Source organism: Apteryx mantelli, unplaced genomic scaffold (genome assembly GCF_036417845.1).
Source record: "Apteryx mantelli isolate bAptMan1 unplaced genomic scaffold, bAptMan1.hap1 HAP1_SCAFFOLD_33, whole genome shotgun sequence".
Classification (NCBI taxonomy): Eukaryota; Metazoa; Chordata; class Aves; order Apterygiformes; family Apterygidae; genus Apteryx; species Apteryx mantelli.
Window position 1 is genome coordinate 6,708,924 of NW_027118682.1, and position 71,346 is coordinate 6,780,269.

Sequence of the window (71,346 nt, forward strand, 5' to 3'; positions counted from 1 at the left end):
CAGCACTGGCCTATCAGGCACTCAGCCACAAGTGACATCACAACCACAAACTGCACCCACAGGACCACCACTGGCCTATCAGGCACTGAGACACAAGTGACATCACAACCACAAACTCCACCCACAGGACCAGCACTGGCCTATCACGCACTGAGCCACAAGGGACATCACAACCACAATCTCCACCCACATCACCAGCACTGGCCTATCAGGCACTCAGCCACAAGTGACATCACAACCACAAACTGCAGCCACATCACCAGCACTGGCCTAGCAGGCACTCAGCCACAAGTGACATCACAACCACAAACTCCACCCACAGGACCACCACTGGCCTATCAGACACTCAGCCTCAGGTGACATCACAACCACAAACTCCACCCACATCACCAGCACTGGCCTATCAGGCACTGAGCCACAAGTGACATCACAACCACAAACTCCACCCACATCACCAGCACTGGCCTATCAGGCACTCAGCCACAAGTGACATCACAACCACAAACTCCACCCACAACACCAGCACTGGCCTATCAGGCACTGAGACACAAGTGACATCACAACCACAAACTGCAGCCACATCACCAGCACTGGCCTATCAGGCACTGAGCCACAGGTGACATCACAAACACAAACTGCACCCACATCACCAGCACTGGCCTATCAGGCACTCAGCCACAAGTGACATCACAACCACAAACTGCACCCACATCACCAGCACTGGCCTATCAGGCACTCAGCCACAGGTGACATCACAACCACAAACTGCACCCACAACACCAGCACTGGCCTATCAGGCACAGAGTCACAAGTGACCTCACAACCAAAAACTGCACCCACATCAGCAGCACTGGCCTATCAGGCACTGAGCCACAAGTGACATCACAACCACAAACTCCACCCACAGGACCAGCACTGGCCTATCAGGCACTGAGCCACAAGTGACATCACAAACACAAAATGCACCCACAGGACAAGCACTGGCCTATCAGGTACTCAGCCACAAGTGACATCACACTCACAAACTGCACCCACATCACCAGCACTGGCCTAGCAGGCACTCAGCCACAAGTGACATCGCAACCACAAACTGCAGCCACAGGACCAGCACCGGCCTAGCAGGCACTGAGCCACAACTGACATCACAACCACAAACTGCACCCACATCACCAGCACTGGCCTATCAGGCACTCAGACACAAGTGACATCACAACCACAATCTCCACCCACATCACCAGCACTGGCCTATCAGGCACTGAGCCACAAGTGACATCACAAACAGAAAATGCACCCACATCACCAGCACTGGCCTATCAGGCACTGAGCCACAAGTGACATCACAAACGCAAACTGCAGCCACATCACCAGCACTGGCCTATCAGGCACTCAGCCACAAGTGACATCACAAACACAAACTGCAACCACATGCCCAGCACTGGCCTATCAGGCACTGAGCCACAAGTGACATCACAACCACAAACTGCAGCCACATCACCAGCACTGGCCTATCAGGCACTGAGACACAAGTGACATCACAACCACAAACTGCAGCCACGTCACCAGCACTGGCCTATCAGGCACTCAGCCACAACTGACATCACAACCACAAACTGCAGCCACATCACCAGCACTGGCCTATCAGGCACTCAGCCACAAGGGACATCACAACCACAATCTCCACCCACATCACCAGCACTGGCCTATCAGGCACTCAGCCACAAGTGACATCACAACCACAAACTCCACCCACAGGACCAGCACTGGCCTATCAGGCACTGAGCCACAAGTGACATCACAAACGCAAACTGCAACCACATCACCAGCACTGGCCTATCAGGCACTCAGCCATAAGTGACCTCAGAACCACAAAATGCACCCACAGGGCCAGCACTGGCCTATCAGGCACTCAGCCACAAGTGACATCACAACCACAAACTCCACCCACAGGACCAGCACTGGCCTATCAGGCACTGAGACACAAGTGACATCACAACCACAAACTGCAGCCACCTGACTAGAACTGCCTATCAGGCACTGAGCCACAAGTGACATCACAACCACAAACTACACCCACAGGACCAGCACTGGCCTATCAGGCACTGAGCCACAAGTGACATCACAAACACAAAATGCACCCACAGGACAAGCACTGGCCTATCAGGTACTCAGCCACAAGTGACATCACACTCACAAACTGCACCCACATCACCAGCACTGGCCTAGCAGGCACTCAGCCACAAGTGACATCGCAACCACAAACTGCAGCCACAGGACCAGCACCGGCCTATCAGGCACTGAGCCACAAGTGACATCACAAACACAAACTGCACCCACATCAACAGCACTGGCCTATCAGGCACTCAGCCACAAGTGACATCAAAACCACAAACTGCAGCCACATCACCAGCACTGGCCTATCAGGCACTGAGCCACAAGTGACATCACAACCACAAACTGCAGCCACATCACCAGCACTGGCCTATCAGGCACTCAGACACAAGTGACATCACAACCACAAACTGCAGCCACATGCCCAGCACTGGCCTATCAGGTACTCAGCCACAACTGACATCACAACCACAAACTGCACCCACATCACCAGCACTGGCCTATCAGGCACTGAGCCACAAGTGACATCACAACCACAAACTCCACCCACAGGACCAGCACTGGCCTATTAGGCACTGAGCCACAAGCGACATCATAACCAGAAACTGCAGCCACATCACCAGCACTGGCCTATCAGGCACTGAGACACAAGTGACATCACAAACGCAAAATGCACCCACATCACCAGCACTGGCCTAGCAGGCACTCAGCCACAAGTGACATCACAACCACAAACTGCAGCCACAGGACCAGCACCGGCCTAGCAGGCACTGAGCCACAAGTGACCTCACAACCAGAAACTACACCCACAACACCAGCACTGGCCTATCAGGCACTGAGCCACAACTGACATCACAACCACAAACTGCAGCCACATCACCAGCACTGGCCTATCAGGCACTGAGCCACAAGTGACATCACAACCACAATCTCCACCCACATCACCAGCACTGGCCTATCAGGCACTGAGCCACAAGTGACATCACAAACACAAAATGCACCCACAGGACCAGCACTGGCCTATCAGGCACTCAGCCACAAGTGACATCACAAACACAAACTGCACCTACAGGACCAGCACTGGCCTATCAGGCACTCAGCCACAAGTGACATCACAACCACAAACTGCACCCACATCACCAGCACTGGCCTATCAGGCACTGAGCCACAAGTGACCTCACAAACACAAACTGCACCCACATCACCAGCACTGGCCTATCAGGCAGTGAGCCACAAGTGACATCACAACCACAAACTGCAGCCACATCACCAGCACTGGCCTATCAGGCACTCAGCCACAAGTGACATCACAACCACAAACTCCACCCACAGGACCAGCACTGGCCTATCAGGCACTCAGCCTCAAGTGACCTCACAACCACAAAGTGCAGCCACTTCACCAGCACTGGCCTATCAGGCACTCAGCCACAAGTGACATCACAACCACAAACTCCACCCACATCACCAGCACTGGCCTATCAGGCACTGAGCCACAAGTGACATCACAACCACAAACTCCACCCACAGGACCAGCACTGGCCTATCAGGCACTCAGCCACAAGTGACATCACAACCACAAACTGCAGCCACATCACCAGCACTGGCCTATCAGGCACTGAGCCACAAGTGACATCACAACCACAAACTCCACCCACAGGACCACCACTGGCCTATCAGACACTCAGCCTCAAGTGACATCACAACCACAAACTCCACCCACATCACCAGCACTGGCCTATCAGGCACTGAGCCACAAGTGACATCACAACCACAAACTCCACCCACATCACCAGCACTGGCCTATCAGGCACTCAGCCACAAGTGACATCACAACCACAAACTCCACCCACAACACCAGCACTGGCCTATCAGGCACTGAGACACAAGTGACATCACAACCACAAACTGCAGCCACATCACCAGCACTGGCCTATCAGGCACTGAGCCACAGGTGACATCACAAACACAAACTGCACCCACATCACCAGCACTGGCCTATCAGGCACTCAGCCACAAGTGACATCACAAACACAAACTGCACCCACATCACCAGCACTGGCCTATCAGGCACTCAGCCACAGGTGACATCACAACCACAAACTGCACCCACAACACCAGCACTGGCCTATCAGGTACTCAGCCACAAGTGACATCACAACCACAAACTGCAGCCACATCACCAGCACTGGCCTATCAGGCACTGAGCCACAAGTGACATCACAACCACAAACTCCACCCACAGGACCAGCACTGGCCTATCAGGCACTGAGCCACAAGTGACATCACAAACACAAAATGCACCCACAGGACAAGCACTGGCCTATCAGGTACTCAGCCACAAGTGACATCACACTCACAAACTGCACCCACATCACCAGCACTGGCCTAGCAGGCACTCAGCCACAAGTGACATCGCAACCACAAACTGCAGCCACAGGACCAGCACCGGCCTAGCAGGCACTGAGCCACAAGTGACCTCACAACCAGAAACTACACCCACAACACCAGCACTGGCCTATCAGGCACTGAGCCACAACTGACATCACAACCACAGACTGCAGCCACATCACCAGCACTGGCCTATCAGGCACTCAGACACAAGTGACATCACAACCACAATCTCCACCCACATCACCAGCACTGGCCTATCAGGCACTGAGCCACAAGTGACATCACAAACACAAAATGCACCCACAGGACCAGCACTGGCCTATCAGGCAGTCAGCCACAAGTGACATCACAAACACAAACTGCAGCCACAGGACCAGCACTGGCCTATTAGGCACTGAGACACAAGTGACATCATAACCAGAAACTGCAGCCACATCACCAGCACTGGCCTATCAGGCACTGAGCCACAAGTGACATCACAAACGCAAACTGCAGCCACATCACCAGCACTGGCCTATCAGGCACTCAGCCACAAGTGACATCACAAACACAAACTGCAACCACATGCCCAGCACTGGCCTATCAGGCACTCAGCCACAAGTGACATCACAACCACAAACTGCAGCCACATCACCAGCACTGGCCTATCAGGCACTGAGACACAAGTGACATCACAACCACAAACTGCAGCCACATCACCAGCACTGGCCTATCAGGCACTCAGCCACAACTGACATCACAACCACAAACTGCAGCCACATCACCAGCACTGGCCTATCAGGCACTCAGCCACAAGGGACATCACAACCACAATCTCCACCCACATCACCAGCACTGGCCTATCAGGCACTCAGCCACAAGTGACATCACAACCACAAACTCCACCCACAGGACCAGCACTGGCCTATCAGGCACTGAGCCACAAGTGACATCACAAACGCAAACTGCAACCACATCACCAGCACTGGCCTATCAGGCACTCAGCCATAAGTGACCTCAGAACCACAAAATGCACCCACAGGGCCAGCACTGGCCTATCAGGCACTCAGCCACAAGTGACATCACAACCACAAACTCCACCCACAGGACCAGCACTGGCCTATCAGGCACTGAGACACAAGTGACATCACAACCACAAACTGCAGCCACCTGACTAGAACTGCCTATCAGGCACTGAGCCACAAGTGACATCACAACCACAAACTACACCCACAGGACCAGCACTGGCCTATCACGCACTGAGCCACAAGGGACATCACAACCACAATCTCCACCCACATCACCAGCACTGGCCTATCAGGCACTCAGCCACAACTGACATCACAACCACAAACTCCACCCACAGCACACGCACTGGCCTATCAGGCAGTGAGCCACAAGTGACATCACAAACACAAACTGCAACCACATCACCAGCACTGGCCTATCAGGCACTGAGCCACAAGTGACATCACAAACACAAACTGCACCCACATCAACAGCACTGGCCTATCAGGCACTCAGCCACAAGTGACATCAAAACCACAAACTGCAGCCACATCACCAGCACTGGCCTATCAGGCACTGAGCCACAAGTGACATCACAAACACAAACTGCACCCACATCACCAGCACTGGCCTATCAGGCACTGAGCCACAAGTGACATCACAACCACAAACTGCAGCCACATGCCCAGCACTGGCCTATCAGGTACTCAGCCACAACTGACATCACAACCACAAACTGCACCCACATCACCAGCACTGGCCTATCAGGCACTGAGCCACAAGTGACATCACAACCACAAACCCCACCCACAGGACCAGCACTGGCCTATTAGGCACTGAGCCACAAGCGACATCATAACCAGAAACTGCAGCCACATCACCAGCACTGGCCTATCAGGCACTGAGACACAAGTGACATCACAAACGCAAAATGCACCCACATCACCAGCACTGGCCTAGCAGGCACTCAGCCACAAGTGACATCACAACCACAAACTGCAGCCACAGGACCAGCACCGGCCTAGCAGGCACTGAGCCACAAGTGACCTCACAACCAGAAACTACACCCACAACACCAGCACTGGCCTATCAGGCACTGAGCCACAACTGACATCACAACCACAAACTGCAGCCACATCACCAGCACTGGCCTATCAGGCACTGAGCCACAAGTGACCTCACAACCACAATCTCCACCCACATCACCAGCACTGGCCTATCAGGCACTGAGCCACAAGTGACATCACAAACACAAAATGCACCCACAGGACCAGCACTGGCCTATCAGGCACTCAGCCACAAGTGACATCACAAACACAAACTGCACCTACAGGACCAGCACTGGCCTATCAGGCACTCAGCCACAAGTGACATCACAACCACAAACTGCACCCACATCACCAGCACTGGCCTATCAGGCACTGAGCCACAAGTGACCTCACAAACACAAACTGCACCCACATCACCAGCACTGGCCTATCAGGCAGTGAGCCACAAGTGACATCACAACCACAAACTGCAGCCACATCACCAGCACTGGCCTATCAGGCACTCAGCCACAAGGGACATCAAAAACACAAACTGCAGCCACATCACCAGCACTGGCCTATCAGGCTTTGAGGCACATGTGACCTCACAAACACAAAAGCAGCAACATGCTTGATGCTGTCTAATCAGGTGGTGAAGCAAAAGTCACCTCACAAATACAAAAAAGGAGCAATGTGGTTGCGGGTGGCCTAGCAGATACTGAGGCCAAATGACTCCACAAACACAAACAGCAGCAATATGCATCGAGCTGGACTATCAGGTGCTGAGGCTGAAGTGACCTCACAGGCAGCCATGAAGCCTTATATCTGCTCCTGGCCTCTTTGCGACTGAGGCACAATTGACCTCAACAAGCACAAACAGCAGCAATGTGCATGCTGATCGCCAGTCACATACTGATGCACAACTGACCACAAAAGCACCAACAGCAGCAATGGGCCTGCTCCCCCTTTATGAGGCATGGAGACACAAGAGACCTCACCATCATCACCAAAGCTACATGCATGCTGTTGGCCTACCAGCCTCAGAGGCACAACCCACCTCACAAGCACAAATGGCATCAACCTGCCTGCTGCTGCCCTATCTGGGACGAAGTCACAACGGAGCTGAAAAGTGCAAACCTTCACAGAGGAGAAGCTCACCTGGGCCACTTGCACGTCCCTTGATTACGCTGTGATCACTCCACACAGAACAGTCTCCTGCAAACGGCTTTCATGTCCTGGCAAGACTCTCTCCAGATCATGGCACAGCTCCACTCTGGCACCCTGCACACAAATCACAAAAGGAACAATTGGTCTCGCTTTTCCTTTAGTACCATCAAGTCCAAGCTGGGAGCCTTTGCACTGCAGCACCTACACAATGGCAGCAGCATGCCACTTCCATTTCTAGTGCATTCTAGGGACAGAGATCAGCTGAGGCAGCAGCTGCACATAAAAGGGTTTCTGACACTCTCAGACCAACTTGGCACTGCACCAGGTATCAACCTGATGCCAGACCTCTGCTCTGACACCTACTCTACAAACACACTGCCTCTGCCCCACACAGCTGCCTCTTCTGCTCGATACAACCAAGTGCCAGCAAGAACAGATGCATGCAGGACACTCACCACTTGTACACTCCACAGCCACTGCTGTGCTCGCTGCCTTCCCTTGGCTCCGCAACCCAGACACACAACCAAGCTCTTGCGGAAACACCACAAGGTGGCCAATGCACTCTAGGCTCACAAGGCATGTGCAAATGAGCAGCACAAGATCAGGCACAGAGTCCCAAAGTAACCTCCCTTCCTTTCCTTCAGTTACTTGGACAAGGAGACCCGGGGAAGGGAAAAAGGGTGCAGAGGCTTTGAAATGAGGCTCAAGCAGTGAGACAGACCCACACTGGTCAGCTGCTGAAATGACAGCTCTCCTGGCTGCACAGCCTCTGCAGCAGCAGTCCGGGCTCCACAGCTGGCTTCACAGAGCACACAGGGCTGGGTGACACGGGTAACCTCGCCCTGGGCACATCTTCACCCCTCCCAGAGCCAGCAGCCCAAGAGCTCAGGTCAAGCTACAGACGCTTTGGGGCACTCACACAAAGGCACCCAAGACATGCTGGCATCTATTATAAGGGTCTTGGACTCGTCCTTTATGGCACCACAACCTCCTAGGAAAAGGAGGGGGCACAAAAGCTGAGCGGGCTGGCAATAACAGCACTTGTGGGAGGCGGAATTTGCAGCACAGCAGAGGTACCAGGAGGTGAACCCACACCCCAAGTCACCCACAGAAGACAGGCGCATTTATGGAAGCCTTCGCATCCACACGTAGCCTCTTCTCAGTCACTTGCAGCTGCTTTCACAGAGGGCTCACGACACTGGCCAAGATGTTGACAGGTACAGGGACACAGCCTGGCATCCTGCCTCCATCCTCAGCGGCTCTAGCACTGCATTGGGAACCTCCATGAGTGGAGCAACCTAGAAAGAAAGAAAGAATCGGAGTGGTACTGGCAGTTCTGCTGGCCTTACAGAGTTGCAACAGGCAGGGGCAAATGTCTCCCCTCTGTGCTGAGCTCTATTGGGGAGAGCACAGCCAGCAGATCCACCGAGATCTTCCACCCCTCTTTTTGGCACAGCTGACACCATGTCTGTATACCGGGTCGTGTTTGGGAGACAGCATTCAGACCTTGCAGGAAAATCTCACATGCTCCCTGCTCTTTTGAGAGGGACAATTTCTAAAGCGCACACACCCTGGCAAGAAGAGATTACTCACACCACTGCTCACACCAGCACTACATTCATTTAGCAGCCCCAAAAGTCTAGCTGGACTCCCTAGCTGACTGCGAGGACGCTGCAAGCTTCTACTTAGCAACAAGTGGAAAGGCAAACTCCATGTCCATGCTCACCAGAGAATATCATCTGCATTTGAAATGTAGCAGTACTAACTCATGATGATGGAGTGGAATAAAATTTTGTCAGATGATGTGGAATATCGACTTCTGCTTGATCAATGAGTTGCATTTCTGTATTGCTGTAGAGCTCTGCAGGGGTCAATTTCTCCTCTGAGCACACGCAACAAACCCAGAAGTGACCTCACCACCAACATCCAAGCCATGCGTCTTCTCCTCACCTCTCAGCTGCTCACATAGAGGTGTCATCACATCACAGATTCACATCATGGCCTCATAATACTCACAATGCTCTGAAACACCCATTGCCTACCAGTTACTACACCAAAAGATTAGCTTCTGCTATGCATTTTCAACACCTAGCCTACGAAACATAAGAATTGGAGAACAGCCTGCAAGTAATTCTTGGCAACATTTTCTAATGGGAGGATTGCATGGGAGCAGCGATCATGAAACTGAAGACAGCAGGGCCTCATGTCCCAGGCACAGGGAGAAGCCTTCCTTCAACTCAGAACTCTGGTTCCTTCCCCAATGCTGAACAAAACCAGAAAATCCTCTACACATCCAGGACAACAAGCATTCTCCTATTTTAGGCCCTGACAACTGGAGACATGAGGAAGGAGTCAGGCCAGGGCATCTCAGTTGGTGAAACCAGCAGAGACACAATTCAGCAACTCTTCACCCTGACCTAGCAGCATGGAAAGAACAACGGCAAGTGCAAGCACTGGCCGTTCATCAACTTTCAAGGCCCTGACAAGCAAAACAGCTCACACTTACAGAGCTCTTCTGCAAACACCCTTCACCCTGCTGCCAGGATCACAGGTCTCGGCGCAAAGCAAGAGGCAGGGAGCAAAAACAATGGCTAAGGCACGGCATGACATGCGGGCACAGCCTCTCTCAGAGACACTCGGAAATGCAGTTTTCACAACAAAATCACCATAGGGAAGGGCACCTCGTGAGGACATCAGCAGCCTGCTCACACTTTGCCCAGCACCTCCCAAACGCACCTCCGAGCAGCACCTGGGGCTGCGCTGGCAGCAGCACCTCAGGGAAACGCTTTAACAGGGATCCCAGAGCCACCACAGGGACAAAGGTTCCTGCACCCAAACCCCACCGAGCCGCCCCGGCCCAGCTGCTCGCGGCAGGCCGCCACGTCTGGCTGCAGGGCAGCTCCCCCCTCTGGCCCACGTCGCTCTGGCCCCTGCTCACGGCCCCACCAGCCCCTGCTGCAGCTCCTGCAGCAAAGCAGCCCCGGCACCAGCACCGCTGCCCCGCCCCGGCGGGAGGGCACCCGCCGCCATTTGAACGCGCCCGCAGCCCCCACCAAACCCTCTCGCCCCCTCGCTTCTCGCCTGCTTTGCTCCCGCTCCTCTTTCACGTCTTTAACGTCTTTTTTTTTCCATATGTTGGACTGCAATTGGCTGACAGAGCCATCAGTGAAATCGGTGCCCGCCCTCCTCCTCCTGACAGCCAATAGGAGGGCTGCACTGGGCGATGCCATGGCAACGCTGGGCGGTCGGGCGCCATGTTGTGGGCGGCAGCGCGGGGCGCGGCGGGGCCTGGGGGCAGCGCGGCGCCGTGTTGGCGGGCAGTGCGGGGCCCCGCGGCGCGGCCGCTGACCCGGCGGGGCTGGGCTCTGTGGCAGGGGCCCCACGGGGCTGCTGGGTGCCCTGCGCCCTGGGGGCCATGCGGGGCGCGGGGGGGCAGCGCTGGGGCGTGTGCTGGTGGCATCCCTGGCACCGGCATGGGGGCCCTGGGGCTGGCCAGGGCTGCGGAGCCCACGGGCAGTGTCCTGCTGCCCGCAGGGCAGGGCAGTGTCCTCTCCCCCTCCTGCCCCGGCCCCCTGCCCACGGCAGGCTCGGCTAGGGAGCGGTGGTGTGGTGTCGTGAGGGGGATGGGGGAGATGGCTGTGTTGGGCTCACCCCAGCACTGCCCACCCCAGCTCAGAGAAAAGACCTTGGCGTCAGCCAGGACCTATTGAATGAGGATTGCACCTCCGCCTGTTTCCAATCTGCTCTCTCAAATGTATGTTCTTTTGGGTGCAGTGATTTGAGCCCAATTTGCAGGAGTACAGGGGCAGTGGCCATCTGAAGATGGCATCTCTGAGCGCAAAACATGCTGCGCCAAGTTGGAAGGATCGAGGGGGAAGGAACAGAGATTTTTCCCAAACACACAGTGGACTTGGTGTTATTCCAAGGTGATGGTTTCATTATGGTATATGGACATTTCCAGCAGGGTCTTGAGAGCCCCATGGAGCTGCAGGCCACCTCATCCTCTGGGATGCAGGACCCCTTTCCTCTCAGAGCCAGAGCCCAAAGGGGGGGCCACTCCCAGGAAAACCTATCATGGATTCCCATGCCCTCCCCACCCTAAGAGGTGATGGAGCTGGCCACACAGAAGCCTTGGGGCTCAGGACAGGCATTTTTACAGGATCCAAGGCATGTGGGATGAACCAGCACAAAGCATGGCCACAGGCTGAGAAATGCTTTGGTGAGCCTCAAAACTGGTTTCTGCTGTGGGCCACTCTTTTTGTGGAAGCAGGATGTAGGACAATGTGGGACAGGACGTAGCCTTCCTCCTTTAGGCACCAAGGCAGGCTCTCTGCTTTTAAAAGTGCTCAGCAAGGTTTCTCAGTCGGCAGTGCTTGAGCTAGAGATGCTATGCCAGAGAAGAGCAAACATAGCCTTAACACACATCATCCAGAGGCCCTTATCCAGGACCCTGGAGCCTGCCAGGTTTCAAAGCCATGGGCGAGGCCAGGTAGCAAATGTGGGGAAGTTTTCCCATTTCCCATGAAATTTGCCCATCTTTCCTTCTGGCTGAGCCTGAGGAAGCCATTTCTCATCCCTGGGCCTCATTTGGTCCTTGTGCTTTTCAGTGTCACCTTGGGGCTGTGCTTCTCCCCTGGCTACGCTCCTCAGCCCCCTGCCCTCCTCCTCCCTGAAGGCACCCTTGCTCTCCCGGGGTCTGTACAGCCCTGACATCCTGGATCTCCCACATTTTATGACTCTGGGCTTCTCAGGACATGCCCACACACTGCAGTGCTGCTGTCCAGGCTCCAGTGCAAAGCCTATGAGGCAGTGCAATGCCTCAGGACGTGCATTTTGACTCACTCCCAAGTTTGTGAGATGACCAGCTCCCAGCTCTGCAGCTGCTGAAGCTTGAGAGCATCCCTGCAACCGACCTTCCTGCTCTTGCTAGTCTCCACACAGGCCTGGGACAAATCTTACAGAAGGGAGACTCCATTTGCCTTGAATACTGTGAGAGATGTGGCTTTCCAAGTCACTGCAAAAGGAAGGACTTGTTGACTTCTTTGGGTTGCTTCTTGAGCCTGTGGCACCCCCTCTGTGATGCTGGGAGCCCCAGCTCTGCAGCCTGGTGTCTCTGCCCTTTCTCTCCCCTGTCTCCTGCTTGTCTACCCAAAGTCTTCTCTCCACAGCAGGGGCATGGAAAGTGCTGCTCTAGAGAGCTCATTTGAAGCTGTGACACGTTGTGAAGCTGAAGGCCTGAAGGAGGCTAGTCTGGGATGTGGCCTCTCCTCCTGCGCTCCTGTGTGCCTGGAAGCCCATCCATGGGCTGGGAGCAGACGTTTGCCTGCCGCTCCTTGCCCATCTCCAGGATCCTCTTCCAGAGACCTGCCACTCTGGCACCAAGGAGAGCTGCTTCCTCCTGATCGAGCCGCTCTCCTTGGAGTGACGACCTCAGGGCTCTGGCCCCAGGAAAGACACGGTCACCACAGGGACTGCCCCATCACAATGGCCTTGTGGGCACGACGCCACTCCCATCACAAAGCCCTGGTGGTCGCTGTGGGGACCTCCATCAAAAAACCCTGGTGGTCTCTGTGGGGACTCCCATCACAATGCCTTGGTGGTGACCATGGGGACTCCCCATCAACAAAGCCCTGGTGGTCGCCGTGGGGATCCCATCACAATGTCTTAGTGGTGACCATGGGGACCCCCATCACAATGCCTTGGTGGTGACCATGGGGACTCCCCATCAACAAAGCCCTGGTGGTCGCCGTGGGGATCCCATCACAATGTCTTAGTGGTGACCATGGGGACCCCCATCACAATGTCTTAGTGGTGACCATGGGGACCCCCATCACAATGCCTTGGTGGTGACCATGGGGACCCCCCATCACAATGCCTTGGTGGTGACCATGGGGACCCCCCATCACAATGCCTTGGTGGCCACCGTGGGGACATCCATCACCACGTCATTGCCTCCAAGCCTCTTGTTCCAGCTCTGAGCCCGGCTGGGAACTGGGATCTGCAGAGCAGGACAAATTTTCCTCTCCCCAGCTCAGCGTTCCTTGGGCCTTGTGGAGGCTGCCCTTCTTCAGACAATCCATTGCAGAAATCCACTACAAGGCCACCCCTGTTGGTCTGCCCCCTAATCCTCACCCACACACTCTCGAATGCCTCACCGTCCGTCCCTAGGCAGAGCTCCCTGCATTCCCACTGCTCTCTCGGCGTTTCTCTTCCCCACATCACCCTGCACCTTTTCATTGCCATCCCATGCCGTTACATCCTCACTCTTTGCTGAGTCACCCTCTCCTCCCACTCACTCCCACTTGAAGGCTCTCCTCACCAGCTTGGCCACCTGGTTGACCATCAGGTTGGCAGATGGGAACAGTCTCCTTGCAAATGAAGCGTGACAACCTGCAGCTTCACTCCCTCACTGCGGGCTCGGCTTCAGCATCTCCTCCAGCTGCTGTAACCCCAGGCCAGCCCGCAAAGCAGGTGCTCCCCTCTCCTGCGATCCTCTTCCTACTCATGGGGTTTGTTTTCAGCCAGAAATCCCTCTCATCACAAAACTGCAAGGACTGGCACGGGCTGAGAGCAGGACTGTAGGCGATGGACCATGTGCTGCTGCAGCATGGTTTTACACCCCCCTCAGCTCGATGTGACATCGACCCCCAACCTGCTACCATAAAAAGAGAAAAAAAAGCTGAACTTGGGTGCTGAGCTTCAGAAGATGGGCTTGTTTCTCCCCACGCTCATTTACTACCCTCGAGCCCTCTGCCCTGCGGCTGCACTGAAGAGCCAGGCCACAGCCTCTTGACTCTGCCCTTTCCCATCGTGCCCCTGGCACAGCCAGAATGAAATTAAGCCCTTGAGATTGAAGGGTGGGGGAATGGAGTTAACACCATTAATTATTTGCGTTTAATATACAACCTACTGACTTTCATTTAAGAAAAAAGTTTCTTTTCTCTTCTTCCTCTCAATTTCCTGATTTTCCCCAGAACAGGAGAGCAGAAAATCCATATCTTTTAAAAGGGCTCCCTAGTTTCACATACCTGCCTTCTGCACCTTTTAAGCACCCTCTCTCCCTCCCGCCTCCCCCCCCCACACCCCTTAGTTCCTTTCCTTTGCTTCAGCAGCATGCTAAGAGCGAGAAAGCATAAGTGGGGAGGGAGAGAACAAAAAAGAGATACAAGAATGAACAGCAGAGGGAAGACAACAGAACATTATGTATGGAAATGCTTGCAAGCCCTCTCAGACACACAGAAGAAATCATTTCCTTCCAAAACCTGTACAGTGAAAATGACCTAAAAAGTGAACCAATTCTGCATCCGTGTGGAATTTAGCACCGAGAGTTGCCAGGGACACACTGCTGAAATGATCACTTTTGAGATGACAAAGCCTTCCAAGAGGCAGCCTAGCCTGCAGCAGACCACTTCCAGGGGCAGGGCAGAGCAAGGCAGGTGTCTTCATTGTGCTCCACTTCTTATCTTAGCCAGTCCTCACTTTTAACAACAGGTTTCCGATCAGGCTTTACAGGGTGTGAACTACAGGGACAGTAAAACAGCAGAAATTATCACTTGTGCACTTTCACACAGAAGCAACACACATGAGGGAAGGGATGGTCATGAAAAAACTGCTATCAGGGTACATGACAGCAATATGAATTATGGTATCCGAAATGCAGAGTTAAAATATGACTCCTCAGGAAATATTTCTTCTTCTTGCATCAGTGCATGCTCAGATCTGCACGGCTGCTGCTGCTGGCAGCATGTTGGGTGCATCACTGTGCCAGGGCCAAGGCCACCCCACAGGCACTGGCTGAAGCCCCCGTCCCTCTTGCACTGACTCTCTCGCGCTCCACGGTGAAGTGGCAGCATTGGATCACGGTGCTCTTGTGCCGGTGCTCTGCTGGCCAGCGGCCCAAGCGTCGAGGGTATCAGATGTACAAAGTGTCCACAGACCAAAGCCGATATCCTTAACTGCACCTTTCCTGTCATACAGAGAACATCGGCTGTCAATATGCTACCGAATTTGACTTACAAAAAAATCAGGGCGTCGATTTTAAGTGCAAATCCATTCCTATCAAAATCCATTCTCGGTCAGCACATGCTGGTACTTCAGAAGGCAAAACCCAAGGTGACAAAAAATGCCTGTGTGCTCCAGTCCAGCTTTTAGCCAGAGGCACATTTCATGCTGATCCTTCAGTCACAACTCGCCAGCAACGGTCTCCCAGCAGACACAAAGCACAACCCAGCCTTCTCCCAGCAACATCCAGGGGTAACTACAAACAGGGTGAACATGGGCTGCGGAAGCTCTGGGGGAAGGAGCGGCCCCAGCAGGGCAGGCTCATTCCCCATGCAGAGGGGCTGCGTGGGGCAGGGCTTCTCACAGCTCCCGCTCACCCCCACGACACTTCCCCAGGGGCTTCTCAGCAGGAAGCTTCAGGCAGGGACGACACCAAAGGCAAGGAGCTTCCCTGAGCCTCTGCTTCCAGATCCGTGCTGCTGCGGTGGGGGGAAGGGAAAGGAGCCCGACACTCTGAAGCCCACGGAGAGACCAGCAGGTCTGCGAGGAAGCTCAGAAAGCGCCTTCACACCACTCTGCCCACAGGCAGCACCAGCAGCACCTCTGCTGGCTCCACCACGCCTGCTGTCACCTCCAGCCTGGAGCCACCACAAGCCCAGCTCCACCCGTGCCCTCCCCTCGCGGCCGGGACGGCGCTGACAAACAGCCACCGCAGCCGGCACTGAGCCGCGGGGCCGCCAGCACAAGGGCGCAAGAGCCAGGGGCTCCCGCGGGGCCGCAGGAGGCCCAGGCCAGGCCGGGCCTTCCCCAGCAGCTGCTCGCACACACCGGGCCGCGGCAGCTCCGACTGCCCCTGCGCGCACAGCCGCTCGCTCTGCCCAGCCCTCGGCCCTCGGCCCCGGTGCGGCAGCTCCCGGCGCTGCGGCTCGAGGCTCCGGACGGCCCCGCGCCGGGAGACGCTGCCCCACGCGGCATCAGCTGCCTCTCGCCCCCTCCCTCCCCGCAGGGCCCGGGCAGCCCCGGCCCCACCCCTGCCCCGCCCCTCACCGCCCTCCTCTGCGCCAGTGCGCATGCTCCGTGGGAGGCGGCACTTCCGGCCTTGTGGGGGGCAGGGCCTGTGTGTCCATGGCCACCGCCCATGGTGCCGCCGGCCCCGCCCCCGCTGGGCCTCGCCGCGGCACCGCTCTCGAGGCCGCGGAGAAGCAGCTGCAGCAGCGGCAGGTGTTGGCGGCTGCTGCGCAGGGAGCCCGCAGCGACGCTGCAGCCCGGCGTGTGCTCGTGTGGCCGGAGCCTGCGGCGGCTGATGCCAGCTGGGGCCGGGGGCGGGGAGCGAGGGGGATCCGCGCCGGGGTCGGGGAGCGAGGGGGATCGGTGCCGGGCTGGCCCTGGGCTGCGGGAGTTGGGCTGCAGGGGAGCGTCGGCGGGGAAACGCTGCTGCCGGGGCGCTGCTGCCACAGGGCCCCGCTCTGCCCCGGGGCCTGGGCAAGTCTCTGCAGGGGGACGCACGTGCACGTCACGCGAGTCCCGGGAGGCCGTGGCCTTTTTTTCAGAAGTGGGCGAACAACCCAGGGGCCATCGCAGCCTTTGGCATTATCTGCCATGAGCGGGTGGCCCTGAAATTTTGTCTCCATCAGCAGCCCAAGAAAGGGGCTGGAGGGGGGATCCCAGAGTGTCCCTCTGCCGGGAGAGCATAGAGAAGCCCTGGAGGCCGGCCCAGAGGAGCCACCTGAGCATAGAGATGGTAGGGAGGGTGTCCCCTCCAGGCGACCATAGAGGTGGGGCGTGGTGCCTTGCAGACTGTCCCTCGCCATGGAGACCTTCGAGCCAGCATGGGCGGAGCCAACCCCAGAAAGTCCTTGAGATTCGTGACCCTCCTGAACTCCCGTTCTCCCCGAGCTTTCCTTTCCACCCCTTCTTCATCCCACGCTACTTCCAGTGCTACCTCCAGGAGAGAAATGTGGTTGGTTCCAGTTTCCTGCACGTGTTACACATCACAGCAAATACAGCCCTTCCCTATTTCTGGGGTTCGGCCACAGGTGTGAAACACTGGTGCTGGCTGACATTCAAGATCTTTTCACGGTACAAAAAGCATTCCCAGCTTTTACATTTGTGGTGCTTTTCCATGTGGACTGGGCACCTCTCTCACAAAATCCTGGACAAACCATTTAAAGACTAATAGCCAGGGCCTTGTGCTGCCCCCGATCTACACATCAGCTTGCAGTTAAGGCACCTTATTCTTGTGCCCGTGTTATCTGCAGTCTCAGAGCAGGCAGAAATGGCAATAATACAGCTATGGAAATGTTTGTGCAATGCCTGACAAAGCTCAAAAAAGTTTCTTGACCCAAACACCTTCCTACCATCCTTAACAGGAGAGTAATGTTTGTTGTGCAAAAGGAGAAGAGGTCTTGAGATATTTGAGATAGTTATTTGGCTTAAATATCCCCCAGCTTTTTTTTAACCCTTGGACATGATGAAGATGTGTAGAGTAATGTGTAGCAGATCCTTAGACAATGGAGTTTTGCTCAGCACAACTGTCCTGTTTATGGACCACCAGCAAAACAGTGGTCATTGCCCTGCTCTTTAGACTGACTAAATAGTGCTACTTTCTGTGGTTGGTTTAGAAATGGAGGGTAGATCATATGGCACTGCCTGTCCAACCCCAGCCACTTTTATGATAAAGGCTGGCAGATGGAAAGTCTGATCAGAAAAAAACAAAACAAAACAAAACTCCCTTTGACTCTAGGGGATCACTGACCCAAACACTTATAAGATCTCTGTATTTGTATTGCTTAAATCAATAGTGGGGAACTAGAACGATGTGTGCCAAAGCTGGTCCTTCATGCTGCAACCCCAAAGCCTAAGCCTCTGTGTCCTTTGGGAACCACAAGGTGACAGAGAAGTGGGACCTCGACATCAAGACCAAGTGGCTGCAGCACCTCCAGGGCCTGCACTGTTAGAGGACGCTGGATCCAGTGAATTTTTGAATAAAGGGATTCCTCCTTCCTGGTCCACTGGAAGGGAGACTGCTGCGGTTCTCTGTTCCCTGGTCCTGTCAGCAGTGAGGCGGGATACGTACTTCCAAGAGGCATACACACGCTCTGTATGGACATGGTCGACCACCAAAAAATCAACTCCGGCAGGGGCACAGTACCTTTACAGGCACCACGGAGACACGAGTAGCGCTCATAAACATGAACGATACAAACGGCCTGGTCCTGTTCTTTCTCACCAGCTAATCAGACTCAAAGCTTGCAGGAGACCTCACACGTACCTTTGCATGGGTGTCTCTGGTAGCTGGCTGCCTTGACATCTGCAAGCCTTCCACACATGCACTCACGCAGAACAGCGAGCACGCTCACCCAGAAAAGAGCTAGGAATAGGATTTAATACAATGATAGGCTACACTGCAGAGAGCAGGTACACAGCCGGGCCAGACAAGTGTCCCTGCCAGCAGCTTGCTTACACATGACTGGCCCCTTTTATTCCCTTTGCCTCCATTTTCCCATGCTGCTTCTTCCATGATGCAGCTTGATCCCTCCCTTTCTCCAGCTTTATCCCCTTTGAAATAAACAGCCCATCTCTAAGTATTTTTTTCTTCATTGGTCCCAGTTTTACTGCCTATGTACTCAAGTTTAATATTTCTGGTACTGTTAGCTAGGTAACCCCTGGCTCATGTGGTGCTTCTGATATCGTTAGCTCGGTACTGCTGGTGCTGCAAGAGTCTACTCCCCAAAGGATCCCCAATATGCCAGTTATGTGTGAAGCTTGTCCTTTTCTCATATAACTCTCCCTTAACCACTGCTGAAATCCAGCCATCGCTCACCGTGCTGTCTGGAACTTGTCAGGGTCTCATTCTGTTCCCTGCAGTGTCCAATGATTTCTCATAGCCACTAGTTTCTCACATCCTGTTCAGTTATCTCAACTCCAAGGCAGAGCCTAGTCGTCTGCCTGCATACCCTAACCCTGTGTTGCCGGTGGAGCTGTGGGCCTGGATGGGAAGACCCAGGGCCACCACATCCTTCACTGTGGTGCACTAGGACCCGCCTGGAGCAGGATGACCAAGGTGCCCAAGAGCGCCCAGGTGCTCTGCTGGGCTGAGCTTTGGTCACCCAAAATGCCATAGCTTCCCTGGGGTCTCATGTGAGGAGATGGATTTTGCTATAAAGAGTTCACCCTTGTAGAATTCCCTTTGGAAATGAGATGCTAATACACAAAATTTAAAAGAGCTGTTAAGGGCAGTTCTGCTCCTCAGACACCCTAACAAAATGAAATGCTGATTAGAAACAACTGCAGAGGAATAAAGCAATGTCAATGTTTTCCCTTCCTCTGTGCTTTTTTTCTTCCCTGTGGAATGCAACAAAGGAGAAAAGGAATCTCTAAAATACTCTTCCTTTTATCAATATTTGTTGTAAAAGGAGTGATGCACTTCACTCATAAGAGGGAATAGCACTACATTTATTGCAGTAAGACAGCGACTTAACAAAGTTCAATCGTGAATAAGAACGATTTAATGAGGTTTGATTGGCAAGGTTCACTCAGTTATTTACTGCGTGAAGGACAGGGTCAGATGCATGCACAACGGAGACCCTCCCGTTGAGTCACGAGGTTCAGAGTGGACCCCCTTGCTTTCTAAACTCCTTGAGAGAGGAGCCTAGGTGTGGCTGGATCCAATCCTAGTCTCAGACTTGGTCAACGGTTTATGTCCTAGGAATTATGTGCACAATTAATCAGAGATATAACTCACCAAAGTTTCGCGAAGCTTGCAGAAGTTCAGGATGCTATTAATCACTTACCGAGGATCTGTCGTGGGTAAGGAATCTCTCAACCTCAAGGAGTAACCTTGAGAGGCATCCCTGCTCAAAAGAAGGTTCTGCAGTGCAGCCCGCTGCCATGCAGGAGAGCTCAATGGGCTCTGGGCTGCCCCCTATTTATGGGGGGGAGATGATTGACTCATAGTCATATCTGCATACTAGACAAGCTTAGTTGGCGCATGCTCAACTAGCCCCTGCGTACATGCTGTTTGCAGGGAGGTCAGGTTGAAGGGGAGAGAGCACATCAGTGTGGGGGGGAAAGGAGCACACTGTCACAGTCGGGGCTCTTGGGGCACCACCAGTGTGTGCAGCCACCCCCACAGCCCCAGGGTGTGTGCAGCCAAGCTGGGAGTTCAGGCTCTCGACAGCGACCCTGGGGAAGGAGCTCCCAAAGGCCTTACCCTGCAGGGGGATGATGGGCACCTCCTGCCCATGCTGCGTGGCATGGCCAGCATCCTGGAGCTCCATCTTTTCCTTGGTGCTCTGGCTTCCCCTGCGCAGTGGGAGGGTGCCTGGCAAACACCTCTGGCTTTTCAGGGAGGTCCCCTGGGAAAAGCTGTGCCCAGCCCCAGCCTCAGCCGCAGCCCCAGAGTGGCAGAAGAGAGCTGCCCTCTCCCGTCCCACCCTGGCAGTGCCAGCCCCACCTCAGCCCGCTCCTGAAAGGCTTCAGTGCAGCCCTCAAGGGAGCTGGAGCTGCCTCGCGCCCTGGGCCAGTCTGGCAGGAGGAGGGTTGGCATAGGCACAGCAGCAGTAATGCCGAGAGCAGGGGGAGGAGCAGGGAAATTGGGGTGAAGACCCCTGCCCTTGGCTGCACGACCAGGGCATTAGACAGGTGATGCCTCTGTGACCGTCCAGGCTCCCGGTTCGGGGTGCAGCACTGGGGTTTTCATGGGCTTCCAGTGCAACTGAGACTGTGGTGAAGGCAAGTGGGCAGACCCAGGCACAGGCAACTGCAAAGGCCGGGGGTGGAAACGTCAGTGTGGGGCTGGTGAACGTCCTCCCTCTCTTCCCTACGGGGAAGAGAGTTCCCAGGCAGTGCTGGACTATGCTTTGGCTGATGGGAGGGGAGTACAGGGCATGGTGGAAGAGGCAGATGGACCATCCTGGGGTGTGTGAGGGAGTTTTCCAAAGCCCGGGGTTGAGCCAGGGACCTTTGAATCTTCCCTCAACGCTCTCCCAGCCAGGCTCCTTCTGCCCGGCCCTAGGAGCTCTCGTCCCCATGCCAGTCATGCCACAGCAGAAGCTGAGGAGCTGGAGGTGCCTCAGGCCAAGCTGTGCCGACCCTGGGGAGCTCTCCCTGAGCATGGGGCAGGCTGAGCCCTTCCTCGCATGTCCCGTCCTGCTGGGAGGGCAGCATGGGGATGGGGGAACAGCCTGTGTCTGCCCAGGGGCAGTGTGGGACCTTTTGCAAGGGAGGTGACCATGACAGCTGCCACACTTCAGCTCCCCAGCCCTCCCCTCCTCTCCCCAAGCCGGGGATCCAACCCCAGCCAGGCAGCGGGACACCCACTTCCCCCCAGGCTGGGGTCTTTCTATTCATGGAGTCACCGAGGAGTTTTGGTGGGATTGGACTCCTGGAGGTCTCCAGTCCAATCTCCCACACAAAGCAGGGCTGGTCAGAGGCCTACAGTCTTGTTTGGCGATTGCTGGACTGTGCCTGAGCCCCGTTACCATCCCCAAACCTGCTCTGCTCCTCTTGTCTGGGCACTGCAGGACAGCACCTCTTGTCGGTGGGTCACTGCCCTGCCTGCCTTGCCGGCACCCTTGCCTCCCAACTCCCCTTCCTTTATGGAGCAGCCCTGCTCTTGCTGCTCCCAACAACACTCTTTGTAGCAGGAACCCAGTCACAAATGGTGCATAACCAATTGACCTGAATGCAGAGAGACCTGCTCTCCCAGCTGCCCATCGTAAAATCAGACCCAAGTGACTGCCCTAGCTTTTTCTATCCAGCTAAGACTCTGTATGCAGTGTTACCTGGGTAGGGGGTCCAAATCCAAAGCACTCCTTACACGTTTGAATTGGCTGTCAGGCAAGAGTTGCTGCTGTGCATATATGGTCACTGTTTGTACCTACAACCTTCTCTAGGATCTGCTAAGACCCCAGCTTCCCTTGCCAAGGTTTTCTTGACTGTAGTGCAGAGGTAGGTCTGAGGTAGAGACAGGGAGTCAGGTCAGCAGGACGGGGACAGGATCAGGTCAGCACCCGAGAGGTGCAGGGCCGGGCACAGACATGTCCACAGCATAACTCAGGCAAGGCCCAAGGACAAGGGGAGCAGCTCCTGGCAAGGGGGAGGAGACCCCACAATGATGCCAGTCACTCTCCGTCTCCCCTGCTCTTGTGTCCAGGAGATCCCCCTCCCTGTCTGCCTGCAGCCCCTCTGTGCCCGCCCCACTGCCCAGCACAGCCCGAGAGCCCTGGCCCTGCAGCCCCTCTGGCAGCCTGCCCCGAGCTGGGGCACAGAGAAACCTGCTTCTCATTTTCTGTCTCTGAATGCTGCCCTGCTCTTCTCCTGGGACGTGCCTGCTCCCCAGAGAGCCTTTCCGCAGGTGAGTGTGTCCATGCTGGCCTGGCTGGCTGATCCTGCACCCCTTCCCTGTGCTCCCCGCAGGGCCCTGGACTGGTGCTGCTCTGCAGAGTGAGCAGGCTGTGGGACCATGGGGCCACGGGGTGACTCCTGCACTGGCCGTGCTGATTGGGGCAGGAAGCAGATCCAGGCAGACATGGCTCAATACCACTGACACTGTTGGCACGTGTCTGTGCTCATGGATGGTGCTCAGAGTGACCCCAGGGAGTTTGCGATGGCAGGAGATGTGTTTGGGTGGGCACTAGCTCCATCCTGTCATGTTTCACTGTGGGTGCAGGAATCACTCTCCAGTGCCCCTTCCCTGGGCCTCCTGGGTCCCCACTGCCCCTCTGGGGATTGCAGAATCCTCCTTTCCCCATGTATACCTGGATTTAGAGCTTTACCTTCAGGTTACTCCACCATGGACTTTCCCTCATTTTGTGAGGCTCCACTGACTGCCCTCCCCCAGGCACACGCTGTCCCTGGAGATCCCCTGAGCTCTCCTAGTGGCTCAGATTCCTCTCCAGAAGAATGGGCATCTATCGTCAGCCATGTCACATGTGGGACAGACCCGGGCAGGCATTTCAGAGACCGTTCACCATCTCCACTGGCACTGGTCACTGAGAAATGAGGCCAAATCCAGTTCTCAATCCCTAAAAGATCACACTGGGACTCTGAGCTCATCCCCTGGAGCCCACGGGGTACACCGGCAGAGTTGCAGGCCCTTTTGTGGTGCAATTCCTTGGGCATATTTTTGACTCCACCATCTGAAGAAAAGCCAGACCTGAGTCACCTCTCTGTGGAGATCCCCTTTTATTTTAAAGGGGCCCATTACTTGGTCTGCCTGTACTCACAGGAATCTACATGGAAACACAACCTTACCACCACCACACAATGAGAGCTCTTGGGCCATAGACACACATCAGAGCACAGCAGGACAGTGTGGAAATGAGGAGAACAGCCCTGAAAGGAGAAAGTCCTGCTGCTGTGAGTTGACGTGTCTCTGGGAAAGCTGCAGCCCCCACACAAAGGCTGTGGCAAGGAAACACCTGCTGTGGCAGTGGTGGAATGGTCCTGAGGAGCAGAGGGTCTGTCCCCACAGACTGCATCCACACTCTCCTCCCCTCCACTCCTGCTCCGCTTTGAGCATTGGAGAGCCGTAGAGGGAAGGGACCAGTCCACGGTGACAGCTGTCTGCCTGCCTCACAGGAGAGGGGTGTGAGATCCCCCCCCGACTGTGGCCAGGGGAGCTGAGATCTCTTCATGGATACAGGACCCTCTTTACTCACTTTACTCACTCCCTCTTTACTTGTCTGAGTCTGGTGGTGTCCCCCTGAACTCACTTGGTGTCAATGCTGAAAGAGACACTGCAAAGGGAAACTCTCCACATTGCACCGAGGGCATCTGAGGGAGCTCAGACCAGCAGACTCTGAGATTCCCCCATCTCTGATGATGAAGAGGGAAGCCTGGCTTCCTGCTTCAACGCTATCTCTGGGTCAGATTCAAATGAGAGATTCCTGAGGACAAGTGGCATGAACCAGGAATTTTTTTCTTTTATGAGAATATAACAGGGAGAAACAAGAAAGAAATGAAGAAGACATCTTTGATGCCAGATACCCTGAGAATGATAAGTGGATGCACATGGCATGGTTATTGGCGTTGATATTGTACCCACTGAACCGGTTTCCTCAGCGCATCCTTGAGCTCCTTGTTCCTCATGCTGTAGATGAGAGGGTTCACTGCTGGAGGCACCACTGCATACAAAACTGTCACGACCAGATCCAGAGCTGGCAAAGAGCTGGATGGGGGTTTCAGGTAGGCAATCATGCCCGTACTAACAGAGAGGGAGACCACAGCTAGGTGAGGGAGGCACATGGAAAAGGCTTTGTGCCGTCCCTGCTCAGAGGGGATCCTCAGCACAGCAGTGAAGATCTGCACGTAGGACAGCACAATGAAAACAAAACACCCAACGACTGAACAAAGACTAACCACAAGAACCTCAACTTCCCTGAGGTAGGAGTCTGAGCAGGAGAGCTTGAGGAGCTGGGGAATTTCACAGAAGAACTGATCCACCACATTGCCTTGGCAGAGTGGTAATGAAAATGTATTTGCAGTGTGCAGGGCAGCATTGAGAAAACCAGTGCCCCAGGCAGCTGCTGCCATTTTGACACAAGCTCTGCTGCCCAGGAGGATCCCATAGTGCAGGGGTCTGCAGATGGCAACAAAGCGGTCATAGGCCATGACAGTGAGAAGAAAACACTCTGCTGACAACAAGAAGAGAAGCAGAAAGACCTGGGCAGCACATCCTGAGTAGGAAATGGCCCTGGTGTCCCATAGGGAGTTGGCCATGGATTTGGGAACAGTGATGGAGATGGTGCCAAGGTCGAGGATGGAGAGGTTGAGGAGGAAGAAGTACATGGGAGTGTGGAGGCGGTGGTCACAGGCTATGGCAGTGATGATGAGGCCATTGCCCAGGAGGGCAGCCAGGTAGATGCCCAGGAAGAGCAAGAAGTGCAAAAGCTGCAGCTCCCGTGTGTCCGCAAACGCCAGGAGGAGGAACTCAGTCATGGAGCTGCCATTGGACATTTGCTCCCTCGGGGCAGAGGGGGACTGTCCAAGGAAGAAGAGATGTTGACAAGTTAGGACAGACTTCTGTAAGCAAAAATTTCTCATAAACCCCTGCAAACACACATACTTTATCTCTCTCCATCTCAGTAGGACTGTCATTGAGCTCTGTGGCTTCAGCTTGCGGTTTGTGCTAGCTGAATTTGCGATGAGGAGATAGAAATCCTCAGCATTGCTACTGCACTCAGAGTGATCAGCTGTGATTCCTGAGAGGCAAAAGGTTTCAGTTTAGTGCAGGATGAATTCAGTGCAGAGTGAGGAGAGCTGGCCTGTCCACCCATCGTGTTCCCAGCTGCCCTGTGGTCACAGCTCTGGGAGGTGGAGGACAGCTGCACTCATGTTACCTTAAAAAGAAATGACACTGCTGAGAGCAGAAGAATCCAGTTCCAAAGTGCAGATCAACAAACTCAGCACCCTTTCTCAGGGCATCTGAGGGAGGTCTCAGTACTCCCCTTCTAGCCAGGAACAGCTCAGGCTCATTCCAGTTGCCCACTTCCAGCTGCCCAGCAACATTTCCGTAGCCTCATTATTTAGGTGGCTTTTCCATGGGGTACCTACATAACATCCAGGCACAATGGGAGAGCTGTGCCCTTCTGGAGGGCAGCTTGCAGCCCAGCCAGACACCCTAGGGAAATAGTTGAATGTCCTAAAGATGCAGTGTCCTGAAGAGAGATTTGACTCATTCCCAGCCCCCCACACTGCATTGCCCAGAGCCGCAGAGGTTACAGGGGGACTTGGGCACCTCATTCTCAAGGATGCATCTTCATGACAGAACACGCAGGGTTGGTGTCTGAATTGCATCCGAAATGCCCCTGCCCAGAGAATCCAAAAAAAAGGACAAGGGCAGCATGGACAGGTGGGGAAACATGGAGCAATACCACGCTATTTCTGCCAAAGGAGGAAGGAACAGGGAGAGACAGAGGGGCACTCAGGAGTTTCTCCTCCTCTGAATATCTGGCTACCAAAGAAATGACTCATGCCCTAGACCCCACAGCCTTGAGGACTGAGGGCTGTGCTGGCTGGGAGAGGAGAGGAGGCAATGAAGTTTGTAGTTTCCACTCACTCTTTGACCAGGACACTGCTGCCTGGAGCTGTCCCTGCAGGGAGCTGCTTCTCTGTCCCCACATCTCTCCCCGGTCAGTGGCCACAGACCCCATCCCACCCGCTGGGTGCTCATCTCTGCCCTGCAGAAACCTCCCAGTTCAGGACACTGTCCAGGGGCACCTCCGTGTTTGCAGGTGCCAAGGAACAGGTGAGACAAACCTTGATGAGGCTGGAAAGGTGATGCTGGTTCTGTCTGTAGGCTGAAGGGTGGATGAAGGGATTTGCTGAGTTCCTCCCAGAACTATTCCTCTCTCACTGTTACTATTTTGGAGTCTCAATCCCCTGTTTAAACCTGACAATAACATTTCATGCCACCCAAAGAGAATAAAACTGAAAGCAGAAACTCATGAAAGCCCCTTCCCTTTTAGGTATCCCTGCTTTGACCTTCTTCTTGGAAAGCCCCTTCCAGAAATGTTCTCAGGGTGAGATGGAGCTGTGGGCAGCCCTGACCCATGCAGCACCCTCTCAATGGGAGGATGAACCTGCCCTGACGGAGGGTGATCCTGCCACACAGAGCTTCTCCCTGCAGTGCCATGGAGAGCTCCCTGGCCAGGCTGAGTGCTGACTGTTGCAGGCGGGTCACTGTCCTGGGCACACAGCACCCTGGGGCACAGGGACACTGCTCTGAATTACAGCCCTGGGCAGTCCTGTGTGCACACCCCAGCTTCACAGCCCTGAAGCCATCCCTGGGAGACGGTAGCACTGTCTCTGTGACAGTGTGGCAGGGAATCCCTGCTCTAAAGGACAACCTCCCCTACACAAGAGGAACTGGGATACCCTTCCTGACAGACCCTTGCAGCTTTCAGAAGTGGTAGCTTTAGAGGACCCCTCAGGGTACCTCACCTGCATTGCCCTGCAGTCAGAGACTTACTGTGTTAGGGACTGTGAAGATTTCTCCTCCAGTGGTCTCTCAGCCATCCTCCCACTCCTGTCTGTCTTTGACTTCTTTCTGTCTCACTTATCTTGCTCATCTTCCTTGTCTCATCTTGGCACCTGGAAGCAGTGCCCAGAGCCCTTCTGCTCTTTACAGAGCAGCTCCTCCTGGACAGAGCTGTCTCCTGGCAGCGCTGCCAGGTTGCCATGAGCTCCCTCCATCCCAGGAGACTGGCCCCTCTTGGGAACAATGGCCTAGCTGAAAGTGTGACTTAATTTGTCCTTTGTGCTCCCTTCTCCTGGTAAATGCTCACTGAGGCAGACCAAAATAATCATCTATGGTCTCTCTCTAAACACTGAAGAGAGACCGATTCCAGCATTACAGTTTATCTCATCAGAGGACGTTTATCTAGAAAAGATGTAAATGTCCCACTCTGGAAGACCCTATTCCCATCTCTTAACTAGGCAGGACACCTAGAGAGGGACAAGAAGGGAGTTCATTTACCCATAGTTCAGGTATTGATTCAGATGAGTTAATCAGGGCATCTCATACCAGGTCAGAAACCCCTGGGCTGGAGTGGGATTCAGATCCCTCCCGTGAACTCTACAAACACACAGGAGGTGGGATTCCCCTTGCCAAAGCTGGAGTGTGCACAACACAGATGTCTAACACAGCTCATTGTCTCAGCTCCAATTATAGTCACTGCAGATGGAGGGTGGGAGCCTGTTGCCACACACAAACACCTGGTGACGTTTGAAGAGATAGAGGTGGTCCTAGGCATGTGCCAGTGTCTGATGGAGCAACTAAGAGACCCACATCCTGCTAGAGCATCAGGTGTGGGCCAGATGGGGAATTTCCTTGATAATCTGAAATGACGCTAGATGCCTACTACAACTAGAGCTCCACTCACTAGGATGAGATACATCCAGATCCCCATCTGGATCCAGATCCAGAAACTTGATTTAATGACATAAAATTGACCTGCAGGGCCATGTCAGGTGCCTGGGGTATGCCATACAACTGCATGTTTCTAGTAGATGCCTCATGGGACCTCCATGGAAACCAAGCCCTTTTGGAGTGGTTGCTGGGCAAAATCCTCAGTTTCCTACTTGTGCCCAAAAAATTAAATCCTACCACTGCCTTTAGGCAAAGTACATCCCATCTACATCCAAGTATGCTGCATAAATGGGAGGCACATTACACCATGGTCTCCGCTATATGTCTACATTCTCAAACCCCACTAGTTCGCCTTTCCCTAAATGTCTTCTCACCCCTCCAGATGATATGAACAGGGACTCTGCTAATGCTGTCCATGCGGTGGCTGGATCACAGGCTGCCCAGGCCCAGGAAATTTTAGTGGCAAGGTATTTAAGCATGGGTCTTCCAGTGTGATCGAACTACTTCTAACCGCCAAGTATTTTATAAAGGGCGGGACAAGAGTTTCAGGGATGCTGAGTGCTCCTCTGAAACTGTGGCAAGATGAATCGTCACCCAGAGTGACACTGCAGGCTGCCATGTCCTGGTGTGCACGGGAGCCTCTGGTGGCTCCCTGTGGGCTGGGAAGAGCCCAGAGCAAGTCCCTGGCAGAGCCTGCTGGTGGTTTCCTGTTTCTGCCGCCTCTGCTTGCAGGTTACGGACCTTTGGGCAACTCTTCTCTTACTCTCCCAGGCTGCGACTCCTCTATGCCCTGGCCTGCCTCTCCACTTCTACAGGCCTCTACACTTCGCCCAGCATGCTATTTCTACCCCAGTACTGCCCTGCCTTAGAGCCCTAAACAGCTCATCCTGCACACAAGAACTGCTTGCTCAGTGGCCTGTCCCCCTTTCTGCATTCTGTATACTTCCTTCTTCTGGTTGAGTTTTGCCAGGAGCTCCTTGCTCATCCATGCAGGTCTCCCGCCCCCTTGGCTTGACTTCTTACTCCTAGGGATGCACTGAGCTTGAGCTTGGAGGAAGTGATGCTTGAATATTAAGCAGCTCTCTTGGGCCCCCCTTCCTTCTAGGGCCCTAACCCATGGCATTCCTCCAAGGAAGTCCCTGAAGAGGCCAAAGTTTGCTCTCCTGAAGTCCAGGGTTGCGATCCTACTTATTGCCCTGCTTATTGGCCAACGGGGTCTTTCCTTGTTTGTAGGTACGAGGTCAAGCAGAACATCTCTCCCCAGTGGCTCCTCTATCACCTGTGTCAGGAAGTTGTCATTGATGCTCTCCAGGAACCTCCTGCCTTGCTTGTGTCCTGCTGCGTTGTCCCTCCAGCAGCTATTGGGATGGTTCAAGTCACCCAGGAGGACCAGGGCCAGTGACTGGGAGGCTTCTTCTAGTTGCCTTGTGCCTATCACCCCCAATCCCGTGGGGCTGCAGAAAGGAAACACTCCAACGGGAAAACCAAATTGGTGAAGATTTGCACAGAGACTGGCCTGAAATGGCCCGATGCTTTACCTCTCCCCAGGAAGAAGGAATACTATTAACCCATGGCAACAACTATAAAACTATGGGAATTTACTAATCCCCCAGAGCATTACCTTCTCTGCAGTGCTTTGTGCCTTATTTATCATATTCCTCACTTGATGGAAGCCTAACTGCTAAGAACTTCAAAATGCTCCGACTGTTTTCAATACAGCCATTTCCAGTTTTCCTTTGGAGGACTTGGGACGCTACCCTGGATTGAACTCTTGCCCAAGAATGGGTTAGTGTAACTAACTCTTCAAAATGTGGCTTAGAGTTGCCTTTGCCCCACCATGGACAGGAGGGTTGGGAAAACACTTAAAACACCAGCGAAGACTATTTTGTTTCAGGTATTGACCTTACTAATTGCGTACATATTGGTTCCGTTCATCTTCTGTTGTGCAAACATTGTTGTGGGAAAGGAGAGAACGAGGCATGATGCAGAATATAGTAAAGGAAGAAGGAAAGGAAGAAGCGTTTGGACTAATGATGACAGTATTTAATTCCTGGGAAAGGATCTTCCCTTTGCAGTGCTGGCAGCTTCAGCAGGTACCTGGAGCTATAGACCTCTGGCTTTGCTTGATTCAGCTGGGGAAAATGTGGAGCTGTCTTCAGCCACAAATCTCCTGTGGGGCCTTTTCCAGTGAACCATGACTCCTAAGGGGAAAAAAAGAAAAAAAGAAAAAAAGCCACAGTGAGAGCTGAGAAGAGCAGGCGATCCCCAGAGCTGTCATTTCTGTCTGGGAAGGCAACCAAGGCCTCTCTCAGGAGTTTGTTCCATCCATCAACCAATTTGCCGGGCTGCCAAAGTCTATCAGTGAGGAGAAGGAGAGGGAAGGCAAATTTGACTCAGCACACGTTGATCCTGGCCTCCCAGAGCTGCCTTAAGGAACAGGGAAAGATTCAACTTCACCACTCCTCAGCCAAGCAGAGATGCTGGGAAGGAGGCATCTTGCTTCCTCAGGTGTCAGTCCAGCCCCACCTGGGGGAGATACATCGCAGCTGTCTCTGCCCTCCTGTTGAGCAGGGCTACTAGCCCCTACCAGCTCACCAGGGACTTTCAGCACATGCCCCTGAAGCTCTCTGGGGGCTTTCCCTACGTGTACCTGCTGGAGCACAGTCTGGCCCACCTTCTGCTACAGCATGCTCCTCTGCCCAGGAAGCACCTCAAAGGCACAGATGAAGTACTTACAGTGCTCATCTCCAGCCAAGTCTTCTCCAGGAGGTTGCCACAGTCTTCACAGGCTTGGAGGCCCTGCTTGAGGCACAACAGGCTCTGCTCTTCATTCCCCAGCATGAGGAAAATGTAGGCTTGCAGGTGGTAGACTCTGGGGTAGAAGACGGGGCTTGTAGAGCACTGAGAGAAAACCTCTTCCGCAAGCTGCCCAGAAAACAACAGAGAAGCACGTTGGGAGAAGTCATAGAACTCAGCGACGGCTTGGCACTGAGAAGGCCACCAATTCCCCAAAGAGAAAAACCAGCCCTAAAGAGACAAGGAGTGCACAGCTAGCAAGGCTGAGATGCCGCACAAATCTCTCCTGAGCCCTAAGACCTCATATGGAGCAGGCATTTCAGCAGAGCTCACTAGCTCATGGCTCTGCAAGTCTCTTCTCCTCTCTTGCCGACCATTCCCACAAGGGAGTTCTCACATGCCCAGGAAGAACGCCTTCACCTGACTGCCTTCTTCTCCATCTCTTGCTGACACCTTTGTGAGAGGAGTCTTTTGCCATGTTGCTCTCTAACCCACTACCCTCTGGCACTGCCCTGACTCCATGCTGTCATGGCTGCTGCGACCCGCACAGGTCAACCCACTGCTGCTAGCAACACGGCTTTCCCTAGAGTCCCCTTGCAACATGCGCCTCCCCTTCCTCCTCATCCCTCACCCTTAGAGCCCTGGTGCGGCTCTCACGGGCCCTCGCCGATCCGTGCTCAATGTCCTTCTTCAGCACCAGGCTATGGCACTCCAGGAGCCGGCTGCACGCTTGGCTGGCCACAAGGGAGGCACCAGTTCTCTTCAGCAGCCTCTTGGCCTTTTCAAAGGGCTTCTGGAAGTTGTCCCACTGCCCAAGCCTTGCAAACCTACATTGTCCAGAGAAACACACACACACACACACACACACACACACACACACACACACATTTTGTAGAGATGAGGAAGTAATCAAAAGGTCTCCTAGGCTATAGCCTCCAGCCCCAAGCTGGCTTTCAGAGGCAATGCATCTTATAGGAAAAGGAAGTTACTGGGGGCATGTTGGGGCCGTGTTGGGGACATGGGAGGGTGAACTGCAGTGTGTTGTAGCTCTTCTTGGTTAGCATCACTCAGAGCAGAAAAGGGGAAAAGGAAGGCTGTGGCCAAATGCCACCAGTCATCCTTCCCTGGCAGGGCTCCACAGAAGCACATCCCGGGGCTCCTTGCCACCTTGCTCACAGTGCACGGCTCCCCCGGCCCCTTTCGCCACAGTGCCCCAGAGACGGTCGCCTTGGTGGACATGCGATGGGGGGATGTGACAAGGCCAGAGCTCCCACCTTCCCTGCCACAATCACTGCCTGGGCCTCTCCCCACTCAAAGCAAGTCTCTAACTTACCAAAGAGCCAGGCACGAATACAGTCCAAGCAGGATGCTGCTCTGCGACTTGAGAATGCAGTTGGCTTCATTCTGCTCGACGAAGCTCCTGCACTCTTCAAATGACTTGTACTGCCACCCTGCAATACAAATGGGTCTCAGAGAAGCAGCACCTCCCTCCCCGGCCTCGACTTGCCTCAGGCATTTGTAGCAGCAGAAGGCTCAAGCACAGCCGGGGAAGTTCTTGGCAGGCAAACCACTCAGAGGGCAAGCAAACCACACAGGAAGGATGCAAGGGCTCAACTTCTACCCTAGCTCCTCAGGGCTCTTCAAGCTCCACAGAAATGCCCTTGAAGGCAAGGGCAGAGAACATCAGGAAGGAAAAAAGAGAACTCACAACTCCCCTGAGAGCATTTTCCATTGCAAAAGCTGCAGCTTTCTACCACTGCACAAAGGCATGCTGCCATTGATCAGCAATGACAAGGACCCCAGAGAACAGGCTCTTAGGTGCCTTCTGCTCAGGCACATCCCAGCACTGCTAGGCCTGCTTCCTGGGAAGCCAGAGCAGAGTGAGTCGGAGAAGAGGTTTCAGAAAGGGCAATCTCAAAACACAGCAAGGAAAGAGGATAATTAAAAGCTTTGTGAAATTACTCTTTGCTCACATGTAGAAAATGGAAAAAGAAAAAAAAAAGGAGGGGAAAAAAAATCAAGAGACAAACACACATGCACACAGCCAAAAGGCCAAGGATTCTGTCGAGGAAGTAAAAGGATTGCTGGGGGCTCTGGGGTCGTTGTTATATCAGGAGAAAAACCACTTTGGCCAGCACAATTGTTTCCCTCTTTCCAAAGGGTAGAAGATACTCCACAAGTCTTGTATTGCCGGTTCCTTTATGCCTGCCCTGGGGGGGCTCTGCCTGTTTAAATCTTGGACAAAGCCACCAGTTCTGGCCGACAAGTCCAGTATGGCAGTCTTGCCTGACCAGGAAACAGGTGGGAGTCTTTGCAAGCCTCCTGGCTCTCCGGGACCTGATCACTGAGGACTCACCAGCATCAAGCAAGAGGTCTAAGCAGCAGGAGAAGAAGCACGCCTGCCCAACAATCCTGTGCTCTCCAGACACCTGCTTCTCTAGCCTGCGCAGCACTGCCTCACATTCAGGGTACCTGGGGAGGAACACGATGAGCCTCCATGGAGCGTCTCCATGGGGTGGGAGCCCAGTCAGCACCTCCAGACACTTCTGCTCCCCTTCCCAGCATCCCTCTCTGCCTCGCTTTCCCTTCTTTGCTCTTTCTCACAACTCCATCCAAGTTTCTCCATCAGACTTTTCTGCACCCAAAGGTCAGCCCCCTGACACTGGGCAACCAGCAGTCTCTCCGGCACCATGATTACCTCATCTGGAGAAAGAGCGCTGTGAAGAGCGTCCTGAGAACCACGTAGTCCAGGTCGGGCTTCTGCAGCTGCATGCAGAGCCTCTCGGCGCAATAGCCTGGGAAGAAAACAAGCAGGCTCGCACAGGCTCTCTCTGCAGAGACTCCTTCTCGCAGGCAGCGGGGGCAGTACCTACCTACGTCGATAGACAGGGGCAGATTTCCCAGGCTGAGGGTCAGATGGGACAGGGCCTGGGCGAAGCTGGCAGTGTTTAATACCCCTCCTCCAAAGAGCTGCACGTCAGCGCTAAGCTGCATGGCCGTCCGCCCGTATTGCAGCCACTCTTCCCGGCAGCCCAGGTTCTGGCAGCACAGCGCATATTCCAGGTAGGAGAAGAGGACCTAGAAGGGTCCAAACAGGACAATGCACAGGACTGAATCTCTCCAGGGTGATTCTCTGGCCTAGAGGGGACAGGCCATAAACCCAACTGCCAGCTTCTCTCTTCTCTTGTACTCCCAGGGCTCTCACCCATCCGACAAATGGCTCTTGCTACTGCCACTGCTAACTGCAGCCGTGTCTAGGCAGGGGCCCCCGTGCGTTGCACACAAGCATTCTCAAGAGCCACAAGGAAACGACAGACTACAGAAAGTGGTGCTGGCTTAAAACCAGAACCAGCTCCACGCTTACAATTATGAAACAAATCCAAGGAGAGGAACAACCAAAAGGAACAGCAACCCACGTCTTCTGGAAGTTCATGCAGAAAAGTGCAGGCACACGTACATCTCTGTCATCTTTGGGCTCTTCTTGCTGGGGGCAGGCCTGGTGGTACTCTTGCCAGGCCAGGGGAAAGGAGCTATGTCAGAAAGGGGTCTGCTGCTGCTGCAGAGAGAAGGCACTCACGTGACTCGCATCCTCGGACTCCTCGGCCGTGTTCACCTTCATGAGCCCTGCCAGGCGGGACAGCCTCCGGCTGCTGCAAGTGCTTTCCAGGCTGAAGAGCTGCCACAGTAAGGACAGGCAGTGGCTTTGCCGGAACAGCCAGGGGAGCCTCTCCCTCCTGCCATACAAGGGAAACTGCTGGGACACAGCCACTAGCTGCACAGTGCAAAGTCCAACGGGATGGCGGAAGCAGGGGGATGGAGGAGGCAGCTGCGCTTCCTCGCAGGAGGGCTGCAGCGATGCAAGCGGGAGAACCAAGCAGTACCACTGAGGAAACAGGACTGCTAAAGAGGGTGTCTTGGCACTACAGCCCAGGCAGGCCAAGCAAAGCTGGGCACTGGCAGGAAAAGGGTCATTGCACGGGAGGCTTGCACCTGGCTACAGCCTCCGAGCTTCCTCATTCCCACATCTCGCCTCCACTTACCCCGCCAGGCCCACCTCCTGCTCCCGCCAGCGCACTCCCTTCCCCTCTCCAGCCTCTACTCCCTGCTAACACCTCTCTGCTCCCACTCACACCAGCCCCCATGCCAATGCCCCAGGAGCTCCCCATCACAACCCCCAGCTCCTCCATTCATTAGCCTCCAGCTCCCTCAGCTGCTTTCCCCCTGCACACCCCACAGCCTCCACACTTATGCGTAGAAGAGCCTTTGGAAACACGTTCACCAGCACAGTCCACATAACACGTGCTGACATACAGCCCTGCTCTGGGAGACTTGCAGTGCAGGGCAAAAATCGGACAAACTTGCTCGCGTGGCCTTCCTGCCAGTGTCTCATCAGAAATGGGTCACTCAGAGCACTGGTCCCAAGCTCAAGCATCTGCACTGCCTTTAAGCAAACCAAATGCTCTCAGCAGCACCACCAAACGCAGCTGCAGCCCTCACGATACAAGCCTGCTTTTTACACAAATGCATGCCTCGCTCTAATGCTTGTACACACGGGAGTGTCAGGCTCCGTCGTTCCCCATTCTACCCAAACCTCGCTACTTCGTGCCTCCGTCTTGCTAAGACCGATGCATCAGGCAAAGCCTGGGCTTAAGCCTCGGCAGGTTGGGGCCTAGATGCCCACGACCAGCTATGAAATGGCTCTTCCTTCCCTTCGCTTTCCCTTCTGCTTCTCACCCTGCCTCCTGATGAAGGGAGGAGTCTTTGTTCTTCTTGTGAGAGGCATGCTTGGACTTTTCCAGCACAAACTGCAAGAAGGTGCCAGTGGAGGTCTTGGGGAATTTCCTCTTCAGCAGCCTCAATGCCTTCCTGATCTTTTTCTTCGCCAGCTCCATTCGTCCCATATTGTAGCAGACCTGCACAGCAAAAGGGCTTTTAAGGCAGTCCCGTTTGGCATGAAAGGTCATCCCAAGTCAGTCAAGCAGCCCCAGGCACAGCAGAGAATCCTGAGCCTCCCGCCCTCTTGGGAACGCTGAGAGCAAGGATGCTGGGAAGGGTCCCAAAGGGCTCCGATTCAGCAGACACCCAATTGCAAGTCTCTGGCGGAATCAAGGCCAGAACCTCAACTGCTTTTGGCCGGAGGGCGAAGTGGGCCCAGGAAAGGCTGCTGAGAGCAGTCGTGGCTAGAAATGCCAGGGATAGCCTCCCCCAACCCCCAGGAAGGCATCCAACTCCACCCACCAGCAGAGCCCACAAAAACCTCCCTGTCACCTTACCTCCCCTTGGAGGCTCAGGAAGGTGGCTTCTTCAAAGCACGCAAGCACATTTCCTTTCTTAGCCACCGAGTTCCTCAGCGCTTCTGCTTTGTTCAGGGTCAGGAAGGCCTTTGAACAAACACACAGAGTAGCTGAGCATCGCTGCCAAGCCTGCCTCCAGCCCCATCCTTCCCGCTTGCCTCCAGCATCTCTCTGAGGAGGGCCTGCATCTGGCCCGGCGATGCCCACCCGAGCACAGTCACGCTGCCTCTCACACCACGGGCACAAGCACTCCCTCCTACCACCTCTTTGGAGGTGCACCTTGCGCAAAGGGCCTGCTTCACTGCCCTGTCTCTCTTGCCACAGGAGAGGCAAACAGGAGGCAAACTCTGCGCCTGACCCCAGCAATTCATACCCGAGTCCCCACAAAGGCATGCCCCCAGGCATGCCCTATTGCAGTGGGGAAATGGGCTTGCTCAGGGCAAGGCACTTGAGAGGACGCCATGGGCAAAGGGGCTCTGGCGAGCAGGGCAACTCACCAGGTAGTTGTTGCAGACGTGCAAGTAGGCAGCCGCACCCTCCAGCAGATAATAAAAGGCTCTGGCATCGTTGCCCATTGCCATGTGATGGTGAGCCAAGGGCACAAGCACCAGCTCCACGATGGCCTTGCAGTTGCAGGAACACACGACACCGTGGGTCCACGGGGTCTTGCTGGGCACCTTACAGATCCCTTTGGTCTTAGCCAAAAACCGCTCTGCCGCTCTAGTCAGAGACAAGATCACGGAGAAAGAAGACACCAAAGAACACGCTAGCGTCACCAACACTGCTCTTTCAGCCTACACTAATGACACGTTCTAGCACAGCACGAGGCCACGTGCACACAGGCATCACGCGGGGGCCATGGGTTTCCCAGCCTTCCCAGGCATGCTGAGTGAGCTCGGTCACTCATTCTTTCTGCCCCACACAACGGTGACCTGCACCCAGAGTTTCCCTGGGGCATTCCAGGTTACAATTGACACCATCGACTCCTGAGTGGGCAGGGGCACCCCATCCTTGCCCTGTCTTCCCGCTGTGCTCCTTCCTCCCTTCCACTCTTGCCTTCTCTCCTCGCTCAAGACCTTTGGCTCTCCCCTAATGGCAAGCAAAGCCAGGACAACTCACTGACACGGCACTTTTTGGCAAGATTCGTTCCCTGCCAGTGCAGTGATGTCGACCAATATACTGGGCACTCGGGGGAGGAGCCCCGGGGCCCCAGAGCACACCGACAGTGTGCTCAGGCAGGGCAGAACTGGCATGAGGAGCAACAGCTCCCCTTTTCAGCTCTGGCAAGCTATTTGTTTGGCTACAGCTGTAGCAAGGAGGCATGAGCACAGATCCTGTTGGGGCCTTTGCTGACCCTGCTCTGGAGGAACACTGCTCTTTTAGGCAGCCAGAGAGACCAGCTGGCATTTCAGTCACCTTCTACAAGCCACCCTGCTCCCAAGGGCTGCTTTGCCCCTGCACAGCTTGCAACATTGCTCTCGAACAGCTAGAAAGCCAGGGCTGCTCCACTCTAGTGACTAGCATCACTGGGATCCCACAGGCTTCCTCAAAGATGCTCACCTCCATGGCCATCTCAAGCCAGCTCCCACAGCTGGGGGCCTGCTCTTTCCTAAGCCAGAGTCACAACCAGCAGCCCAAGCTGGTGCGACTCCACTTGTCCCCTCTGCACACCCTCAGCCCACTGCCTTCAAAAATAATCTTCAAAACCCTGTCTCCTCACCGAAAAGTCTCCTCCAAGAAACTCTTCTCCTTCTGCCCACCATTTGCAGCATCTGCAAAGAAAGCACGGGGTTAAACACCCCCTCCCTGCATATGCACAAAGAGCTGCTTCTTGCCATTCTGGAGCACTAAGAGAAGGAGAGGAGAGCCAAAGGCACTGACGGCACCTCCCTTCCCGGCCCCTTCCCCTGAGATCTGCCTTCACTGTGCGGCTGCTATTTCTCCAGACTTAGCCCAGCTCGGCCAAGGGTACTAGACGCACTAGCAAATACACCTCAGCCTGCTGAGCCGTGGGTGCACCCCGAGGCTCTGGTCTCTGCAAGGAGATGGGCTGCTCTCCTGTAATTCTGGGGAAACGCAGCAGGACACTCAAGGGCAGAGAGGCTCTACGCTGTGGCCACATCATGTCTCTTGTTGCGAACCTGTGCTCAGTGGAGAACTGAACTAGTCCTACAAATGCAGCTGCCCTGCACTGAAAGCATCCCCAAGCTTGTGTGAAATGGCTCTGCAGGCAGGCCTTGAGATAGAGGAACACTGCAATTACGTGTGCAACAACAGTGGGCAGGGCCCAGGCTCCAGAGCACGGCACAGGGCATACCCGTAGTGGTGGGGAGCTCATCCGTCTTCATCTCCTCGCTTGCTGCCTGCGAGGCCTCCCAGCTGCGCCAGTAGCAGTCGCTGCCATGGTCCTCACAGCTCTCTGCCTCCTGGGTGCTGCCGATGGCAAAGCGGTGGAAGGCAACAAAGTCCCCTCCGCCACAGCACTGGCACTTGTGCACGTGCCTCTCCAGGAAGGCCACACACTTGCGGTGCATGGCCACCCCCTGTCCCTTCGGCCACAACTCGTAGGCAGCCTCCTGCAGCAGCGGGGCGCAGAAGGCCAGCACACCAGACTGCAGCCTCGCCATCTTCTTGGTCTCGTCCATGGATGACTTCTGGGCATCTGAAAGGCAACGGGGCTTCCCATCAGCCAGAGCTGGGGCCAGAGCTCAGGGACGCCACAGCTGCACAATGAAAGACAGGCCTTGGCGTGCATCCTTGGCAGGAAACCAGCGCTCCTGCATTCAGAACCTCGCGGCCATACAGCGAAAGGGCCCAGCTTGCCTTCCTCAGACTAGCATGGCCAGCGCAACAGGCTGCTAGCCTGCTCTCCCTGCCAACAGACAGTGTGTGCAGCTGCGCTCCAGGTGGGAGCTGGGGATGCTGCCAGCAGCAGAAGCAAGACACAGCCAGCTCTTTCTGCCCGCTCTGCAAGGCACTCCCAGCCTCCTATGCTCCCCCCTGGGCTAGGGGGCAATAAAAATCCACTGCACAAAATCCCGCATCTGCACACTGCGGGAGGCTGCGCAAGCATGTCAGGGCTTTCATACCCCTTTCCCTGCATGTGCTATGAGCTGCGTTTGCAGGCAGCAGAGCAGAGGGACTCAGAGCAGCTCACTGCAATATTGCCCTCCAGCACAAAGCTAGTGGCACAGGCTAATCTGAAATGGACTTGTCAGAGCTTTTAACAACCCATCCCTAACACCCACGGTGCCCTGAGCATTACACGCTTCCACTGGGGCAGTGCAGCGTGCTCTGGGGAGCCCCACCAGGGACATAGCTGGGGGCAGCAGCAGGAGCCTACAGGGCTCCCGGGCTCCTGCTACCACCACTTACCACTCTCCTCCTCCAGAGAGGTGCCTGACCCCTTGCTGGGAACACTGCTCTCTTCTGCCACCTTTTCAGCATTCAGCCACTTCAGGATGTTGCATCGCACCAGGTCACTCAGCACCTTGTTCATCTTGGACCTGCTCCACCCGGGAAGCATGTGGAACAGCAGCTCAGTGCTAAACAGCGGCCCTAGGATGGCTGCACACTTCAGAACCATCTGCTCCGAGGGCTTCATGCTGTCCAGCTCAGCCAGCGCAATCCCTGTCCAAAACAAGCCACAGCTCTCTCTCTTGCCCACTCCCCAGGCTCAGGCTGCACAGGCTGCATTAGCTGCAACACCCGACATGGTAGATTTTCCCCATCTTTCCTAGGGACTCAGCCCCTTGGGCAATCACAACCCAGGGCACATGTCTTCAAGACGGCTCTGCTCCTACTCGAATCACAGGAAACAAGGTCGTCGGAAAGCAGAGATGCTCAAACGAATGCTCCCCCACCACGGATGAGCAGGGCAGCATCCAACACATGCATACATCCCGGGATGCGGCTTGCCAGCTCTAGGGTATATTTATGCCCGCAGGGCACACAGACAGAGAGCCCTTCCCCCACCACTGAGGCTGACTCAGAGCTCCCCACAACCCTTGCCTTCACTTGGTCACACAGCACTTTCCCCTTCTTTGACAAAGCAGCTCTTGCAACAAGAACACTTTGGAAACTAGGAGCTTTCTGCCACCTGCATTCTGCCAGGGCTCAGCTAGAGGGCAGCCATGCTCATTCACAGCTTCCTATCCAGCACCCCCTAGAAAGGGGGATTTCTGGGCCAGCCCAGAAAACAACAGGCAAAGAGAGATTCACAAGATGGCTTTGGTTGCCGTTCAGTGTCTTGAGAGCAGCATGAGCTGGACAACTACAAACAGAACAGTAAGGTGAGAAGCCTAGTTCAAAGCTCAGTCAGAGCCAAGTCAAATACTCCCCAGCAATGCATTTGCTCTCGCGGAGAAGAGCGAAACATTACAGTGTGGCCCCAAGAACTTCTTTTCTCCTATTCTTCACTGAGAGCAGACAACACGCTGCCAGGTGGGCCACATCCAGGAGGGGAAAAACACTTCGCACAGCCACAGGCATGTTTCTCCATGGAAAATCTAATGGGACCAGAGCAACCTTCCCAGCAGAGTCCCAGAGTGCAGAGGGCTACCTCTGCAGCACATGGATGCCCAGAGTTTCCAGCTCATGTCCCGGGAAAGGGACCCAGCACAGCCGTCAGCTGCCACAGCGGGGCTCGGCCCCTCACCTTTTAATGTGGGGGGAAGCATGGTGTTCTGCAGGGTCACGTCCGGTCTGATGGTGCACACCCTGCGGTCCTTCCCCGTGCTGGAGCTCCACGTTGCTGCAGTGGTTGAAGCCTCCATTACAGAAGCTGAGTGGAGCAAGGGAGCAGGAGAAAGCCATTAGCAAAGGGAGACAATTCATGTCATGACTTCCTGCTTGCAAACATTACCAAAGCCACCTTAGCTAGGACAAGGCCTGCGTTAGGTGGGCAGATGCACTCGGCCTGCCCCCAACACGGTCGCTAAGAAGAGCAAAACACTGCCCTTGCATACCTTTGCTTCCAGAGCCCTTCCCCAACATTTCCTGTTGCCAGGCAGTCTTCCCAAACACTCCCAAATCAAAACTTCCAGACTTTCTAGCTGGGGAAGGAACGCCTCAGGACAGAAAGCAGCAGTGTTGCTACTGTCCCAGAGCCAGGCACATTGCCAGTGCTCATCCAAAAGGGCAGGTCACTCAGGGCTGCTGCCAGAGCCATGGCAAGCTGGTTGGCATTCATCTCCAGGTGGTGTTACCACTGCCTTCTTCACTTAGTAGCACCTTTGTGGGGATTCACACTTTGGCATTCAAGTTTCCAAGGCCTGTCCCTCGCCTCCGGGTGGGTTTGGTGACAGACTTCTTTGCAAGTGACCTTTTTTGCCTTTTGCCAAGGTAAATACATGCACATTCCAATGCCTAATAAACAACACACATGCGTCTGCCTGAGAGCAGAGTTCTCCAGTGCAGCCCAAGAATTTGGAGTGGGACTGAAAGTGAGAAGGAAGGGATTTTCCACAGGTCAGACAGCAGCACTTTAGAGGCCCCCATGAAAACCCCCCCGCATGGGGCATGCTACAGGCAAAAGAAATGTGCCCTGCTTGTGCCTAACAGGGCTCTTGTGTTTAATCTCTCACTCTCTTTAACCAGAGGATCCCCAAAGCCAGCTTGCGGTCATGCTGCTCTGCCTTTGCCTGCCCTGACCCCAGACATTGCACTTCCTAAGCAACTGCACTCAGGGACAGAAATTGCTCTTCCCTGCCTCCTGACGCATGCTTCAAACTACGCTTCGGCCTACAAGGCAGAGGAGAAGCACAGCAGGGGCTCAGAAAAGCCTGAGTCCTCGGCCCACCTGCTGATGAAGATGGTTTTTCTGACCAACAAACACTTAGGGTGTGGGCAGGAACGTAAAGTGCGCCGATGACATCTACCCATATCGTGAAGATCATGGGCCCAGCAGGAGCTCTCCTTTCAGCGGCGGACCAGGCATTGCTGACTCCAGGGATCCATTTTCCTTTCCCTGCCTTCAGGTTTTTTCGCTAACCCACTCAACTCTTCTGGCCCTCTTTCCGTTCCTCTAAATCCCTCCCCACCCAACATCCTTTAGCTCCCTCCAGCCTCAACCCTTTAGCATTCATCCCCCAGCAGGTCTTACAGCAGCTGGCACCGAGGGGCATTGATAGAATCAGTCCAGCTGTGTGGCTGTGCACAAGGAACACTGCAGCCATGGGACTCACAGTACTGGGCCAGAATAAGCACCCCGCTTCATACAGGTTCAAAACAAGAGCAGCGCTTAGCTTAGTGCCAGGCAGCATCTCTTCTCCTCCTTTGAAACTGGCTGCCACGGCACCATTGCTTGGCCTCTCAAAGACACCAAAACCCCCCAGCTTCTCCTTTGGCTGTCCCAGCAGCAAGGCATGTACAGACCCACACCCCGTCCACACCAAGCTTTGTATGGCTGCTAGAGCTGACTGTTCCTAGGTCGCAGGGGAACCCCCAGGCAAGAATGTGCTGTGGAAAATGCACCACAGCTGCTAGGCAGGCAGCCACAAAGGTGCTTACTGAAGAGGCTCTCCCACTTGTCCTCTCGTTTCTCTTCCTTCCCCAGTGGGTGGAACAAGAGCAAGTCGTGGCAGTTAAGGTAGCAGAGCAGTTCCTCACAGTAATAGGGGATGCCATAGCTTCTTTGCATCAGGAACCTGCAAAGGAGCAGATCCAGCACTCACTGACACAGGCAAAGTAAGGCACATACACACATTCCAGATGGGCGCTGAGCCACTCAGGCCTAACGCAGGAAGCAACGTCTTCACCACAGCTCCACCTCACTTCTGAAAGGGCCACGACTCCCACTGGCTTTGGCATCTGAGCCACCCAGAAGCTACAGCCTTTGCTGGAATCCACAGGAAAACCATCGTGGACAGAGCCCAAGGCACAGAGCAGTAAGCCTCGTCTTTCCTGTCCCCAGCAGCCTAGATCCTCTCCGGCACCAGGGAGAACCTAGGCCCCAACGAATCACCCCCACAGCCCCGCCACACAGACAAACGCCTTTGCCACACCTCAGCCATGCCAGGGTGCAGGACCACTTCCTTCCTGCCTTCCAGCGCAACACAGGCGGCCTGACACCTCCTATGCTCTGTGCCTGGGCAGCTGCCCACTCACAGCTCACAACTGTGAGCATCTGACACTGGCTAGAGGCACTGGCCCTTCCAGAAGCCCTGCGCTGCCTTTTCTAGGGGTTCATTCTCTTCTGCTCCCTGCACAGGTTCAAGCGCTCAGGAAGAGCTCAGAGGCCCTGCCTGCGACTTACGTCTCTAGATCCTGGGGTATGCTGGCAACTCCAAGGGCCTGGCAGGCTTTCTGCACCACAGCGGAAGCCTTCAGCCCTCCCAGATGAACAGAGGTTGTTTTCTGCAACTTCGGGATGTCTGCTGCAGCTTTGCAAAGCCTCTGTCTTCTACAGTGACCGGCAGCGAAGCCCATCACCATAAAGATCGAGACATCCCTGAGCACACTCCACAGAAGACTCCAGGAGAGAGAGTCGATGCAGTGGGCATTGTCGATGACAAATATGATGACTTCTTCTTCAACAGCCTGAAACAAACAGCTTGCTCTGGGTGCATTCTGATGGGTTCTCAAGTAGCTTCCACAGGAGCAACTTTGGCCTCTCTCTCTCTCTCTCTCGAGAGAGAGAGAGAGAGAACACTGTGAAGTCCCTTTCCTCTCCCCAGCTACTTAGGCATTCAGAATCTTAATGACTTGCAATTTCTCTGAGACTTCAAGGTCTCTCACGGAAGGTGGTACAGAAAGACAGAGTTGCTTCTCCCAAGCATGTGCCCACCAACTTTATGGGAGGAAAGTTATCAGGGGTATGGGCAGGGGTGCTTAGGCTCTGAAGGACAATGACTCAAGTACATCGTCCTCCCGCCAGCTCCCACCACTCGCCTCCAGAACCCTCCGCCTGCAGGGCTGTTTTCCTTTTCTGACCCACGATGGAGAGAATAGTTCACCTTCTGCAGCACTTTCTTCAAAACCGCCTCCAGCTCCAGTTGCCTTTGAGTGCCACTCATCTGGGAAACCGCCTTCGAGAGGGGAAACTGCCCAGAAAAGCACAGTCACAGAGAAACAGCCTTTCAGGGGCTTTCAGCACACCTACCCACCACATAACACCAACCCAGCAAAATGCCTCTCCTGGCCTCAGCATCATCCCTCTCCCCATCACAGTTGCAAGGAGACACAGGGCAGACATCACCTGGCGCCTAGAACAGAGGCCCTCTGAGGCCTGAGGGTCTCTGGCAGAGCTCGTGGGGGTGGGAGGAGTGAAGAGCTTGTTCTCTCACGATGGGAATCTCAGGAGGGAGCAGACCGCTTACGCAGCAGTCAGCTCAACACAAGGTCATCAGCCCCACCTCCAAGCTGCTCTTCAAAGCCCCTTCCAGGGTGCTGAGCAAGACATCAGGAACTACGTGCACCAGCCTGGCACCTGAGCTCACCCCCAAGAGGGAGCCCCCCCGCTGCACCCAGGAACAGAAGCCTGTGCTATATTCCCCATGCTCTTGCCACCAGCGAGCGGAGCGACTCCCCATCAGAGCCTCCAAAAGACAAAAGCTCACAAGCAGCCCTTTGCCAGGGCCAGAGAGGGTCTTGCCTCTCACCTTAACGAGGAAGAGATCATTGAGGAGGCAGTAGCTGCTCTCTTGCATCAGCCCTCGGAGCTTTGCCTGCAGGACAAGCTGTCTGGCACCGCAGGATTTACAGGCCTGGAGGCCCAGGGCCATGGCCAGCACCATACGGACAGCAGAGTGGACCTGCTTCAGGTTTAGCTCCGTCAGTTCCACGGCTACTACCCTGCCATGCAAAAGCAGAAGGGACTGAGACTCAGAAAGGCATGCAAAGAGCTGCAGACTTCCAAGTCAAAACTGGGAGAGAAGAGACACATCATCCAGGGCTGACTGCAAGGGAACTCTGGACATACAGCCCCAGACGCACTCTTCATCCACACACCTCAGAGCGCTTCACAGAGGGCCAAGCTTTTCCCTCTTCTTACAAGGAAAGGGCACAGAGGGGCAATTCCTGCCAAGCCCCTGGCAGAGCCACCACCAGACCCTGCATCTCCACAGCTCTCAGCACTCCCCCCCTTGCACAGCAACTTGCCAGCTGAAGCAGCAAGGACCGAGCAAGTTGGGCCTTTGTGTTTCCACTCCACAGCTTCACAATCTGCCTCCTACACCACGGGAGGGAAGGCTTTGCTGCCCCAGTGGGCCTTCGGGATGAAAGCCCGAGGGCAAGCAGCGTTTCTCAGGCAGCCCCTGCCCCCCAGCTTTCTTCTCTTTGCTCTCAAGCTGCATGAAAAGCACGCAGCTTGGGCTCTTTCCTTCCCTTCGGGCCTGGCCCAAGGATGCAAGAGGAACAGCACTGACTGCACAAGCCACCTCTAGCTCCCTCAAGAGGGAGTGGGAGAGCACGCAGCTGCTCCTAACCAGGGGCTCCCGGAGGCTTTTCTGGGATGCTGCAGGCCAAGGGCCAGGCGCACTAGCAGAGGGGCTCGAGGATGCCAGGAACATCAATGGATGGGCAGGGGAAGTGTCCCACAGGTAGCTCTCCAAAACACTCACCTGTGGCCAGCAGCCTGGCCTAAAGAGGCAAGCTCTGTGAGTAAATGGCTCTTTCCAGAGCCTAGCATGCCCTCAAATGCTAGGATGTGGCTTTCTTGACGAGCCACGTAGGCTTCCAAGGCACTTTCAAAGAGGGCAATCTCCTTCTCCCGACCTGTGAAGGCAGACAAGAAAGCAAGCTGCTGGAGCGAGCTCAAAAGCAAACAGCCGTGGGTGTCCTTCCCTCTTGCTGCCACAGCACCTTCCCTCCATCGCCCCTGCGAGCCTGCCTGCACCCAGGGCTCCTTCCCACCCAAACAGCTACACTTTTGCAGCCAGGCCTGCCTTAGAGCACTGACAGGCCCACCTCCCTGCCTCACTCACGCCACAACTCCCATGCCCCCTTTCCCTCCCTGCCTCCCTGCCCACAGGCAAGGGATCTCCTCAGGCATCCTCCCACAACTCCCCACAGTCACCCAGGGCAAGGTCGGAAGGGACAATCTGAGTCACTGCAGGCCCCTAGGGCCCAAAGAGATGCAGAACATCTCCTCCGTGCACCAAGAGCTACAGAACACTTCCCACCTCCCTGCAGCTAAGGCAACATCTTCAGCCCCCAAACAGCTGACAACAGCAGCAGCAGTTACAGGCATCCTGTGTGCGCTGGCATTTCCACAGCAGCAGGCACTCCTCACAGGAAGATGCCCAGGTGCTGCCAAGAAATGAATGCTCGGGACTACAAGGGAGAGAAGCCACTGCCAAAAAAGCTCTGGCAGGCAGACAGACAGAAGGAAAGCTCCTTCCTCATCCTAGCTATGTGCATCAGTTTAGCTCTGAGCCTGGGAGCAACTGCATGCTTGAAAGCTCCCGCCATGCTAGCTGTGGAGCACAGCAGGAAGCACTAGGCGCCTCACCCTGCTTCCCACCTCCAGCTCTGGCCCAACCCCAAACCTATGAACCAGCTACGAGCCAAGGGATGCACCAAACCCTTATGGCCACTGCAGGCAACACCATTCCTCGCAAAAGCTTCTCCATTCCCAGACTGCTTCGAACAGCTACCAAGGGCAAGAAACTGGTGTTCAGAAGAGCAAGGCGTTCACCTACCGAACAAGGGGCCATACGCAGACCTCTCCTCCATAAGATCCAGGCCAAATATGCTAGCAGAGGAAGAGAAAAACAAAAGTCAATGAAGCAGGCAGAAGCTGGAGGATGGAGAGCCACGCGTGGAGCTGAGGATGCACTCTCAGCTACCGCTCTTCTTTTGAGCGCCATGGTATCCTGCCCACGCTCCCACTGCCAAAGTTCATGCTCACCCATGAGAGGGGGAAAACACCAAACAAGCACCAGCAAAACTTTCGGCACAAACAAGCCCAACGGCCACACTGCGACAGCACACTGTATCAACACGCAAGCACCAGAGGCCAAAACCAAAGAAAGCAAAGACAGGAGAAAGAACCCAGGGAGGACCGTTGGCGAGCAGACTGCTTTACCACACGTGACAAGCAAAACAAGCCTCTGGTCCTGCAAACTGCTTCCCTGTGGTTTGCTCACAGGAAGCAATTTATAGAAGGGCAACAGATGCTATCCAGGTAAAGATGAGGAATAACAAGCTCTCGGTTCAAGCCAGGACGTGCAACAGGAGCACAAGGGTCATTTAGTTGGCCAAGACACCAAGCGCCTGGCATCTTGGGCTCAAGCTTTTCTGTAGTTTCAAAGAGACGGCCAATGCTAATGTTCAAAACGTCATCCAAAGAGAACCTCAAAGCCTGTCCCAGAGGAACAGCTCAAGTTCCACCAGGAAGTGAGTCCCAGCCAGCCACGCTTTCCCAGGGGAACAGCACTGACCAAAAGCTTTCCAAGAGCTTCCTGCTTAGAAGCAGCTGAGAGAAAACCCCCTCGGTGGTTCAGAAATACCACTGCATTAGTCTTGCACGCAACCAAGCAAGCACAGAGCAGAAAGTACAGTTGGAAGCCATCTGGACAGGGGCTGACAGGCCACTCTGTGCCTAGAGACACCTACGAGCCTTCTCCACCCCTACTGCATCACTCCCACTCTCCCAACAGCAACAGGCCCCAAGGGGAACAGGCAAAAAGCACAGCCACGCTATGGCTTTCCATCTTCTCAGCCACAGGGGTGGGAGGTGTGGGCAGGGCGGCAGCTCGGTCTCTTTCCGCACAACTCCTCTTTGCTGACCAAGGCTGGACCCTGTGTGCCACCACGCCCCCAGCCAGCCTGCTCAGAGAGGACACTCACAGCTTCTCCGACATCCCCAGGTACTGATAGACAGTGCCAGGATCGCCGACCCCCTTCATCTTGGCCTTCGGCAGCTCCTTGAAGTAAGACTGGGGCAGCCTGGAGGCCGCGTAGGTCGCTGCATCGCAGGACACCAGCCCAGGGTAGTGCTCCATCAGCCGTGCTGCCAGGTTCACCTTCTGGCCCATGACTGCCGCAGAGAGAGAGCACGCATTGACGGACCCAGGAGACCAACCCGCACCACCCTGCCAGGCTGACGGCTGCATCACCGCCAGCACAGGCAAGAGCCAAACCCTGCTGAGCACGACCGAGAGGAACGCCAAGGCTTGGAGCCCATTCCCCCGCCCCACAGTGGGACCCGCTCAGCCTCTGTCATTCCTGACGGGCCGCAGGCCAGGCCCTCGTCCCAGCCCAGCGCACATGGCCCACAGCTTCTTCCCCGGCACTCTGCCTTGTCCTTCCACAGACCCAGCCCAGGCACCCGCTCCACAGACAAACACCTCGTACCTGTGTATTCGTGCCTCACGCGGTGGCCAACGACTCCGCAGAACGCCGTCCCGCTGGTGACCCCCACGGACACCGCCCTGACGCACAGGCAGAGTGGCAGGGACTCAGCAGCGCCCGTGCACAGTGCTGCCTGCCCCCCTCCACCCCTTCCCCATCTCCCCGCGCACCGCCAGCCGCCCCGGCAGCGCAGGCCTCGGGGACTGGCAGAGCTCAGGAGCCGGACAGCCCCAGCTTGAAGGGGCTGCGGAGAGCAGCCCGGCGGTTTGGCACCCTTCCCCTAAGGCCCAAGAGCTGCCACGTGCCCCAAATCCCCTCCCGACACAAGCAGGCCCCAGCACGTCTCCTCAGCGGGCGGGGGGGGGAGGCGGCTCTCTCTGCACCCCGCCTGCAGCGACAGCAACTTCGGGCCAGGCGCCGCGGCCTGGTCCCGCTCCACACGCCGGGCACCTGCAAGCGCCTGCCCCTGGCCCGCAGGAGGCCGCTGCCCTCGTGGTGGCTCCTTCCAGGGCCGTGAGTGGCCTGTGGTGGCTGCAGGAACTCCCCTGGCTATGGGGGGCGCACCCCAGGGCCATCTGCCACCTCTCAGGGCACGGCCTCCTTCCCCCCAGCGACGGTGGAGGCCAAGCTGGAGGGCACGTCTCTCCGAGAAACCACCGCCCACCTCACCCCGTACCGTCCCGGGCAGCATGCCTCCCCACTCACTCAATTTTCCTCGGCCTTGTGGAGCAGGCGGTGGAGATCTGAATCGCGCTTTCCAAGGCGTGAACGCTCTCGCAGGGCAGCTTTCCTCCAGGGAGGCCAAACACACACAGCAACGTGCAGCCCTGCCCAGGACAGAGGCAGCACACCTTGCCACAACGCCTGCAGCAAACCCTTCCTGCCCTGAGGCTCCAGCCTCCGCCCAGACCAGCAGAGCCTCAGGGCAACCCCAGGCCAGAGGTACCAATCCCAGCAGCGAGGCAGAGCTGCTTCTCCTTTCCCCACTGCTCTACAGACAGAGCCGCTTCCCTCCGCTCTGCCACCCGCGCTTGGGCGCGGGGGCACTGCTCCCCCACGCTCACCTTATCGAACATGGAGATTTTGTTGATTTCACCCTTGTGAGGACGGAGGATCTCCGAAATCAGCACGCTGCTGTCCTGGATAGCCTTGCAGATTTGGGCTAGGTTGACCTTGGCAGCAAACTGCAGCCTCACAAAGAGGCAGGTGACCGGCCGCAGCTCGGATAAGCACGCCAGGGGCTCTCCGTCGTCAATCTGGAAGACAAGAGCAGGGCACCTTCAGCGGCCCGCTCTCCCTGGGTGCTTACTGCCTGCAGCAGATACCAAGGCAGAGCACACAGAGGGCCAGTAGCAGGTGCTATCAGAGGAACGAAGAAAGCCTCCCCGCAGTGCAAGCAGGCATCAGCCTTCGCAAGACAGACACAGAACCGGACAAGAAAGCACTAGGCAGAGAAATGTCTGCCGACAACACCACACCTTGCTGCAGGTATGCACACAAGGGGCCACCCTCAGCAATGCTGTCGCGACTCCAGAGGAATCTCTCGCTTATCACAGGGTCATGGCCACAACAACATCAGTAGGAAATGCAGAGGGCAATCCACCTCCCGCCGCCCGCGTCTCTCTGTGCAGGAGCACACAGCGGGCAGCTTCCTGGCATGTGTAGCACAGTGGACCCGTTTCCCCAGGTTCTCACCTAAGGAAGGGGGCATTTTCTTTGCCTTGTCTGCTTTCTTGAGAACTCCCTCTCTGCAATGCACATCTCCTTCTCCCCTCTCCCCAAAAGGCACCTCCCAGCACCTGTGGCCATACCTTGCGCAGAACACTTGCTGGGATGTACTTCCTCAGCACTTTCCCCAGAGTACGATGAGGGGCCAAGGTAACAGCAGGTCTCAGGATGCCTACGCAAGGAAAATACAGGCGGTCACTGGCAGGATGGCGCTACGAGCCTGGCTACGGGGGCCTTGCAAAGCAGGGGCTGGCACTGCAACTCAGGGAGAAAAATTCTTCGCCCTTTGCCCGTGTGTTCTTCCTGCAGGTGCTCAGCCACAGCAGTCCCCTGGAAGCAGCAGCAGGAAGCAGCCAGTGCCTCCGCTGGAGCACAGCAGGGCCCAAGGCACAAAACCTAACTGCAAGGGGGAGAGGACAGAGGCCGTTCCTCACTGGCCCCTCAGCAAGCCAGTGCCCATCTTTCTGGGCAGGCACAGAACAAGGCAAAGTTGGCACTCACCTGGCATTTCAGGAGAACAGCAGTTCAGCCGGGCTCGCGTGAACTTGGACAAAAGGTCTTCACGTTCCGACACAGACAGCCGTTGCATGCCTGTAACCTGAAGGCACACGCAGCAAAAGCACTGCCATCGGCCTCCCCAAGAGTCCCAAGGCCCCCTCCTACGCTCCGCTGTCACTTCCCAGAGAAGGGGAGAAGATCTTCGTGTGTCAAGGCCACCTTGCTGGATTTGCGCCGGGACAAACACTGGCATCGGCAGCACACGAGCTGCGCAGCCATCGGCCAAGCATCTCCCCCGTCTCCAGAACAACTCCATGACCCACAGAGGACATTACCAGTAGGGCCAAATCCTGCCAGTCCCTCCTGACCCCACCTCAAACCCAGCAAGCACAGTCCAGAGCTAAGCCTCAGCTGGAAAGGCAACAGCTACAGCTGCCCACCTCCTTTTACAGCTACAGCTCCCTCCACGTCCATCTCCTCAGCCTCCTCACACCTTCCTCCCTCACCGCCACCTCCAGCTACTCAAAACCACTCGAGAGGCCATCTCACCCACCTTCACAACTCCTTGGCCTTTCGCTCTCTTGCTCTTGACCTGGTTCTGGTTGCAGAGCTCCCAGCAGCTGGCTGACAGGATAATTTCACTTGCATTTGCAAGGTTTTGGGCCTGCCAGACTTCACCCACGGCCTTGCCAAGGATCAGGAAGCGCTGCTCCTTTCTGTCTCCAACAGTCAGCAGGGACATGTGCCCTGCAGAGATCCCTGGGGAGAGACAAGCACAGCTGAGGCAGAGAGCACTTTTACCTGCGCAGCCTCGCGCCGCTCAACTCTTCACAGGCTCAGTTTGAAGCTCAGCCCTGAAGACAGGCTCCTTCTCTCAACTGCTTCAGCTGGAGGTGCCCATCCCTCTTTATGGAGTCAAGCTTGAGTATCGACAGGGAGGGGGTCCTAAGCGGGGGCCTCCTGGCAGAGGGCCTGAAATGGGCGTCTAGAAAGAGGCAAATGAAGCTGACACTGACAAAGTCTTCACGGGCCAGGGCACCTCTTGCGCTTGCCTACCGCAGAGGCCCAGCACACCAGCAGCTTTGCTGGCCATCTGCTCAGGGTGCATGCAGGCAGCTTGTAACCGGCTGCCTGAGAACGCACAAGAGCCTTCCAGGCAAAAGGCTTCCACTGGCCCCAGGAGGCATCACAACTCTGCCTCAGGGGGCAAAGCACCCTGCAGCACTGCACAGGGCCATGGAGCCTCGCACGGCGCAGCTAACCCAGTACTCCCCGTACCTAGCTTCATTCGGAGCTTCAGACCCACGGCTGTGTCACGGATGCTGTACTTCTCCTGGATTTGCCAGCAACACTGCAACACCAGGCTGATGGTGTCTCTCAGCTGCGTTTCTCTCGCTCTCCACAGCACCAGCACAGCATCCCCTGCGGAAACCAAGGCAACGGGGGAAGGCTCTGGTGAGACCTGACACTCCCTCACCTGCACCCACCTGCACAGACAGCAGAAACCAGCAGGCGTGCTGAGGGACATGCACTTGGGGGAAGGCATCCTCCTCAACTACAGCACCCTGCGCACAGGGACGCCTTCCCCTCTTCCAGGCCAGCTACAACAGCAGACATGCTGGCAGAGGACCAGGGCACGCAGTGGGTCTGCAGCAACACTGGCATCCCCACAGCCACTCCCGCTCAGCACAGAGATGCAAGGGCTCTCTTGACCCCTCGTTCCTCACATGCTGCCTCAAACCTGAGCTCCCAGGGTATCCCCCCCCTCAACCCCTGCACATCAGCGCCGTCCCGCTGCAGCTTCCAGCTTGGGGCCCACGATGGCAGCTCCCCCTGAGCACCTGCGTGCCAACAGAGCCACCCTTCTGGGCTTTGCCAGCTCGCCGCTCACTCTGTCCTCTTCCCTAGCATGCCTCTTCAGTGGCAGCAGACAAAGCTAAGGTTCGTTTAGAAAGATATACCTGCAAACTTCAGGATGTCTCCTCCAAAGCCCAGCAGCTCTGCAGGCAAAAGAAAGAGAGGAGTTGCCTCTATGCCTTCTTCAAGGAAGCCACAGAAGAAGGCACTCTGCTGCCAGAGGAGCACAAGGGCAGCAGTGCATTGTGGGGCACAATTCAGGAAAGCACAGCTGCAGCCTCTCTACTTTGGTCACAGGGACCACAGCACTGGTGCCTGCAGTACCGGGCCCTGCAAAAGGGAGCTAGGGAAGGTAACACGCTCATTTGTCAGCACCAGCGTCCCCACGTCACTTGCACACTGATACTGGCTGCATGCCCCCCCACTCCCCTGGGCCCCAACACCAGCAAAAGCTTCCTCCATCGCAAGAGTCCAGCTGCTCTCGGTGGTCCTCAGGGCCCACAGAAACGCCCAGCCTGCACAAGGAGGCAGCAGCAGGCTGCCCAGCACACCTCTCTCCTCTCCCAAAGAGCAGGCTCATGGCCCCATCGCAGACAGTCCTGCAGAACGGCACTTACCCTCCAGAATGTCACCCATGTAGTCATTGAGGGTTTGCGTTAGCTCATCTGCACCCCGCTCTATGCTGATGCTCTGGCTAAACTTCTCTGTCAGAGCAGTGAAACCTAGAACAGGGACACACAGGCACACAGAAATCAGGAAGTGCCTACATGGCCCGAGGACGTGGCAGCCAGCTTCATGCTCCCACCTCAGAGAGCCTGCACATTACATCTCGCCCTGACCTGGCCGGTTACAACAAGCCTTGACCGCCCAAGAGAAACCAACACTCTCGCACTGGCCGCTGCTCCTGGCAGCGTGTGTTCCCCCACACCGCACAGCCTGGAGCAGGTGCCCCTGGCCCACGCTCTCTTGCAGCCCATGGAGGACTGCCTGGCACTGGGTGCCTCCGCCGAGCTCAGCTAGCCGACTCCTGGCCTCTTCCAGTTCTCTCATCTTTTGGAGCCCCTTGCTCCTTGGGACGTCAGCTACCTCTGGCTCTACTTCCGCCAAAGTGGAAGACGTCAGCAGCAAAGAGAACTCCTCTGATCCATTCGCCACCAGAGGTGGCACCAGGGCTCCAAAAGGCCCGAGGAGTCCCAATGCCTCGTGTCTCTCACTTCTTCTCAACGCTCACCCTTCACAAGCCTTTGACCCACCTGACACATCTGCAAAGAGCAGTACTCCGTGAAAATTCTGAACGCAACCAGTTTCGTGCCTCAAGTCCTCAGACAAAACGAGATCGGGGACGTAAGCAGCTACTTCCCCCAGTCCTGAGCAGTGCTTGGACCTTCTCTCCCAGGCACAAGACATCGTCAGCACCCTTGGGGTACACGGGGTACCTCGGGACAAGACGACCGTGCCCAGCAGGGAGCAGGACAGGATAGCACGGCACCACGCAGGGCTGCGCAATAAGCCTGGGCCTTGGGAGGGGCGGCTGGCCCTCTGCCACCAAGGGGCGGGTCACAATCGGCTGGCAGTGACATCAGCTGCACGTCATCCGTTGCCTCTATGCTGTCATCAGGCTACAGGGTCAGCTAACAGCGACAGCCTCTGCATGCCATCGCTTCCCTGGCAACTGCAGCACACAGCCGGGCAGGTCCTGGGTTCTTTTGTCATCAAAACAAGTGGGTGTTTTCCAGAAGGTGGGCGACAGAGCAAACCTCCACCCACAGGCCTCCTGGGGGAGGCCAGAAGGAGACGGACAGGGCTGCACCAGGACCAGGGCAGACAGGCGTATCAGAGAGGGGAAGAAAAAGCTGAAAGACTCGGCAGGAGGCAGCTCCAGTTCCCTGCTCCGGGGCTGAGAGCTGTGTAAAGCTTTCATGCTGCAGGGACGTGCACCCACACTGGGCACCCCAGCTCACACGCAGCCCACAGCTCGTTGCTCCCTATGGGAAGGTGAGCCGGGAGCTGAGGGTGACCCCCGCGCAGGCAGTGCCCTCGCCCACGGGGCGCAGTCCCGCAGGGGCTGAACACGGCACGCACAGCTGCATGCTGGCCTCTAGCCAGGCGAAGTACAGCTGGCTGCTACAAGTTGCTTGTTTTCTGTTCTTTTCTTCCTGGTTTCTCTTTCTCAAATAAACTCAAGAATCTAGCCTGCCAGGCATCCCACTTAAGCGCGCCCGTCCCTTTAGACAGAAGACAGCTGCGGGCTTCGGGGGCTGCTCCGTCCAGAGGGCACCAGCTGGGAGCACCTGGGCTCCAGGGACCAGCTCCTGCAGAGACCGAGTGCCTAAGAGCAGCTGCTGGAGGCATCCCTATTCTCTACGGACTAGGGCATGCATTCACTTGTAAAGCCGCCTTGCCTTGCCTTGGGACTGATGGCGAGCCTGTGATCACAGTAACGCTCAGACCAACAAAAGGAAGGGGCTGACATCAGAGGGCGGGAAGAAATGCAGGAAGAAATTTAAGAGGATTTGTCCAGCACATGCTGGTGAAAGTAGGGCTCTGTACCAACCACAGGGCTACTTTAATCGAGCTCCCACAAAACTCAGAGACAAGTAGAGGCCGTGTAAGCTCACGTGTGTCCATGTAGGCATCCCTCCCCTTCCTAGGCAGGACCAAGCAGGCTTTCTCTGAACCGAAGAGAAGCTCTGGCACTAGCCCTGCGGCCCTGTGGCCACAAAGCCGCCCAGCAGGAGAGGGAGACTCAGCGCCCTCCTTGAAACATTTTTCTGCAGGAGGCTGAAGACTGTGCAAGCAGGAGGCCATCACCCCAAACACAAACTCACATGCAAGAAAAGCACTTGTGTGCCCTGCACACAGTGATTCTCAGGGGAACAGCACAGCTCCCTCCTTCACAGGCACTCAGCGTGCAAAAGGCTGCGGAGTCAGCACAACTGCCCGAGCAGAAGAGGCCCCTGGGGGCCTGCTTCAGGATTTAGGCTCCCTGCAGCCCGTTCGCTTCAAAGCTACAGTTGCAAAAATCACCCTGCAGGTAACTCCGTGGAGTTCAGACCACCGCACCAAGCTCAGCACAAGTGCAGCAAACAGCCACTTGCCCTCAGACACACGGATGGGGCACTGATGCTGCTGCCAAACCAGCCCCTGCTCAGCCCCAGACACATCTTCCAGGGGAATGAGCAGAGCTTTATCCATGCAGCAGAGCTGGTTTCAACACTGCACAGCAGAGACATTCATCTCCCACTTTTTTTGTTCTGTTGTTAACTGCACTGCTGAGCAGGAGAAATACACACTTCCTTGCTTGCTTGTGATCATGGACAGGATCACGACATGCCTGGAGAGATGCCAGGCAGGCATGAAGGCAGCCCTGTAGCAAACGCATTTGGCAAGCAACTCGCGGTCATCACAGTGTCAGTGTCCTCTCTGCTGTCTTCCTCACACAGAGAAGAACTCAGAAGGGACCTGGAGAAACTCCGGGGGAACATTTAATTGGAAGCATAGCGGTTTATGAAGGGCCCCAAACACCTGTCGCTAATATTCTGGAGGAACATATTACAGTAAGAATTGTGTGTAAAAAAGCATAAGGCAACAAATTTTCTTTAGAAAAAGACTGTACTTGCACACTGCTTCCACAATGAAGGTAGCCTATAAATCCTGTAGAAAAAGAAAACTAGGAAGGAAAAAAGCAGAGCAACTTGCAAGGGAATCTGCCTACGGGAAAGTACTCTTTAAGGAACAGGAAGCCTCAGCAGGAGAGCCAAGTTGCAACTTGCAAAGCCCGTCACGTTCCTTTTTCAAGAAAACGTAGCAAAACCACACCTTCGCATGGTTAGAAAAGCCTGAGAGTTCCGCTTTTAGTCCCTTCTAGTTTGGAAGTCTTGTACTTCAGCTTAAGCCAAAAAAGTGCAGACTAAAGCACAACTCAGACCAAGCTCATTCTTAGTGACTTCATTAAGGTTATCAACATTTAACTAGTACCATTCAGTTAAACTGCATCACAAAATTCTGGGCATCCTGCGGCCATCTGGAGCAGCTTCTTCTTTCTCCTCTCCTCTCCTCTCCTCTCCTCTCCTCTCCTCTCCTCTCCTCTCCTCTCCTCTCCTCTCCTCTCCTCTCCTCTCCTCTCCTCTTGTCAAGGAAGTTTCTTTGCCAAATGACAACAAATGCCAATCGGGAGGTAAGATTCAACATCTTCATATGATGAAGCACCATAATTTGGCCTTTTACAGTCACCAAAGACGAGCTTGAAATACACCACAGGGACAAACGGAGAAATAGCAAAGTACTAGTCAGGCTGCCAGCAGCATTGAGAGCAAAAAGAGAATGTTTTTGATCTTTTGAAATTAGACACCCCTTAAAATCTCTACCCTCAACCTGGGGGCCCTCCCCAGGGGCCTTCCTTGTAGCACTGTAGTGCTCTGCTGACCTTCCAGCTCATAAAGAGTAGGGAAAACAAAAAGTGCTATTTGCTGTCTGCAAGTTAGGCTTTATCAATTGCCTTTTAGAAGAGCCATTAGGTCTTGCCTGGGATTTTTAGCACTGAGTGTGTTAGGGCCTTGGGATTTTCTCATGCTATCAGTTGCTTTGGGGCATCAGAAAGGATGAAGAGGCCAGCGCTCTTTCAGCTTTGCAGACTGCAGGTCTATCAAGTTTCATTTCTGTGCACGTTGCATTTTTCTCAAAAAACTTTCTTAGGACTGCTCAAGACACATCTTCCTCTAAACTTTTCTTGCTTGAGATTTATTTCATTTCAATTTAATTTAATTTAATGTAATTTAATTTAATTTATTCCTTTTATTCACCAGGCCTTGCATTGAGGCCTTAGAGGTTGTCCTGGGCAAGTGAACTGATAAGAGATGGCTACGGCTGCTCGGGAAGCAGAGCGTGTGGGCTTCCCTTGAAGATGCCCAGGCCCACCATGACAGCATGTGTCTCCTGACTAGGTAAGAACACCAAGCATGCACCTTGCCTTGTTTCAGGTGTCTGTGAGCAAGGATGTGGCTGGCGGGTCCCTTGCTTTGTGCCTTGGGAGCTGTCCTGAGTTGCAGAAGAGCATCTGCATGAGAGCAGGTGAATTTTGGAGGCCCCTGGGCTATTGCCTCCCTGTGTGCCAAGGAGAGCAGCCCTCAGCGCCGCAGCTCCCTCCCCACGGGGGCACCCTCTAGCCCCCAGGATCCCTCCATGGGGCAGAGCCCGGCAGGGCTCCTTCAGGTGGGGACTGAGCCAGGTATGCTGTCACCATGGCCTCCCCATATCAGCAGTGACCTCAGCGCCGCTGTGCCAGAGCTGTTAACACGGACAGCGGTGGGACAGGGCCCGCGATCGAGCTCCCTGCTCCTGCCCGTAATGGGGGCTCCAGCCATGAGCCAGGCAGAGCGGCTGAGCGAGAGGGGGAATGTGGCGCTGTGGAACAAGAGGAAGGTAGGCAGAACCATCTGGGATGGCCGCAGCTGCCCCACAGCCCATGGAGGTGGACTCCCCAGAGGGAGTGTGGGGTTCCTCCCCACCTTCCTGAGGCACCGTCTGAGGAGCCTTGACAAAGCGCAAACAACAGGAACTTTACTTCATGTCTTTCCTGAAAGCTTCAATCTCCTGAACCACCGCGTAGCTCTGCACTGTGCAGGAATACGATGACACAACACTGCTGCAGATACAGTTTCAGCCGACGCAATCCCCAGTGCCACCACCGGCTGCTCTTGAAAATTCATTCTGAGATTAACAGCACAGTGACAAATGACTTTTCCCCCTTCTCTGCCACAGCGCCTCCTCACAGGTGCTAGATTTTGCCTCTTTGGACAGGATTTCCGCAGCATTCCTGCTTCGGACGCTCAGCATTTCCTTTTTCATTCAAGACCTGTGGCCACAGTTTTGGAGCTGATGAGTCGGCAGTGCATGAGAGGAAACTAGCATGAATTACAGGCTCTCAGGTCTGCAGGCAGCAAGGAGGAAAGAAATAGCGACACAGGATCTCTTAGGCCTCCTCGCTCTGGGGACAGCTGGGAAACAAGCCTGCTGTTCAGCCATCACTGAATGTCCCAGCACAGGGGAAACACAGATTTTTTTTCTCCTTTTAGCCTTCATGCACATTTTTAATGCCATCTCCTGTTTTGCAAGCTCTTAAGAAATCAAGGTCATCTCCTCAGTGCTCAAATCTGACACAGCTCCATGAACTGCAAGGAGGCAACTCCCCTGATTTACGCTGGCCTGTCTCCACCTTGTCTGCCACCTTGTCTCCACTCCCATTCTAGTCCAAGGCGATGGAGGGTGGGAGTCAGTTGCTCCTGCGGGAACACCAGGTGACATCTGCGGTGCCAGAGGTGATGCAAGGCATGCACAAGTGACTGCAAGCCCGCCCTGTGCAATGCTGAGAGACACACACCCTTGTGTGGCATCAGCTGGGGGCTCTGGGGGGGACTGCCTGGCAGTATGAAACGCACCAGCTGCCCACGCCTGGGAGAAAGAAACTTCTCCTCAGGCACTGAGTTCAGTGCAGCCTGCAGAGCTACTCAGCTGAACCCAAGAGACATGAATGATACAGAGAGCTATGTGTCTCTCTAGGCTCCATCCACTGGATTTACGAGATCGCCCTTCCTTAGGAAGCTTAGACACATGTACATGCCAGCATTGTACTCAGGTAAGGTGATTCAGGGCAGAAACTCAATTTAATGGCCTAAGCAGACTGCTCCAGGGCCCCCTGAGATGCCTGGGTGTCCAGCAGAAGCACATATGGCTGGCAGGGACAGCAGGGGAGCTGCAGGTGGAGGCTGGACAGACACCCCAGGGCATCTCCCATGGATTTGGTGCCTGGTGCCACCACCTGAGTGCCACCACTGCACTGAGGAAAGACCCATGCTGGCTACATTCAGGGGGGGCTGCAGGAGTGGGATGTGCAAGGCAGCTGCGTTTCCACGCAGGGGCCTACGCTCTCCAAGCCTGGCAATTCTCCTTTCCAGCAGCCTTGGCTCTCCTGCCTAATGCTGTGGACAGGGAACGTGCTAAGAGTGTTCCCCATGTGCCTGGGGGGCGCAGGCTGTCCTCCCCCAGGGACTTTCTGGGTGGCAGTTTGTCCCCCTCGCAGAGCACTTCCCCTCCATCCCAGGCCGTAAGCTGCTGCAGGCAGTGTGTGCAAAAGACGTCTCCAGGTTCACGGTGCTTGCCAGGGGTTCCCTGGAAGTTTTCGGCATGAGCTACCTGGCAAGGGAAGGAAGCATTTGTCTGAGCCCCAGGAACAACGCTTTGCTCCCTGCCAAGGCATTGCTAGAGGTTTTCATGTGGTCAGTTGTCAGCGCTTCCTTGCCCCGGCGGCAGCAGCAGCAGTGGCAGCAGCGGCAGCAGCCTGTGCTGTGTTGCTGTGGGGCAAGGGAGGCGCAGTGCCCCCCTGCCCATGCTGGCAGCCAGGTTTTCCACGTGGGGGCTATGGCTGGGCTGAGCGCAGCCGCAGTGCCCAGCTGAGCTGGGCCCCGGTGGGGTTATCCCTGCCCCAGGGCCTGCGCGGGGGCTGGGGCAGCCCCACAAGTGCCCCATGCAGCCCCTGGCCGCTGCAGGACCAGCCCTGGGCGGGGACCCTGGTGTCCGTGGGGGGCTGTGCCCCTCTGTGACATGGGCTGGCGTCACAGGGGACATCCCATGTCACAGCCACAGCTGCCCTCTCCCGCGCGGCCCCAGACCCTCCCCACACGTCCCGGCGAGGCCACGCCAGCCCAGACGCTGGGGCTGCTCTCAGCACTGCTCTGCTGCCAGGAGCCGCCGAGCCGCGAGCGGGAGCCGGCAAGGGGAGGCCGGGGCAGCGTGGGGCTGCAGAGGAGGGCGCAGGAGCAGGAGGAAAGTGGTGAGGAGGCGTTTGCCAGGCACCCTCCTGCTGCGGGGGGAAGCCAGAGCGCTGAGGACAACGATGGAGCTCGGGGATGCTGGCCACGGCACGCAGTGTGGGCAGGAGGTGCCCATCATCCCCCCGCGGGGTAAGGCCTTCGGGAGCTCCTTCCCCAGGGTCGCTGTTGACAGCCTGAACTCCCAGCTCGGCTGCGCACACCCTGGGGCTGTTCGGGGTGGCTGCACGCACTGGTGGTGCCCCAGGAGCCCCGACTGATGGTGCCTTGTGGCGCAGGGGGCCATGTGGCTGCCAGCACTGCTGGCGCCTGGCCCTGCCTCTGCCCTTGCTGCCGGCTGGGCAAGGAGCTGCAGCTGCCTACTGGCCGTGCAGAGCCTGTGCACGCGGGGATGCCATATGGGGAAACCGGCCCCGCAGGGGAGCCCCTGGGGATACCCTGAGCCCCCAGGCTCCCACGGGCACAGCACCAGCCTCTGTGGGGTGGAAATCCATGGCCACTATCCCTGGGGAGGGGGTCGCCCGCTGAGATCGGCATCGGGAAGGAACCAAGAGCCGTCTGAAGAAGGCTGAGGTGTCCTGCAGCTCTGCTGGGTGCTGGCGAGACAGCGGGAAACACATGTGCTCCAGATGACTCCTCGGCCTTTTCCTCAGCTCAGCTTGGCTCTTGGCACGGGAGCCCAGCCACTGCCTCTGGTCCTGGCCACGGGATCTCCTGGTGCCTGCAGCCCGGCAGAGCAGGCCTTGAGCTGGCAGAGGCATTGTGCATGTCAGGCGGCGGGAGCTCCACGGCCTCCTGCCGCTGCTTCACGTCCAGAGCTCTGCTGGCGTCAGATGACAGGGTGGAGACTGAAGGCAGCCACCACCTGCGCTCTGCAGCCCCTGTCAGGCAGGGGCTTAGTTTGGGCAGGGGGTGCTCTTTGATTACGCCTGCTCTGCTCATCTCCTTGCTTAGGCGTGTGCCGAACGGCTGTGAGCTGGGCCAGCCAGAGCGTGACGTGTCTTTGCCTTGCTTTGCAGTGGCCGTGCCCATCTGGGGTGGTGTGTCGGACTACATTATAGAGAAGCTGGTGCTGAACAAGGTGCGTGTGCCCTCCTGTTCCTCCCCTCCGGCCCTCGCGGTTTCAGCAGCCCTCACCCCTCTGTGCCCTTGGGTGCAATAGTCCTGCCCCTCCTTTGAAAGCCAAAGGAACCCGCCTGGAGAAGGATGCTGCAAATGACAGCTGTGCCCCTCACCAACTTCTCCCTACAGGGAGATGGCAAATGCCAGGGCACTTGCAGGTGCAGGAAGGGTGGGAGGCTCTCTGGGCCTCCTCTGGTGCCCCCTGGCAGAGGACAAGGCCAAAGAGAGAGCCTGGCACATTTCTCCAGGGTTATCTGCCTTCTTGCAAACCCTTTCATGGATCTGCTGTGAGGTGAGACATGATTGCCTTGTGAGGTGGAGAGGGGGAGGAGGAGGGGGAGGAAACTACCCGGAACGTTCTTCTCAAGGACTTCTCCAAGGCTTCTCCCGAGCTTTGCAGAAGGCTCTATCTTGCCCCTTTTGTATGCCCGACATGGGCAGGGCACATAGCACCATGGCCATGCTCTGAGAAGTTCTGGCTTTGTTTCTCCATCTCCCATGCTTCTAATGCTTCTCTCCTCTTCTCTTCTGCTTGCAGGATGTGAGAATTTCTCCACTTGGCACCTTCAGTGTTGTTGCAAAACAAGTCGTTGCTGGCAAGAATGGTCTTCTGACTGTTCGTAGACCCACATTTTGCCTCTCCAGCAACCTGGTGGATCTTTACGGCCTCATCCAAGATAAGGCCTCTGTTGGTGGTAAGAAGCGAGAGTGAACCCTTTGCTTCCCCTGGTGACATTGGTGGGGTGTGTGGCGCTCTGCTGTTTCGCAGTGGCTGTTAGAAATCTCAAATTGCTCCCCCGGGTCCTGAGAACAGCTTCAGGGTTTGGGGATTATCCCAACATCATAATGCAGAATCAGATGAGACTCTCCCTCTCTCTCTGGGATTTGCTTGATCAGCTGGCTCCATCGCAGGTGTTTTGGGCTGCTGCTGCTTCTAATGCCATGTAGTTCCAGCTGTTGTGCCCTGTTTATGCCACAGCAGCCCTTGTACAGGCAAAGAGCAGCATTGCTGCTGGCTCTTGCAAGCTGCTTGTGCTTCAAAGTGGGGCAAAGGCATCTGTAGAGAGCCTTGCAGCAGAGGTGGGAAGCCTAGTGTGTAGGCAAAGGTGTCAGAGGCCAGCTGTGCTGTGATTGCTGGTGAGTGGTGGGAGCAGTGCAGCTGTAGTGTGTGGCTGGGGATGGCCGTGGGGCAGCAGGAGGTCGGAGATGTGTTTGGAGTGGGCCTTTGCTTTGCAATGACTCCCTCTTCTGGGTGCTGTGAACAGCAGTGTGGCATCCTCGGGCACAGGCCTCCGGCCCCAAAAGCGGGGATGTGTGCTGAGCAATTGTGCGACCTGGGGGTGGCCAGAAGGACTAAGGTCAAGAGGACAAGTCATTCATATGGCTTCCTAATGAAGATGGTCAGGATCCAGCCTGTAAGATGAAGGGCTGTTGTGCAGCCCCTGTGTTTTCCTCCTTCTTTGCAGCCAGCGTGACATGGCACAGCTATGTCTCGTCAAAGCTGGCAGGCCCTGAGTGCAGGCACGATTCCCATGAGCACTGCCTTCTGCTGGGAACTGGCCCCCTTGCTGCTCTCCTTGTCCTGCCCTCCTGCCTCATGCTCAGAGGAGATGGCTAGGGCTCGCTCTTTGTGTTTCTGCAGGGAAGGAAGCACTGCTGCAGCCTTGGCCCAGCAGGTTGCAGAGGGCTTTGAATTTCTGCTTTTCTGCCAGGGAGGGAGGCCATGAGCCTCCTTTGTGGGCTTTTGCAGGGCCTTGAAGAAGACAGCTCTGTAGCACTGTGCTGCTGGAAGACCTTCAAGCTCGCAGCACTGTGTTTGAGCCTGCTGAAGTGCTCCGTCAGTGACTGTGCTGCTCTTTTGTTGCTGCCTAGGGCACAAGAAAGCTGAGACCCTGAAGTATCCTCACGTAGACGTGGACATCTCTGTTCCTTGGAAAACAGTGGCGGCTTGCGTAGAGGAGACCATGTACCTTCTCTCTTGCTGCCTGGCGAATGGGAAGAATGTTGCCCTTGTTCTGAAGGACATTGGCATGCTTGTCATCGAAGGCAAGGAGGTGAAAATGCGATTTTACAAAGGCCTCCTGCGCAGGCTGAATGGCTCTCAACAGCTGCTAGCAGCTCTTCTTGCCGTAAGTTTTCCCTTTCGGCAGCGCTCCTGCTTGCTTGTTTGAAACCCTAGCCAAGTCCAAGCGAATGGACACGAGGACAGTGCTAGTCTCGAGCAATGCCAGCTCCCTGCACAGTTCTTCTGCAGCATTCAGAGCACTTGGCGACATAGCGGACCCTGGCAATAGGTGTCCTGGGTGCAGCCCGAGAGCCATGCAACCCAGCATGCTGTCCCCAAATGCTCAGGGAAAAAGTCCAAGGAAAGGGCAGGTCTTGTGTGGTTTTCCCACTAGGCTTCCTCCAGAAGTCTTCCAGAAAGCCAGGGTTTAGCTTGGATCTTTGTGTTAGCATCCCCTTTGACTCCAGGCCTCCTCTGGCCGTGTTTGGGATTGTGGGGCAGTGCATTCAGCAGTTGCACCTCAAGTTGTGCAAGACTGTTTCTGTGTGTCACAGGCACAGTCACTGCAAGCCAGTGCCCTTCCCCAGGTCTCTAGTGCAGCCCTGTCCTTCAGCCTGGGCTTTCCGGTGCGGGAGTCTTTCCCTTCTGTGCTAGTCCCTGGTGTCCTTTCAGCCCATTTGCGGGGCCAGGGCCTCTTCTGCAGCCTTCGTTCCAGTGGGTGCAAGACCAGGAGCGTCAACGCTTCTTGGAACACCTCCCCCCCCACCCCCCGGAAGTTTGGCACTCTCCATGGTTCCCCGCTGTACAGGGGAACAGGACAAGCTGTGCATCTCTAGTCCTGCCTGCTGCAGATGCAGTCATTGGAATGTCAGGAGAGACTTTGGGGTTAAGGCCACATCTGAAGGCATTGTTCTCAGCTGAGGAGCAGGCAGTGAAAGGCCTTCGCCTGTGCTTGCCTCGCTTGACTTCTCCATTCAGCAAGAACTGGTCTCCTGGCTGAGCCTCTTGGCTCTTGCCCTTGCCAAAAGCTTGCCAGTGCTTTGAGCCATTTGCCTGTATTCCCCTGCAGCTGCTCTTCTGAGGAATTGAGGGGGTGCTGTGAGGAAGAGCGAGGGTTGTTTCCGAGTTTCTGAGAGGCAGCTTCTTCTTTGAACAGTGCGAACGTTGGCTGCCCTTGAGAGCAGCGAGATCCTTTTCTTGGTAGCATCTCACCTCTGTTTCTACCCTTTGCAGATGCCAGAGATGAGGGATTCAGTCCTCTCAAGCAGCAAAACAGCTGCTTCCCAGATCCGTTCTGGCTCTGTCATCGTCTTTCCAACGTGAGTACTTTGCTTCTTTGCTTCTTAGCCCCTGGCTCACCAAGGGAGCAGCTGCTCACCACAGGTTTGATAGGAGTGCGTTGCAAGGGCTTGTGAAGGCTGCTCAGCAAGTGCTTTGGGAGCAAGTCTTGTGCAACGCTTGCTTCCGAGGCTTGCTCTGGCTTTGCTTGGGCTCTGTGGGGGGGGTTCTGCCAAGCTCTGTGCTGTCTCCCGCCTTGCTAAGGGCTATGTTCCTTTAATGGCTCGGGGATGGAGGCTGTTCTTTGCAGATGCACTGTCCTGAGTGTGGGAGGGCCTGCAAGGGCTGTGGAGGGCCAGCCTGGAATTTCCAGTGGTGGTGGAAAGCTGGAGGAAAGGAGCCTAGTCTCTTCTGCCTGGACAGGAGCATGGACAGGGGCTGGCGGACAGGCTCCAATGGCCAGCTGGAGGATTTGGCTTGGAAAGCTGAGAAGGAGCTTTCTCACCAGAGGGAGGGGGAAGCCCTGGAGCAGTGTGAGGAGGAAGCTTGTGGCCCTGCAGGCATGCATGTTGGGTCACTGCGCTTCCTAAGAGAGTCCTCCAGGAGCTGGCCTATTCTGCATATTCCCCTTTGCGAAAGGGTAGGTTTCCCAGCAGCTCTGACATGTGTCTGTGTGCCCAGAATTTGCAGAAGCGGCAAAGGACATGTGGAGGCCTTCCTTGCGAGTGGTGTCTTTTTCTGGTTTCCAGGTACGTGCTTGAGAGTGCCCCCAGAAAACCAGCTGTGCGAGCTGTGAAGGCCAGCCGTGAAGAGGAGAAGGGACAAGGTGTCGGCAGCAGCAAGAAAGGTAATGGAGCGGCTGCTTCCTGGCAGGGCTTTGTGCCTTCTCCTTCGGTCCTCCTTGGCAGGGCATTGGAGCCAAGGCTGCAGCACCTTGGCTCGGCTAGCATGAGTCACTAGAGGCAACGCTGCTCAGCCCTGATGGCAACTCTCAAGGGACTGCCGAGGCACCAAGACCTCGGGGCAGCTCAAAACACCCAACAGCCCTTGGTCCCGCCAAGTTCAACTTGGCCACTGGACTCCGTGCCCTAGTGCACCCTGCAAAGTGCTCCTCCATTTGAGGAGCTGGAGAAGAAGGGAGTCCAACTGGAGGACAGTCCTTGTGAATCATCATTCTGCCCGGAGCAGAATGTGAATGCAAGGAGGGACCTATCTACTGGAATCCAAGGATTTTCCTCTCATGGGAAAAGTCCCCTAGTGTAGGTGGTCAAAAGTCTGCTCAGGTGTGCCAAGAGTTTCTTGGATTTTCAAAGCAGGCAGTTGTAGCCTTTTCTTGTGAGTTTCTCACACAGATTCCCAAAGCAGAGGAAATGTAGGCCTGAGACATTTGTCAAAGGACCTGCACGCCACTCCGGTTCAAACAGTCACCGTGATGCTGCTCTGAAGTGTTTTCTTGTCTCCTGCTTCCAGAGAATGTGTCTGGCCAGCGCCTCCTCCTGCGAGAGAGGCAGCCTGCACGCAAAGTAGCATCTGCCAGTCTGGAGGAAGGCAAGGGGGAGAAAGGCAAGGAGAAAGAGCCTCATGGCAGGTGAGACTCTTGGAGCCATGGAGGAGGGTGACCGTGTAGCCTTGTGTGTCTTGGAGGGTGATGTGTCCCTTGGACACAACGTACCTAGGGGTTCTGAATGCCTTTTGTGCTGTGCCACAAGGACTAGGCATGCCTTGCTGGCTGGGCAGCCCAGAGCAAGTCCCTGGCAGAGCCTGCCTATGGCTTCCTGTTTCTGCCGCCTCTGCTTGCAGCTTACAGAGCTTTGGGCAACTCAGTGCAATTGGTCCTTCGGGAAGAGGAGGGCCTTTTCTCCTAGCCCGTAGATGAAAGTAACCAGGATGCTCTGTATTTGCCGAGAGCAGGGCTGGGGGTCTCAGGGCAGTTTCTGAGGCTGAGGCAAAGTCTGCATGCTCTTGTAAAGCCTTTGGAAGAGGGAGGTGTTTGTGTGAGCTTTGCCCTGAGGTGTGGGCTGCTTGTAGAGGCCAGTGAGTAAGCAGTGAGCAGTTGCAGATGAATTCTGGGACCTGGGAGCCCTTTGCTTCCCATGAAATCTTGTCTGGTGGCTGGCACAAGCAGGCTGTGGCTACACCCTGCTGGCAGGCGCCTCTCCGTGTCCCCAAAGGCATGCCAAACACTCGTGTGGAGCTGGTGGCTGTGAGTGCAAAGGGAAGTGTGTGTGTGAGTGTGTGTGTGCACGCGCATGTGTGAGAGTGTGTGTGTGTGTGTGTGTGTGTGTGTGTGTGTGTAGGGGCTGGGAGAGGCAGGAGGCCCCCATTCTGAGTGAGAGAGAGCCTCTGTGCCTGCTGGCAGCGGATCCTTTCCCAGCAGTGTCTCCAGGTGTGTGGAGCTGGGGTGAGCAGCCTAGTGGAAGAGGTTGAGAGGAGTGAGGTGGAAGAGAGGGCTGCAAGGAATGCTGTTGGAGGGGAGGAGTGCCTTGGGTGAATATCTCCCTTAAGGAGTCGTGTTTCCCCTTGGGCAACACCCTTCCTTCGACACCCAGCAGCAAGGAGGAAGGAGGGTTATTCCCAGGCAGCGGTCACAGGGTGGTGAGCAGCAGATTTGAGAGGGTGTGTCCTTGGATCAGGCAACCCTGAGAGGCAAGGGCTGGTTGTATTTGCACTTTGAAGAGGATGTAACTGTGGGCCATGAGTGCCTGAAGACTGAAGGAGTCCAAGGGACAGAGCAGTTATTCCCGTTTCAGTTTCCCAAGCTTCCAAGAAACCTGGCCACTGAGCAGTGGCTAATGGAGTTAGCAGGAGAGCAGGTAATGGTTTGGATGCGGTCCTTGTAGATGGCCATGCTGCTCTCCTTGCTGCATTGATGGAAAGTCTCGCTGTGGGCACCCGGAGCTCTCCTTCAGGCATGTTATGCAGCCCGGGGTGTTTTGCTGTGTCCGTCGATGCGACCCCAGTCAGTGGAACCCACATGCTCCTGCTGCAGAACTAGCTTCTGCTGCAGGAGCAGGCGCCCAGCTTGTGAGGGTGAGGTGGAGACCCTGCTCCCGCTGTGCTCATACCACCTGCCTGCCATGTGTATTTGCAGCATCCTCCCAGAAATCCAAGGGTGCTCTGCAAAGGAGGAAGCACCAGGCATGAGGAAGCAATCATCAGAATCGAGAGTGCGAGCTGCATGGCCTGTGAATACAGGCCTTCTGAAGGGAGGACAGGTAGGTGCTCCTCATTCAGGTCCTTCTTGTGCCAGCCTGCATTCTGCAAAAGCATCATCCTGTGGGTGCTGGCTGTACAAGAGCCCTTCCGATGGGTTCCTTTGAGCCCTGGCGGACTTTGCCCAGGGCTTGCTTTCAGAGATGCCATTTGTGCTCTAGTTTTGCAATGCATCTGTTGTTGCTCCTGCGCTCTCCATGAACACACCAGCAGAGCCTCTTGGGCCCTCTTCCTGGTGCCAATAAAACTGCTGGGCCTTTCTGTGATAGAAGATGGAGAGTTTCTTTTCAGCTGTGTGATTCCTTAGATGCTTGTTGTGAACAAGAAAGGGATGTTCAGCCTTGCTCAGCTTCCCTTCAGGGCAAAAGGGTGCTGACAGGAAGGCTGAAGAGAAGGGTCAGAGGAAAGGCAGAGAAATAATCTTCCTTTCTGGAAAACCAGACCTGCTGTAGCCCCCACTGCTCCCTCCCAGCCTCCCTCACAGCACTGCCCTGCAGATTGCCCTAGATTTTAGTGAGCTGCCTTCCCCTGTGCTTGCCACCCTTGACTTCTGCATTCGGCAAGAACTGGTCTCCTGGCTGAGCCTCTTGGCTCTTGCCCTTGCCAAAAGCCTGCCAGTACTTTGAGCCATTCTCCCGTATTCCCCTGCAGCTGCTCTTCTGTAGACTTGAGGGGGTGCTGTGAGGAAGAGTGAGGGTTGTTTCTGAGTTTCTGAGAGGCAACCTCTTCTCTGAACAGTGCAAACATTTGCTGCCCGTGAGAGCCACGAGATCCTTTTCTTGGTAGCATCTCACCTATGTTTCTCACCGTTGCAGATACCAGAAATGAGGGAGTCAGTCCTCGCAGACAGGAAAAGAGTTGTAATTGAGGCCCCTGCTCGTCGTCAATGTATGTTTCCAACGTGAGTACCTTTGCTTGCTTCTTCACCCTTGGCTGTCAAAGGGAGCAGCTTCTCAGCACAGGTTTGGTAGGGCTGCATTGCCAGGGCTTGTAAAGGCTGCTCAGGAGGTGCTTTGGGAGCAAGTCTTCTCAACGGCTGCTTCCCAGTGACCTGCAGGCATGCTCTGCCTTCATCTGGATTCTGTGCGGGGGGTGGTTCTGCAGAGCTCTGTGCTGACTCCTACCTTCCAAGGGCTTTGTGCTTTACTGCCTTGATCCTTTCCTCCTTCTTCAACACTGGGTGCCCAGCGACAGTCCATTGTCCATCCCGGAACAGAGAGTCTTTGGGGTCCCTGAGCAGTGGCTGATGGAGTTGGCAGGAGAGCGGGTAATGGTGTGTCTTGGAGCCGGTCCTTATAGATGACCCTGCGGCTCTCCTTGCTCCATGGATAAAAAGTTGTGTTGTGGGCACCTGGAGCTCTTCTTCAGGCATGTTGTGCAGGCCTGGGTGTTTTGGCGGGGGGCGATCTCTGTGTCTGTTGATGTTACCCCGGTCAGCGGAACCCATGTGCTTCTGCTGCAGAACTGCCTTCTGCTGCAGAAGCAGGTGCCCAGCTTGTGAGGGTGAGGTGGAGACCCTACTGCCCCTGTTCTCATACCACCTCCCCACCGTGTGTATTTGCAGTGTGCACCCAGTCACCCCAGAGTGCCTTGCACAGAAGGCAGTGGCAGGCGGGAGGAAGCCATTTCCAGAAGTTAGCTCACCAGCGGACTGGCTTTTGAATGAAGTCGATCCGAACGCAAGACATGTAAGTGTTCCTCCTTGAGGTCCCTCTTGTGCCAGTCTGCATTCGGCAAAAGCATTGTCCTATGGGCTCTGGCTGTACAAGAGCCCTTCCAATGGGTTCCCTTGAGCCCTGGCGGACTTTGCGGGGGGCTTCCCTTCAAAGGCGCCGGTTGTGCCCTAGTTTTGCAATGCACCTGTTGTTGCTCCTGCGCTCTCCAAGAACACACCAGCAGAGCGTCTTGGGCCCCCTTTCTGGTGCCAATAAAACTGCTGGGCCTTTCTGTGATAGAAGATGGAGAGTTTCTTTTCAGCTGTGTGATTCCTTAGATGCTTGTTGTGAACAAGAAAGGGATGTTCAGCCTTGCTCAGCTTCCCTTCAGGGCAAAAGGGTGCTGACAGGAAGGCTGAAGAGAAGGGTCAGAGGAAAGGCAGAGAAATAATCTTCCTTTCTGGAAAACCAGACCTGCTGTAGCCCCCACTGCTCCCTCCCAGCCTCCCTCACAGCACTGCCCTGCAGATTGCCCTAGATTTTAGTGAGCTGCCTTCCCCTGTGCTTGCCTCCCTTGACTTCTGCATTCGGCAAGAACTGGTCTCCTGGCTGAGCCTCTTGGCTCTTGCCCTTGCCAAAAGCCTGCCAGTACTTTGAGCCATTCTCCCGTATTCCCCTGCAGCTGCTCTTCTGTAGACTTGAGGGGGTGCTGTGAGGAAGAGTGAGGGTTGTTTCCGAGTTTCTGAGAGGCAGCTTCTTCTCTGAACAGTGCAAATATTGACTGCCCTTGAGAGCCGCGAGATCCTTTTCTTGGTAGCATCTCACCTGTGTTTCTCACCTTTACAGAGGCTAGAGATGAGGAACTCAGACCTTGCAGCCAGCAGAGCACTTGATATTGAGGCCCGTACTCCCCGTCGTCGCAATATGTTTCTAACGTGAGTTCCTTTGCTTGCTTCTTCACCCTTGGCTGTCAAAGGGAGCAGCTTCTCAGCACAGGTTTGGTAGGGCTGCATTGCCAGGGCTTGTGAAGGCTGCTCAGGAGGTGCTTTGGGAGCAAGTCTTCTCAACGGCTGCTTCCCAGTGACCTGCAGGCATGCTTTGCCTTCATCTGGGCTGTGTGCAGGGGGTGGTTCTGCAGAACTCTGTGCTGGCTCCCACCTTCCTAGGGCTTTATGCTTTACTGCCTTGATGCCTTTCTCCTTCTTCAACACTGGGTGCTCAGC

General features: G+C 55.6%; 1 pseudogene; it reads right to left on the minus strand.

Annotated features, from left to right (window-relative positions):
* Positions 1-24,707: 24,707 nt before the first annotated feature.
* LOC136996284 (adenylate cyclase type 10-like) lies at positions 24,708-54,604 on the minus strand (annotated as a pseudogene).
* Between the last annotated feature and the right edge of the window lie 16,742 nt (positions 54,605-71,346).